Below are 72089 nucleotides of genomic sequence, written 5' to 3' on the forward strand. Positions count from 1 at the left end.
CAGGAGGAGTCTAACCCTCCTGCTGATCCTGATATATCTTCGCTTTCATCCCTTTTTTGTGGAGTTGGAAGTTGCCACAACCCTACTTTCCCGCTTATCTTATCACATTCATTACTTGAATTAGACTTCAGAGTGCATCGGATTGGGATCTGGGACTCTTAGGGGACACATTCGTGAAAATTGGCAATTTTTGAAATCGGAAACTTGGTCGAGAAACCAAAAGAAATGCCGACAACAAAAAAAAAAAAAAAGGGAGTGAAAACAGAGATAAAGGTAAGAGAGAGGACGGACATTAACAAAGGCCACAGAATTTTCCAATCGTTTTTATTGAATTTTCGCCAAACGGCGGCAACAGGGCGAGAAAACTCTGGGAAGTCATGCGGATCCGAAGACTAGAACCAAGAGTCCCAAGTTCATCCGGATTCGTGTCATTGAGAAACCCAATATAATCTCTTATTTTCTTTGTTCCAAACGGTTGGCTACTCGAAGGGCATTTTTCATTTTAAAGACATTTTTTGACAATTTTTACGTTTTTCTCGTCGTTTTCCCTTCCAAGCAAAGGGAAGGCAATTGGGAGATTAGAAATGGTCGGCGAGACCCAGCGGTCGGTCCGGTAAGGTCGACCTCTGACCTTGGGCCGCTTGATTGGCATTTGGGAACGATAATCCTCAAGCTGTGCCGCTTGAAAGTCAAACTGAAAACTCCGTCTGGCAATAAAAACGAATGTCTTTTTTTTTTTTGGCATAATTTAAATTTAATATTTCTTTCGTTTGGGTTTTTTTTTTGTAGTAAAAAATGATTATACAGATTGGTAGTGGTATTGGGTATGGTATTTACATTTATCTTTAGCTTAAGCTTAACATTTATCTCATAAATACGTATCTATATATTCGTATTTCGATTCTGAATCGCTGTCTTAATCTCCTTATAGAATAATAAATACATCACTGATACGTAATATTTTATAATCTTAATGGCTAGAGACTGATATTCTATATACAGAGTGAGAGTAAGAGTCTAGTAACCTGAGGGGCGGCAGTTTACACTTGGATGGATGCACTCGCCGGATGGGTAACACTCGACGGTGTCGCCGGGAATCCGGTGTCCAACCCCTTCTTGTCCCCCTTGTAACAGCAATAATAAATACCGGTGGTGGTACTGGTGGCGCAGGAGATGCCACGCGATGCCACACCGTTGTAATTAGGGCGAGGAATTGGTTCTGGTTGAGAGTTTTGAAGTAGAACGAAATAACGAACGGGTTACGTTAATGAATAACTAAAAAAGGGTCTTTAATAATTAATTAGAGCTACGTGGGAGTTCGCAGTACGGCAGTTCCTTCTCCGACCCGGTCTCCGGTCTGGTCACCGACCCCGTCGACCCCATCTTCATCTTCACTTGCTTTTCGCAACAGTGCCGCCAGCCGGTAGTTTGGGCAACGGAGTTGTGGCAGCTCCCGTCCCGGTGGCCGCTGTCTGTTGTCTGGCACTTGCCCCGCCGCTGTTACCTTTGGTCTTTGGCGCCGTGGCCGCGGCCGTCAGTTTTCCGGCTGGAAGGGGCGAGGTCTTTGGACTGGCTGCCGCCGCCGGAGTGGCACCCGGACTGGGTAGCGTTACGGTGGGCAGCTGGGGCATCGCCTTTTTGGCGTCCCCATCTCCGGGCAGTGGGGCCACTGCTGCCGCCCCACCGCCAGCCTTCATCTTCTGTAGGTAGTCGTTGATCTCGCTTCCGGATCTCTGCATCCGCGACAGCTGTTCCATGAGGTAGGCCTGCTGGTAGCCGTACATGGGGTTCATGCCCATCTGGGCGAAGATGTACATCAGATTGGACTGATTGGCAGCCTGGGCAGCAGCCACCTGGGCAGCCTGGGCGGCCTGGGCAGCCTGAACGGCTTGAGCGGCTTGGGCGGCCTGGGCCCGCATCAGGTTCTCCTTGGTGAGGGCCATTTGTCCGGCACTGGAGGCGATGCTCAGCGGAGCATTGATGGCCGGCAGGTCCTTCTTGGCAGCTCCTGGTGGTGGTGTCGGGTTCTTGGCCGGCTTCTTGGCCTGAGGATGGAGCATCGGCTGGTTCTTCAGGGGAGGACTGGGCTTCTGGGGCGCGGCCTGAGGTCCTCCGTTGGCCATCTTTGGTTGGCCAGTCGGTGACTTCTTGCTGGGCGCCACCTTCTTCATGCCCGCCTGCATTGGTGGCGGATTCAGGGACAACGAAGGGGCGTTCTGGGCGGGCGCCAGCTTGGGAGCCAGCTCGGGCAGGGCGTTCTGACGCGGCAGGATGGGCCGGAACTTCTTGGCCGCGGGCTCCCCGTTCTGTGGGGCTGCCTCGCCTCCATTGGCCGCTCCGTTCTTGGGCGACTTGTTCTCGCTGGAGGTGGGCGAGTGACTGCCCATTTGGGCGGCGTTGCGCTTCTCGGGACTCGGTGTCTTTTTGTCCCCCTGCGTGGGCGTAAGTACTGGCTTGGCGGGCGGCGCCGCCTTCATCGGTGGCGAGGTCTTCGGCGGGGTGATGACCCGGGGAACACTGTTCACCGGCGACGAGGAGGTGGGCGGCGGTGGGGTGGGCACCTGGGGCATGTGCGGGGGCGTCATGCGCGACATCAGGTGCTGGGGCGAGGGGATAACGGCCTTGGAGGGCGGTGGCGTGGGCAGCTTGACGGGAGCCGGGGGCGACTGGCGCTTCTGGGCCTCCTTGCCGGCCTGCACCTGCTCCGGCGTCTGGTCCGGCAGCTTCACAATCTCGATGTAGTTGTTCACCGGAGTCTTGTGCTTCGGATGCTGGCCGTTGCCGGGCGAGGAGGGATCTCCGTTGTCCCGGGAGATGGTGATGGACAGCGAGGAGGGTATGTTGATGTTGCAGGAGTTGAGCAGCGACTTCACCTTGACCTGCTGCTTCTCGGGGGCGTCTTCGCACGGACTGGCACTGCGCTGGAAGGGATTACCGTTGGCCGGTCCAGGGTTTCCTCCTCCCGACGGCATGGAGATGGAGGACATGGGATTGGTGTTCTGGTCGGACTTGGTGGGTGGATTGGCCGGGCCAGAGTTCTGCTCCGACTTGGTGGGTGGCGATGGGAACAGGCCCGCCATCGCTCCTCCTCCAGCGCCTAACATGTTCTGGAGGATTCCTCCACCTCCCCCGGAATTCGATCCTGCATTAGCCGCCGGCTTGGGGGTGTACTTGTAGGTGGGCATCGTGGGAATGTTGTAGCTGGGCACGTACTGCGGCGAGCTGGGCGAGTAGCTGGGGGAGTTGGGGGTGTACATGGGCGTGCGGCAGCCGGGCGGCGCCTCCTTGCCCTTGGACTTGCTGGCGTTGAACAGGGCCAGGTTCAGATAGTTGTTGGAGCTGTTGGAGCTCTTGCTGCTGGGAGCCGGCATGGACTTGTTGCCCATGTTCCGGTTGTTCTGCGCCGGACTGGAGGCATTCGATGTCGGCGGTGGGGGTGGCGGGCCCATCTTGGAGTCGCCCCCCTTGGGACCATAGACATGCGACTTCGCGGACGAGTTGCTGCCGTTGGAGTTGTGGTTTCCGATCGTCTTGATTTCGGTGCCCATTGGCAGGAGGAGATTGACGTCGCTCGGGATACTGGCGAAGGGATTCGGACGCGAGGCCTTGGGCAGGATGGGCTGGTAGCGCTTGGCGATGGGCGTTCGGTTGCCGGGCGCCGCAATCTGCATGCCGGAGTGCTGGTGCATCGGCGAGGGCGGCGGGGTGAACGGTGCCGGGGGCTGGAGCTTGCGCGGCGCCAGGATTGGCGGCTTGGCCGGTGGCGGCATCAGTGGCTTGTCCAGTTTGGAGGCACTGGTGCCAGCGGAGGGCGCCTCCGAGGCGCTGAAAGTGGCACTGGTGCCCGGCAGACGAATCTTGAAGTCGACCCGCGGCAGGGGAGGCGACAGCTTGGCCTTCTTGCAGCGCGCCTTCATGGGCTCCTTGTTCTTGCGCTTCGAGGAGGCGATCGACTTGGGGGGCATGCAGCTGGGCGGCTTCATCAGCAGGCTGTCCTCCAGACTGCCCTTCGACTTGCCGCTTAGCAGAGGCGGCGACGTTTCCAGCCCCTTTTCCGCGGACTCCACCTTTACTTTGATGGGAGTGAGGGCGAAGGACTTGAGAAACTCGGACTTGGGGTCCTCCAGGCCACCGCTGGTGACTCGGGGACTCAGAGTGCTGACTCCGTTGGGACTCAGAATGCGTTCCGTACGAATGGTCAGGGGTGGCACGGTCAGTGGACTGGGACTCTTTCGCTTGCGGTCGCCACTCGAGGAGGGAGAGGACTTGGGACTGCTGCCACTGCTGCTGGTGTTGTTGTCCTTGTCTTTGTCCTTCTCCTTCTTGTCCTTGTTCTTGGAGCGAGACTCCTTCTCCGGCTTGAGGGGCTTCACGATCTCCTTGCGATCCGGATCGGACATATTGATGATGGTCACGCTATTCTGCTTGGACAGATCTATCTTCAGCTTAATGTTGGGCTCCGAGACTGTCGGGCTGGCTGGGGCAACGGCGGGCGAGGCAGGAGCTGGAGCTATAGCCGGTGGAGTGCTCTTGGACTTGGAGCTGGACTGCGGGGAGTGGCTCTTCTCACGCTTCTCCAGGAGATTGCGATTGATCACCAGCTTCAAGGGCTCGGCGCTGAGTGGCGAGAGTTTCGGTGGCTGCACCACCGTTTCCACGTTGCATGCCTCTTTTTTGATGGCCGCCTCGATTGCCGGCACTTCCACCTTGGCCGGCGCTACCTCGACTACCTGCTCGGACTGTTCCACTTTCAGTGGCAACACCCTTCGCGGTGCCGGCTTCACCACCGGCTGGGGGCACTCATAGACACGATAGTAGAAACGCATGGGTGCGTCCCGTTTCCACGTGTAGATGTAGGCGATGTCCATCAGGGTGTAGTAGTCCAGCAGAACGATCGTCTTGACCTTGTACATGATGTCGATGCTGAAGCGCTGGGCGTCGATTTCGAACTTGTCGTAGACGAACTTTTTCAGGTGACTAACCCGGCACATGGCCGGGCACTGGAGGTATCTGGGACGGAGAGTATCCACCATTTCGTTCTCTGAGTCGGAGTCAGATTTCAGTTCCCTGTGGGAGAAATGAGAAAGAGAAAGAGGGGAAGGGATGGGATTAGTTTACAGGTTGGACTTGGTTTTCAAAAAATCTATAAAGAACCCCTTTTTCTTGGGGGATTACTTACCCCATTTCCGCATACTCCAAGGACAGCGACATATCATCCGAGGGACTGAAGATTAGATGCTCGGTATCATCGCCTCTCTGCTCGGGCGTGGCCAGGGCCGCCTCCTGCGGACGATCCTTGTAGAAGGCCCGCTTTCGCATCAGCTCCCGCTCATAGAGACCCGGCACGAGCTTGTAGACAATTGCCTGGAGCGTGGTGTCCGATCTGCAAAAAGGATAGAAGAAGAAAAAGGAAGCGGATTAGGAAAGGACATCAGAGAGAATCCCTTTTCAGGGGTGCGTTGGCCAGTGAAATGGAAAGAAGAACAAAGGCGGCGGGAAATGGAAAAAGTCACACATACTATAGACGGAGGCAAGGAGGTAAGGCAGGAGCCAAAGTCGGGACAGGACTTCCTTGGCGCGGAAACAAGAGACGCAGAAGGACAGAAGGGGAAGGGGAAGAAGCGGTGGCAGGGGTGACAACAAGCCTGTACAAATTAGGCGGCAGATGCAATTTTCTATTGCTTCCATGGCACGCAACACTAAGAATAAATAAAAGTAAAAGTCTGGGGTGCTTGGGTAGCCAGGGTGCCGGAGAGAAATAACAACTGCTTCTGGTGGCATGCGCTGGTGACGATACCGAGGCCGAGATAGTGGTGGACTCGTCCCTGGTCCCCGGTGTTGGTGTACCTCTTAATGGTGGTGGTTGGTATATTACCCCGCGCCAGAAATCGTTCAGGAGGAAACACACTGTGGAAGTCTGGAACTCAAAGCATTAAGACAAGATTCTGCTTTGAAAAGCATCTCAGCTCCGTGCCGTTCCGACCCCTGAAGGCTGAAACAGGCGCTCACTTCAATCATTTTTCGAGAATCCAACAAAAATGTATATATATACATACATATATACTATATATATATTAAAAGAAAGACCGAAATGAAGGTCTGGCTGGGAATAGAAACCAAAGAAAGAGGAAAGAACGCAGAAAGACTAAGGAACTCTTCAACATCAAACAACTCTTCTCATTAACATAAAACCCTCAAAGCCATAAATTCGATCGATCATTGCCTTGAGGGGGGGGATGGGGATGGAGAGGAAAATGGTCTATCACTAAACGGATCTATTTAAGGGCCTACATCTAGCCCTATTAATTAAACTATGAGATGAGATGGGAAAAAGATAGGAGCATAAAAAATGGAGGGGAAGCCACCATATTATGGGGATTACTTTCACTCAGTCTGGGGATAGGAAAGTGTAAAAAGTTTTACAACTTAATCTTACTATACTCTCCAGTGTTTTTTTAAATTAAATGATCAAACTTTATTCAGTTTTTTTTATAAAAAAAATAAAATATTTTTTCTTTTTTTTTGTACTTCCTTGACAGGAGTTGAAACCTCCCCTTTTGTGGCTGTTTAACTTCTTTTCATTGTCAGTCTTTTAAGCCAAAAAAATAAAAATATTAAAAAAAAAGGAACAGAAGCCCAGAGCCGAAGCTATACCCCTGTAGTATGTATGTCCATCCCGCTCCGCCCTGCAATCAGTTATTATTATATTTGTTGTTATTCTTGTCAGCTGCTCGTATTAGCCGTCGGCTAAATATTCCAAGACCAGACCAGGCCAGCACCAAGACCTGGTCCTGGCCATCTCAAGACCCGCCCGTTAATTATCTCAGCCGCACTTGGATTTGTTTTCAGAGTTTCTTGGAAATGCGTTTCGTTGTCTTTTTCTTTTCTCTTTTCTTTTCTTTCTTTTATTTTGTTGTATTTTATATCTCATTTTGATTGTTTTGTGGATCGGAAGAAGGAAGGGGGGGTACCGACTGTAAAGCAATAACAATATGGCCGGCAACTGACACACATACTATATATAGCCGAAAGTTTACTATTTACTTTTTAGTTCTTTTAGTTTACCTTGCTAAAGATAAACCTGAATAGGGGGGGACTCTAAACTTTTGCAATAAATTTAATTGGAGAGTGGAGTGGACTAACAACTCGTACTAACACTAATATAAACAGGGCTACTAAAAATTCATGGAAAACTGTCGGCGGCACAACAAAAGAGACACTTGTTTGCCATACAACCAAAATAATCAAGTTTTTGGGGGCTGGGGAGGGGGTAAGCCACTTCACACCATTTGGCTAAAAAGGTTTCGCAGGTTGTACCCCACCCCACCCCCCCTCAACCAAAATTCACCTGCTCTTCATTTACTCTCCCAACTCTGTTATCGTCTCTGCCTCTCTCTTTGAATTTGTATTCATTATCGCGCTCTCTTTGGGTGTATGTGTGTGTGTGTGTGAGATTACAACCAACGTGCCACATGGAATGGAAAGCCCGCCGTTCGCCGCCTCGCCAGCGGGTGGTTTTCTATACAGACTCCCCCCCTCCTGTGTGGGGCTTTTGGCTTAAACAGTTGGGATAGATATTTCGCTGTTTCAGCGCTAGGCAGGTAGTATATATAGTAGGTATAGTAGGTATAGTAGAGTAGCACTTCTCTGACAAACGAATGAAACGTGTTTTTCATTATGCCCAGCGTAATGGAAATGGTCTGAATTGAAACGTGCCACCAGACCAGCACCAGAAGACACTTGGACAGACAGATGGATGATGTTGGCACTCCCCCCCACCCCTCCCCACGTCAAATAAAGTTAACCGCAGAACCAGAAAACTTTTCGGTGGCAAAGGCAAGGCATCATCATCTTGCCACTTTTTTGGGCCAACGAGGGGCCAGGCCAAAAGGTTTTGCTGATCAACTTCTTCCAATTTTGGGGATGCCTCCAAAAACCACCATACCCCCATATACCATATATATATATGTATACCTTGTTCACCCACCCGAAAATTGCCAAAAGTTGTAGCAACATTTTGGCAGAAACTACAACTTCTTGCTAACCCCCTGCCCCCTTGGGGAAAATCAATCTCGTCAGCGGAACTTAAATTGCTTAGAGAGAAAAGTCGAGGAAAATGCGGGAAAAACAGGCTTGAAAGGACCAAGGTAATCCCAACTCTCAGAAGGAACTGCCCTTAAAGTCCTTAAATTAATGCTTCTCTGCAATCGTACTCTAAGCCGCTTTCGATGAATTTTTAATTTTCATAATCAAAAGCAGCTTAATATTTTTTTTTGCTTTCATTAAATTATAATAATTATTCTTAAAAAGTTGCCGTAATGTGTCGGCAAATCAAATATTCAATATAGAGACCCAACTTGAATAATGAACTTGACTTGGTATCTACCCCATTAAAGATCCATTTGCTTTTGCCAGAAAAAGGTTTGTCAAGGATTTCCTTTCTCCAGGGAGCATCCTTTGCTGCCATTTACATAAAGCAAGGACTCAAGGACCTTCCCCTCCATCTAATCACTGGTTGTCAGAGACAGATATAGACAGATAGAGAGACATACAGACAGTACTTCATAATACTTACTTGATGTTCGGCTTGGCGCTGTTGATGACCATCTTGCAACGCGGACAGAATCGCTCCTTTCGCAGGTGATTAATGAGGCAACTGTGGCAGACTGCAACAAGAATATCAAGAAGAGAGAAAGAGAAAATAAATTAGAGGGCTTTGTGGTGAAATGAGTTGAAATAGGCTGCAAATAGGCTGACTGCCTGACTGGCTGCCTCCATAAATAAATTCCTCAGATTTTCATTCGAAATGAATCGAATTTATGTAAAGCTTCTGCTTGGAGTTACCTCCCAGTTACCATCCCATCCCCAGAGAGAAAAAAAATAGGAGGAAACGCAATCAAACCACCCACGTACCAAAAATATAAACGAGAGCATCTACGACGATAAGGGCTGGAGGGGTGGGGGCTGGGGGTGGTAAACATTAAGCCCAACACACTCAGGGCGGGGAGGCAAAAGGAAAAACTTCTGGCAAAAAGTTGTTTTGACTTTAATGTCAATGCCAGTGTCTGTCTGCCACCCCGCCACCCTGCCATCCCCTGCCAGCCAACCACCCCCCCCCCCTTCCTTTTGGAATATCCTGCACGCTACAACTGTCACCCCGCCAAACGAGGAGGAGATTCCCTGGAACTGGATGAAGGGGGTTACGAGGTGGAGACTCTGCCAGTCCAAGCTGGCCCACCGCCTGTTACGCTTGTCCGTCAGTTTTGGTCCAATGCCGAAATAATAAAAAAAAAAAAAAAAAAAAAACAAAAAAAAATACAGAAAAATAAAAGAAAGAATTCGCACACAGCAGCAGTAGCTGGAAGTGGCGGCGGGGGGGCTAGCCAGGCGCCTCTTTAGTTGGGCGCTCGGTGCGGATGGGGCGTGTGGGCCGTTGGACTGTTGGACTGTTGTTGGGTTGTTGGCGTGTGCAAGGCAGCACAAAAAAAAAATGTTGTTATTGCCCGCCAAATGGCCTCGAATGGGGAGAACTGTCGGCCAGGCCAACAGCCGCCAGCATTCTGCAGGAGCTGCAGCAGCAGCATCCAGGCACTGAGAGAAATTCTTGCAGGAACATTTATCAAATGACAAAGTGATGTCTTTAGAGATCTAAAAGCTCTTCTCTTTGGTATTTATGTTTTAAGCGTTAAAGTTTAAAATTTATTTAAAAAATAAAAGCAAACTTTGAAAAAAAAAAACGTTTTTTTTTTAAATATTTTACTAAAAAATGTTTGAAAACCTTAACTAACTATTAAAATCTATCTGTTAAAGTAGCTATTTGCAAGAACTAAACAAAAACCAACAAATTTTGGGTTTTTTTTTTTTTTTCTAGAAAGTATTTTCAAAAAGCATGCTTTCAGTGATTTAAAAAACACGCTTTTTAAACTTCAAAAATGTTAAAACCTTAGTTTCAGTCATATATTTAAGTATTTTCTGTATTTTTTTAATGGTTTTGAAGTAATAAAGCAAAACCAACACTGTTTTAAATTTTCTTTTCCAAAAAAAAATAAAGAATTGAAAAAGCATGCTTTCCTTTTCTTAAAAAACCACTTGTTTTAACTTAAAATGTGTTGAAATCTTACATTATTAGCCACTTACTAATATTTTACCTATAAAATTTAATCTTTTCAAGTATTTTTCAAAAGGAACTAAGCCAAAACTAACATTCTTTTGAGTTTATTTGCTTTTCTTGAAAATATTAGAAAAAGCATGCTTTTCATGACTTCATCTGGAATAATGAACTTGGCTTGGCATCTACCCCATTAGAGACATTAGAAATAAAATTATTTCAAAAATGACTTTCATGACTTCTAAACATCACGTTTCAACTCGAAATAAATGGAAAATGTCTTGTAATAACAAGCTATAATTGTGTAACCCATAAAAATGTTTCTTTTGAAGTTATTTTTGGAAAGAAATGAAGTAAAATAAACACATGTTGTATTAGTTTTCTTTATATTTGAAAAAACATGCTTTTCATTAACTAAAAAGCAAGTTTCAACTTAAAAAGTGATGAAAACTTCTTGTATTATCCACCAATTATTTTATAACCTATTAAAATCTATCTTTTCGAGTATTTATCTAACGTTTTAAGAGTTTTCTTGCTTTTTTTTGGTTAAATATTAGAAAAAGCATGCTTTTTTGAATTGAAAAGCATAAGTTTTCACTTGAAATTGTTTTAAAACATTGTATTAGAAATCATTTATGGTTTTATGCATTAAAATCTGGCTTTCCAAGTATTTTTGGAAAGAAATAAGCCATAATTATCATTTTTTCTTATATTTCTTGCTTTTTTTGAAGAAAGTATGTAAATAGCATGCTTTTGTGACTTGAAATATTTTTAAAACTTCTTTTCCACTATTTAATAACCTACTATAAACTATCTTTTTCGGTTTTTATTAGATATTATTCATTAACAATCAAACCTTGTATGAATCTTTTTGCTTTTTTAACATAAATTTTGAAAAAAGCATGCTTTTTGTGGCTTGAAAACACATTTCTTCACATAAAACTTATTTTATTAGCCTTCCACTATTTAATTACCTACTATAATCTAACTTTTAAGCTTTTCTTATACGTTATGTAACAAAAATCCACACTTTCTTTAATCTTCTTGCTTTTTTGACAAAAATTTTGAAAAAAGCATGCTTTTTGCGACTTTAAAACCACATGATTGAGTTGAAATATCCTATAAACTTCTGGTATTACCCAGCATAACTATTTTAAATATATTTTCTTCGAGTGTGCCCCACTCCTCCTCTTGTTATCGGCAGCTGTTGCTGCCACAGTCCGGTTTCGCTTCGATTTACTCTGCTTGTCTTTGCCTGGTTTTGCTTTTGCTTTTGCTTTTTTTTTTTTTGCCGTGTGTTGTTGGTTTTGTTGGTATTTGCTTGGGTCTCAGTTCCCAGTTTGCAGTTCCCAGTTGCCAGCTCTTAGTACCTAGTCGTATCCATCGGTACCCCAAGTCCAGTCGCCGGTAAACAGTGTACACAGTCCGGTTCGGTTGGCTCTGTTTGACAGTTAGATGGGACTCCCGGGTGCTCTACATACGTAACTAAGTATCTTTGTATCTGTATCTGTGTATCTGTGTCTGGGACGTCCCTGGCTGGCAACAGATTTAAATGAGCCTGACCAAATGTATCCACTGTCCATTATCAACACATTGGTTTTCGGCCAGATTTGGGTTCGAGTCAGTAGTAGGGGGATGAGAAATGGACGATGGGTCAGTCCAGCTCGTGAGGGTGAGAATGTAAATTCAAGTTTTGGTTGGCCTGGGTGATCTATGGCTATGTAAGTTGGCTTTTATTGCATTTACAGTATGGCCCATCCGGCATGCTAATGTTGTGTTAATATCTTTTGCGACTAATCCGCTGGAGGCTGAAGGCTGGAGCTCTCTCTTGCTGGTTTCTCAATCAATCGCGAGCCAAGTACTTAGAGCCCGGGAGACCATTAATGTGCCCACAAACTTATCGCCCGGCAACATCTGCGCCATCCTGCCACCACAGGCATCATGCCACCCCGCCCTTACCATTTCCTGAAAGTCCTCCCCCCACCCCGCGCTCAGTACATAACTCATCACGTCTAGGCAATTTCGCTGAGCATCCTAGAGGGTGTGGGAGGTAGTGGCCACCACCCAAGTGGCGGCACAAACGGACGCCGTTGCCATTCTAATTAAGCCAAAACGATTAAATGCAACGTCTAAGACGAAAGTAGATACTTTCGACAGTGAAAGGGATTAACAAATGGCAGATACTGTCGAAAGTTCAGAGGACTTAAAGGACTTGCTTTAAAACCTTAAAGTTTTATCAACAAAATGGTAACTAAATTGGCAAAGAAAGACTCCAGAGTGCACTCCTTTTGAGGCACAAAGGCTCAATGCTTCTTTTGATTAACAGGAGAATTGGTATCGAGGGGGTTCTATTGACTCTTTGGACAAAGTTGTGGCTCAGACGATTGTGTGTCTGCTTGGCTAATTTTCATTCATTCAGACTTTTCAACTTTAAAGATACAATTTTATAGATACAATCTAATACAAGATAGATAGATAGATAGATAGATACTTACAAGAGTGCAGACACTCGACTATGGTTGTGGCATCCACCAGATAGCCCGTGCAAAGGTGACAAATGATGTGCGGATTAACGGCCGTAAGGAGAACGGGGCGTGGCCTTGAAGTTGTGGCCAAATCGGAAGTCGTTGTCGCCGTTTCCTCCACGGCTGCCTCCTCATCTGCCGAGGCGCCACCATTGCTGCTGGCCTCTTCGGACGCTGCCCTTCGAGTCAGCGACCAGGATGAGGATGAGGAGGAGGAGGACGATGATGAAGAGGAGGAGGAGCTGGAGGCCTCTACTGTGGACTGCTGCTCTGCTGCTGGCGGCGTTGATTCCTTCTTAATGCCATTCTCTAACAGCGTTTTTGTTGTTGCAACATTGCTGACTTTGCTTGCGGCATGAAGTGTTGCTGCTAATGTGTTTTCACTTTTTACTTTAATGCCGTTGGCTTGAAAAAGTTGCTGGTGTTGTTGTTGTTGCTTTTGCCTATCAGCAACATTAGTTGTTTTTGTTGCTGCAGTTGCAGCAGTTGCTTTCTGAGACAAAGGCAACTTTTTACCAGCATTGTTGTTATTGTTGTTGTTGTTGCCACTGGCACTGCTATTTGCATTGCTGACAACAATGCTTTTTGTTGCAGTTGCTGATTTCTGGGCATGAGCCATGCTAGCGGTTGCTATACCAGGCGGTACCATTGTTGTTGTTGTTGTCTTTGAGGGTATGACGGTGGCTTTCGACTCTGGCGTCATCATAGTAGGTCTCGCTATAATCTCGCTCTCGTTTCTCGATTTCTGTGAATAAAAGACAAGAAGTTGCAATTAAATGAGAAAATATATATAAGCCAAAGACTAAAAATATACCAACAACAACAACTGAGGTGGAAAAGCCAGAGCTGGAAAAGCGAATAACATTTTCTGGGAAAACTTGAAGAGTTAATGAACCCATGGATCGTTTCTAGTGCAATTTAGTGTGGGAGTTTTTTTCTCTCTCTCTGGCTGGCTAGCTTCTTGCTGAATCAGCTGTTTTTTTTAAATTTTTATTTATTTTTTTTTTATACAAACGATATGCCTGCCAGCCTGATACATATATGCTTTTAAATGCGGATTTCGATAATGGATGTTGGTAGGTAGTTGCCATGGGAATGCCCTACCCTACCCCTCCGACCAACCAACCAACCAGCCTCATATTGAAATCCATAGCACTCGGGGGAGTTATTTTGCATTTCAACAGACGTTAAAAAAAAAATATATCCAATAAAAAAAAAAAAAGAGTTAATAGAATGAATGGCAAACGCAAGTACATGTGGTAATACGAGAAATGTATTTTCAAACAATTTCAAGTCTCTCTTGCATCAACGCGCCAGTTAAAAGTCAAACTTTTCCCAAAAAAAAAAAAAAAAGAAAAACTTTTCCCACCCAACCCCCCACACAGACTTTAAACCGAAAACATACATAGAGAGAGAGAGAAAATATGGAAATGGAATATGAATGAATGAATGGATGTGCCGGCATCAGGAGGCAGGCAGGCAAACAGGCAGGCAACCCTGGCAGGCTGGCAGGAGGAAGCCTCTTTAAATCCTTTTTACATCACATTTAAGTGTTTCGTGGGACTGTGTGAGGGAATCAGCGAAAAGTAAGGAACCAAAGGAGCCAGCAGAACTGGTGATGGGTAGAACCCTTTCTTGTGATCCCATTCCCATGGTCGGGAAGATTCTGGATTCTGGGCATGGGAGGTGGAAACGAGCGCGCGCAAAAAAAAAAAAAATGTGAGTACCAACATGAAAAGGATAATAAAAAGCAGCGGAATTTCTCATTTGTGTGTGTGGTGTGCGTGTGCGAGTGAGAGTGTGTGTGTGTTGGGAAGGGATGGTAAGCCGTAAGGTAGGGATGGATGGGCAGGGAGGTAGTCGGGAACGAGACTATGACAATGCAGCGGGAAAAAAAAAAAAAAAAAAATAGCAGCTACAAAATTCGGAGAATGCAAAGCAGACCCTAAAGCCGAGACCGTGGCTTTATCTTTTTTTTTTTTTTTTTTGTACAAACACAGACATGAGCCACTTTCATTCAGAAAAGAAAAAAACACAGTACATACCATAACCATATATACCATATAATCATAAAAACCGAAAACGTTGCGAAGCTGACAGCAAAACAAAGTTGAAGAAAATCAGCAGTTGGCGCCCACACGCACACATAAAATGCCTTTTTTAGGTGGAGACTTCCTCAATTGTCGAGTGTCCAATCGAAATTCTCATTTTGGGTAACGAGACGACACAATCACAATAAAAGTGGGTGGAGGTGGGGGATAGCCCACGATAGAAAGAGAGATGTGGAGAGCGCAACAGCTGCCGGTAAAGGTTGGTGTTGGTTAACGTGAGTGGAGTGCCCCCCCAAAAATAAAAATAAAAATCTTGGTATTTACCTTTCAATTTATTTTCACACCGCTAATCCAGCCAGTTAATTGGCATCGTGGTGGGTTCTATATATATATATCCAATGGCAGAAATAATCCAAGTATGAGGATGGCTGTGTAAATAATCCAGTTTGAATGCTAACTCAGCGTTTCATGTCGTTGCTTATTTTGGATTTCGTTTTTGGTTTCGTTTTTCGTTTTTGAACTCTTTGCACTACTATATCTCCAATCTCCAACTCTCACATAAACACAAACACGCGCTGGCACTTTCGGTTGCTCCTCTTTCGGAGCCTCTTTATTGTGTATTATGCTTTGCTCTATGTTTTCAGCGCGCACACACACACACACACTCACACGCGTCGTATATAAGGCAGCCGACTGATGTTGTTGTTGTTGTTAGCTGCATTTGTCACACAAGAACCGAGACACAAAGAAAACCTTCTGGTTGCAACTGCCTGTATTATTGGTAATTTACATTGAATGTAGTTTACACTCTTACACTATTTTTATTTATTTTATTTTCCAAACTTCATCCAAGGGCACATGTGTTTCACTCTACTTGGCCACTATCGCGGCTGCGATAGTGGTCGGTTCACTCTGTTTGGTTAGCGATAAAATTGGAACGACCGAGCGCACGTCCAATCCGTTCAACGGCTTTCCTTCGAATGAGACTTGCTTGGTCTTTGTTCGCTCTTGCCCGCTATTCGCACGCTATGTACTCGCTCGCCCTCTATTTACTCTCGTTCGTCTTCGTTTTCTTTTTCGTTCTGCCCTCTCATTGGCCATCAGCTGAGCCGAAGTATTCTCTATCTCGCTCTACCGGCTGCTTGTTTTATTTCTCTCTTTGTATGGGGGCGTTTCGCTCTCTTTGCGTTGTCCGCTCTTTTACGGGCTCTGCTTGCTCCGACTTCGACGTCGGCGTCGGCGTTGACGTCGCTGCTGGCGTTGCTTGGCTCTTTTGCTTTGCCAGCCGTTTCTTTGTTAGTTTACGAATAGAGGACGGGTACAAAGGTAGAATACATAGGGAGGTCTATTTAAACACGCATGGAGAGGTTATATAAGTGACTCCTTACCTAAAAAAAAAAGCCATGTACAAACAAGGCACATAATACTATGTGCAAACAAACTTCCAGAACGACGTTCTGACGTTGTGATTTTGGGCGATGCAATCACTTTTTTTTTTGGTTGCCTGTAATCGCAAAATGCATGCAGTTTCCGCCAGCAGAAATTGCATACTTGCACGTAGGCGTTCGCCTTTTATATCAATGGCCCCCCCTTCGCACGCTATCGCCTCGGAATTGAAATATCGACGCAACAATCAGCCGGCCCTCGAGACTCTTGTTTATTTTTTGTACTTTTTAGCGAAAAAGCTCTCCAATCAGTGGCAACAAGCCCCAAGAACAACAACCGCTCAACACCGTTCTCGTTCCCGGTTTCCGTTTTTTGCTTAGCCCACGAAACTAACAATGCTGATCTAACGGATAACGCTCAACGTGGAAAGAACAGCAAACTTCGGTTCATCCGACTTTCTTTGTAAAAGATTGTGGGAGCAGAGAGACTTCTAGTTTCGCATTCAAAGTGCGAAAATTTTCCAAATTTATCTGCTTTCCCGACTACGTGATAGCTTTCCAGTTAACCCGAAGGAATAGCCAAACAAAACAAACTTTTAAATGCATTTTCCAGAAGAATTTAATGTCTTCAAAAGAATGGTTATTTTTGCCTTTCAAAAAAAGTATCTTTAGGTTTAAATTTTATTGTCTCTAAAAGAATCTTCATTTGAATATACATACACAGGTCTTACATTTTCATAACATTTTTCATTCTGAAATTCTATTGTTTAAAAAAGCATAAATATTGGTCTTTATTTAATAATGAATATATCCTTTTTAAAAGTTTAACTTTGTAGGTATTAAAACATTAAGATCTCTAACATGAGTTTGTTATCCTCTATGGTTGTATATTATGGAAGTATAATATAGATTAGTCTATTATACTACCAACAATATCAATAAGTAAGTATATAGTATAGTTTACAAGATTATTAAAATCAAAAATTACCTCCCATTTTAAGCCCACAATTAAAAGTCATATAATATATCAAACATACATTTAATTATTTTGAATTTTATTTCCATGATTCATTATATTTCTCATTTCTTAGTCAATGAATCACAGTTTCATATTTCACAATTGGAAAAAAAAAATAAAATAAAATGAGTAAGAGGATCAAATCCCAGTTGTCAGAAGCTCTGTGAGTTTTCAATAACAAAAAAACCTTATAAATAGGGTAAAGAAGGTAATACATTATAAGAAGTAGAACACATAATATAAATTATGAAAAATAATCCTAGCTTTTAAGAGTCTATTTCCAAAATTTGCTAAGTTTGGTGGGTTTTTTTAAAACTCAATCTTCTTTATAAGGTTTTTAAAGAACTTCAATAGCTTCAATATTAATAGTAATAGCTTCAATAGAGCTTCAGATAGCATCTAGAAACCCTTAAAAGTAGTATTTTATACTATTTTACCAATATTTTACTATACAACCATATTCCTTTTTTGTATCTTTCAGTTTTCATCTAAACATGACCGTTTTCGACATTTAAGTTTCAGAGATACTAAACCCAAATATAGTGCCAATATTTTCATGTTTATTTCTGGCACGTCTTTCCATTTTATAGTCAACTCTCCCATAAAGCTTAATCCTAACTATATCTCCAATTATATTGATTCTTTGTACTCCCCCTTGTTGAATGAAAATCTATAAAGTAGACTCCCCGCTGGTTTTTGGTACGTGTATCCCTTGCGATTATGGCCAATTTCGGACTGGCAGCTTGCGAATCAATTCCTTTCTCCATCAACTGGTATCTCTTTGCAATTAGAAGCACTCGGACGGTTCTAATCCTCGAGTGGAATCATCATGCGTGTGCCGTAACATCTCCGGATTTTCAGCAGATTGTGTTCCTTCTTTTTTTTTTCTTTGGTGGACGCCATCTTAAGTCTTCTCCTGTCAGTGGCTGATTGAGCTCATCCTGTGCTCTGGACACTGGTCATTGGCATTTTGGAGGGGAAAAACGCGGATGGGGGGAGGAGGGGCAGCTAGCAGTAAATTATTGATTGGCTTTAATGCCGAGCGATAGATTGCCCCAACTGGTTTTAACAGCTTAATTGAGACCCCATGAAGCAATAAATGCGATAAACTGAGGGACTTGGAGTCTGAATCGGGCCTGGAGTCTGACTGGAAGTGGAGGTAGCTTGACAAAAAAAAAAACGAAACTACAGTCAGGCATGCCAAAGAGGAAAGTGATTTTAGGCAGGAATAATATATATTAATAATATAAAAATATTGTCTTTCAACAAATTATTCAATTTTTTACAACTTTATATAAGTATTATATAGTAAAATATTAAAAAGGTTTGCTTTTTGACTTTGAACAAAATATACAAAACAATTGGCTTTTTGAGGATCATAAACAGTCATAAATTTTTATTGGTTTCATTTTTGGGTTCAAAAGGTATTATACCTATAAGGTTTTTTAGGAACCACTTGAAAAGAAAATGGAACTAAGGTAGTATTTACATAAACCTGAACTAAGGTTTATGAAAAAGATCTTTCTGACCTAAAAATTGGCTAAAAATGTAGTTAGTAAATAATTTAAACTATATAGGATCCTTTTTTAGGATTATTAAGAAATAAAACTAAGCAAATACATAACAAATACTAGAATTTATGAAAAAATTTATAAAAATTGTGCCTTTTTTGCTAAAAATCCTTAGAAAAATAGGGTTAAAATGATCGAAAATTCCTTCTTGGTGGGGAATCTTAAACAAATCATAGTTTATGTCTATAAGAAACTATATATTATAAGGAACTAAGTTTTAAGTTTTAAGATCGAAAATGTCAACAAGTGGTAAGTCCTAGTTCCAAATCTTAAATATCAGAAAAATTCCCACAAGATCCTATTCAGTTTATGGATGCTCCACTGTATTTTTGTGGCGCGGCTTGAACATGCGACTTAAGTCGTGTCCAAAGATCCACTAGCCTTGCCGACAACAACGAGAACAACAACTAGCCTGTGCAACAAAAACGCGACGTTGGGGCAGCAGCAGGCATCAGCACGGCAGCAGCAAGAGGCAAGAGGGGAACGGACAAAAGCAACAGCAACTCCGGTAGCAGCATCCCAGTGAATGGGGGGGCATTTAAGTTTAATTTGTGTGACGCCGTCGTTGCTCGTTTCTTTCTCGCTCTCTTTCTCTCATCTCCTTCCTCGGTTTTTTTCTCCTCCTCCTCCTTCTGCTTTCTCTGCTCCTTGTGGCTCCCAGCTCCAACGGAGCGCATAGCAAATCCCCACAAGCATTGAGATTCGTTGTTGTTGTTGTTGTCCTGCATTCAGGGCGCATGCCGAGACCAAAGCGAAAACCAAAACCACGTTCGTGTAATCGAACTCGTGTGGATGTAAGCGAAGTATGTATGTACATACATACGCACGCATGTATTTAGGTATAGCTATGTATGTATCTATGTATCTGCCAGTTGAGTTTTCCCAATACGCACTGCTTGTGACGTCACAGCCTCTGAGCCTGGCAACTATAAACGTCGACAGCATCATCATCATTGCTCTGGCAGTTGCCACAGAAGTAAAAGCAGCAACAGCAACAGCCAGCAGCAGATGTTTATGTGCCACGGCGAGAGTATGCATGCATGAATGTGTGTGTGTGTATCTGTGTGGGCTGGCATACAAAACAGGGTTGCCAGCTCATAAGATTGGAAAAAGGTTTTTGTTTATTTATTTAAAATGTTATTTTTGTATTAAAAAGAGAAATAGTAGAATAGATTGAGATTATTATTTAGTAAAATAAATAATAAAATAAGTTTTAAAAAATGATTAACTATAAAAAACGTTTAGATATAACATTGAGAATATTTTTTATAACATAATAAACAAGAATATTTTATATACCCTATCTCAATAAACTCGACAACCCTAACCCATTTGTTATGGCTTTGCTTTTATCTACGCGCTTACAGGCCAGAAGTCGAGTCAGAATTTCTGCTGCTGCTTTCGCCGCTGCCAGCATAATAATGAGTTTTTCTCGCCTCCGCCTCGCTTGATAGTTCTTGGCCAGGCGGCCACACGCTTTTCCGGAATCCGGATACACGGGGGATGCCGCCGTGCAGCAAAAGGGCGGCCAGCAGGGATAGATCGAGCATAATGCCATACAACATTGGAATCACAAGTGAGGTTGAGGTTGCTAGTGAGGAGAGTATGCCAGATACACGTCCAAACGGAACGGGCCACATACAGCCAGCACACAGATACACGCTTACTGCAAGCGCACAGATACGGATGGCAAACTGGTTGCCAGCGAGGGCACGAATATCTGTGGAATGAAAAAGGGAAAAATAACTGACAACAACAGCAGAGAGCAGAGACGCCGGCAGAGTGAAGCCATATGCGGGACGGCCAGATACGAAGCGAGTGCGAAGAGAACGAGCAGAAGGCAGAAAGCGAACAGAAAGCAGGCAAAGAAACTCCGAAACATACATACATACAGATACATTCGTATCTATGTATCTACGATCTATGTATCTGGTAGTGTGCGCTTGTGGCGCCTGCGAAAGGTGAGCAGAGCGAGTACAGATACGAAAACAAAACGCAAGCGAATACATAAACCAAAAGGGAGGCGAGAAGAGGAAATGAGCACAAAGCGGAGAGGCGGGTACCTAAGCCGAAATGTGCCAGGCGGTGGGGGCCAAAAGGTTGGGTAACGCCGACGTCGAAGCCGAAGTCGACTGCGACGCGGGCGGCGCACAGCATGAGGTTCGGTCTCTGCAGGCGTCGCTGCTGTTTGAAAACAAAAGGTAGCGCAGCTTTTGTTTTTGTTTTCTGCTACCCGGCTCATAATTAATCAAAAATATTTAGGTTCAAATTTAATTATTTGATTAACTGCCACTGAATTTCATTCATATCAGACATTCCAGCTGGCCTTTAGCGAGTCGAGCTAAAAATCAATAAAATTATTCCGCTTTAGAACCGGATACTAATTGGCAAAGATACACACTAACCATACACACCATAGGTTATTGGGTTTCATATCCTCACAAAAAATTTAAAATAATTATCGATAACAAATTTATAGTGCATAAAAAATACTATAGTACTATAGTATTGATCCACGAATCGTTCATGGTATTCCGAATGAGGATCCATATACAAAATTGCAAAGATATAGCCGTCCTGGGGGTCAAATTGTGAGAATCTGGGCTCCTTTCCATACATTCTTTAAGATTTTGCAGGGGGCCCTACAAAAATATGTAAAAATAAATGTAAAAAAAATTATTGTTTTCAGGATTTGATACCGATCGGTAGGATATCGAATTTCGAATCTTTTAAGGTATACCATTTTAAGATCGGATGTAAATCGACGAAGATATAGACATCGTAAGGGGCCGGGATATATGGATATCCCGTATTTTACAGGGAGTTCTATACATCGTAAAGGGCCATCTATGGATATTCCGGTTTTTACAAGGGACTCCTTCAGAAAAAATTGGAAAAATATTGATCGAAAATTTTTCTCCAAGGTTTGGATGCAGATTGATGGAGAATCTAACTACAAATCGTTTAAGGTATACCACTCTAGGATCGGATGTAAATTGTCAAAGATATATACATCGAAAGAGGCCATCTATGGATTCACGGATTTTTCAAGGGACATCAGAAAAATCGGAAAAATATCGATCGAAAATTTTGTTTCAAGGTTTTAATGCAGATTAATGGAGAATCTAACTAGAAATCGTTTAAAGTATACCACTCTAGGATCGGATGTAATTTGGCAAAGATATAGACATCGTAAGGGGCCGGGATATATGGATATCCCGTATTTTACAGGGAGTTCTATAAGAAAAATTGAAAAAATACCGATAAAAAATCTTGTTCCAAGGTTTCGATGCAGAATGATAGGGAATTCAACTACCAATCTTTTAAGGTGTTAACCTTAAATATTGAATACAAATTGGAAAAGATATAGGCATCGTCAAGGTCTATATATGGGTTTACCGGGTTCTTAAAGAGGTTTGCTCCTAAAATTGTAAAGTAAATGTAAGTAAATGTCAAAAACGATGTTTCAAGATTTTGTGGGTTGAAATAAAATTGATACTCTTATATAGTATCGAGGTATACTGATTGTAGATCGCAAAAGTGGTCATACACTAGTATCCCGGTTTTTCAAATGGATCTTCATTGCTAAAATGAAGAAGTGTCTGACCATGAAGATTTAAGACACTTTAATTGATTTGCTGACCCTTTTTTCGATTAATTTTCATTGAATGGCGTTTATTTTGGTGCCCAAAAAAAAGAATTCAAGACAGTGGCAATGTCAATATGACTGACGTTTTTTCATTTGATAAAAGTTCTTGTTATACAAGTTTGACTGTTTTTCCCTTGGCTGTCAGTTTAGTCCCCTGTCCCGGCCGTAACATCCCCACCTATAAGCTGCTAAAGTTGAACGGGACAGGAAAGTTGCCCAAAAAACTTGAACGATGCCGAGCCGGGCAGCCAAAGTTCACTCCAAGTCTTGCAACTTTTTTTTTTTTATGTTCACGCCGATTTTATGCGAAGGGAAAAAGGCAAAGTAAGTGGCAGGAATGAGTGCAACATGTATAGGAAATCCGGTAGCGAAGAAGACGGGACCCGCTTCCCATCCAGCTTCCAGTTCTTGAAAAACTTTTCTGATGCCAGGTCGGCATCGGAGTCGGCCTATTTCACAGTTGAAAGCGGATTTAGACGCACTTAAAGATGCAAAATCAATTTACCCGGATTCGAAGACGCCGTCAGGTTAACCTTTCTTGGTAGCCTGGCCGACCCGACCGGAACTTGAAGCGAAAAAAGAATCTCAAAGATGATGAACTCCCGGCAGAAGGCTTATTGAATTACACATAATACTTCCTTGCGATTGATTTATACACATGTTTAGATGTTTATTCGGGAAGGCCAACATCAAAGGCAGTGTGTGTGTGTGTGGATGTGAAATAAACAATTCATAATTTTGCTTATTTCAGTTGAATTTTGCCAGCCTGAGTGGCTTTCAACCGTAGCAGAGATTCCAGTCCCAAGATATCGAGTTTTTAAAACAAACAAAATTTGCCATTTTTGCCATTTGTTTGTTTTTGTTTCCATTTCCAAATCAAAATTCTTGAAGTTTGTATCTCGAATAGTAAATTGTTTACCTTGTTATCCCTTTTCACTGACTTTGTTTCCTTAAAAAGAATTCAATAGAAAAAGATTCCTATCCTTTTTAAAGTTTTTTCTTGCTTTGAAAACTTTAAAGTTTAAACTTTATGCATAAAGTGAAAACCCTTTGATGATTAAAGTTAAAAAAACATAATTTAATAATGGCAATAAGCCTCTGACATTTGCAGGAATTCGTATTCAACAAGCATAACCATTCTCAAAAATAAGAGGATTATTTCAATTACAAGGGTAAAGCTGGAAATCATAACAATAAGGACTTCTTCCCTTAAGTTTTACAAAAAGAGGGTGGCTTTCTTTTCAAAAAAAAAAAAACGTAGATATATTTATGATCTTTACAAGTTGTGCAATCAAGAATACATTTTTCAAAATGAATGATTTGTGTGGCTAAAAAGCGAATCTGATTTGGAAAATTGTATATCGTTTTGATGATAATTAGAAGCTTGTTAGCCTGAAATTCATGGAATATCTTTATGATCGGGCTTTTAAATTAAAGCAATAGAAGAATAAAAATTATATATAGATTTTACTAAGGAAAAAAATAACCATCATTTTAATTTAAGGTTTAAACTTATTTATATTATATTTATATTATTTATATTCTATAAAACCTCCTTCAAAATCAGTTCATTAAACAGCCATGTTTTTCAGTTTTTTAATTGAGTAACTTTTTTATTTCTTTTAAACTTTTATCTCTCTTATAAAACACGTTTTTTGCGCCGTACCCCTTTCTGTTAACTAACAACTCAGCGCATTTCGATCGGGTTCTGAATTTTATAGCATTTTATATTGAAACTTTGGGCAATAATTATGCTAATTTTAGCGTCGGGCAAACGGCAAAGAGCCCGATAAAATTTCCGTCCAAGCAATTTAAATCCACTTTAATTGGAATTTTAAAGTTAACTGAGTCAGTCAGAGATTACGCAGCAGCAGAGGCAGCAGCACCATCACCGAACAACAATTTAAGCTCTTAAATTGCAAATTTTGCAATATCCTCGGGGAAAAGCAGGGCCTGAAAAACCAAGTCAAGTTTTTGGAGAGATGGGGTCTGCCAAGCGAAAGGACTTTTTTCACCCTGTTTCGTCCTTTCGTTTATTTCAATTTCCACCCCACCACCCACCTGCTAATCTCTCTACATTATACTCAACCCCAATGCCTTCCGACTTGCCAGAATGTTGCCGGCATAAACTAATTAGTGACATAATTTCAAAAAAGTCGCGACTGGTTTGTGTTTGGACGGCTGCCCCATGCCTGGCGGGGGTGTGACAAATCCCGAAATCCCGCAGGTTGTCAAAAGCGAGCAAAAATTGTATTACACAATAATTATGAAAAATTGCTTTGTCATTACAAGGATTTGGCGGGTTGGCGAAGAAAAATGCTTTAGCCCTGAGATAATTCAATGGTCTTCATTATTTCGTTACATAACATAATGGATTCTTTTCAAAGTAAGCGACAAAGTACTAAAGATAAGCAGGTGCACCAAATAATGAAGTGTTGGCATGCCACAAATTGCAATAAAATGGAAAAAGGTCCAAGTTTCTCACTGGCTTAAAAAGATATTAGTTTAAAATACTATATTTAATAAAAAAAAAAAATTTTAAAAAAGGTTCAAGTTTGAAATCTATCAGTGGATGGTAATACTTAATCTTTTTTTTTTCTTTAAAAACCTTATTAGTTTAAACTATATATATTCTATACTTAATATTCTACTGAATATAAAAAAAAACCTTTAATAACAACCTTAATAAGGACAAATATAAAAAGATACAACCTTGAGGCACATTTATTACAATATTTTTGTTGCTTTCTTATAATGAGGGATGTAATTCGGCACTGGACACCAGCCGTCGGCCCAAAATGACCCTAATTGGATAAAATACATATTAATGATTGGAACAAATACGAGTTGCTATTTGCGATGAAAGATTGATAAGATGAAGATGAAAGTTCTGTCAGAGGCAGAAGCTTTCTTAACAGGAATCATAATGTGTTAATAATTGGGGTGTCAGGCAAGGAAGGGTGTCATAATAGAGGAAGTAATGTGTTGATATTACGTATACGACCCATGGGCTGACAGGGGATACGATTTGGTCCAATGGAGAGTAATATCTATAGGATTTTGGGGAATATAAATTGTAAGGCCCCCATTAGCCTATTTATTTTTATGTAAAAATAAACTCCATCAACTCTCAAAACTAGTTTTTTTAAGACCGCAAATAAAATATCGCAATAGAAAAGAAATAAAAACAAAATCCATTTAAATTCGGAATTCCTACATTCACATGCCTAGCCCCCAAAAAAAAGGGGTTACGTAATCTCCATTTGCCCCAAGCGGCTTATCCACTAGGGAAATAGCTGAAATAACTCAATTTCAATATAATAAATAGTTGGCCGATTGTCGGGAGATTAGCGCATTTCTGTTGTCCCCGATTAATAAATCATGCCGCAGGTAACATTGCTTAGCTGTCTTGTCTTCAATAAAAAAAAAAAAGCACATCGAGTGATAAATCGAAGCAAATTATAATTGGACAATAGCGGATGGCACACACACATTCATACAAGCCAACAACACTACACACAGATACAAGGCGAATAAGGAGAAAACAACAAAAATATATATATATGTAACAAATCAACAACAACAATGGAGTGGAAAAAAGAAACGAAACGACAACAGCAGAATGTTTTAACTACACCCACGTCCAGCAACACACCAGTGTAGCCGTAAAATGAGCCTCAGCAGTTTCCCAATCAAAATGTAAATATGCCATAATGGGTGGGGGGTTCGGTTGGTGGGGGTGGTGGACGACTGTTGCAGGAGTAAATATCGTCGTGCCACTGCCACTCAGACGACTGGGCTATCTGTGTGCGTGCTTCTCTGGCCAAAGCAAATGCAAAAAGCAGACGGCATCGCGCCATGTTTGCGCGCAACGACGCCGTCGGCAGAACGTCGCTGCTGACGTCGATGGCAAATATGCCAAGCACCCGCCACCCATCGCCTTTCCACCTTTCTTCCGCCGCCACCCCAACGTCCCCTTCGGCTCTTCGACACTCCAACACGTCACGCAAGGCGAAAAGAGGAAAACAAAGAACCCAATAGAAACTTTTAATATATCTAACTAGAGAAAGTTTTTGATTAAATTTTTAAAGAGGGTTTAATAAAACTTACTAAGCAGATTGTTACTTAATTAAAACACTACAAAATTGTTAAAATTTGATTCCTATAAGATCATTTATGAAGAGACCTTTATATGGCCTACCTTTATCTTTTAATAAAATTTATAAATACAACGTAAGATAATTATTAAACTGAAATTGGATACATATTGTTATAAAAATATTATACTACATGATAATATTTTATTAAAAATAATTAAAAATCTTAAGGTTTAGAACATAATAATGATAAAATACTTAAACTTAACTTAAATACGAATACTTAACTAATTGAACAAGTTTTGTAATATGTTTATTTTTAATACCTTTCAAAAATGAATTGAAAAGAGAGCTACTTCCAATAAAAACAAAGTTTTAATATATTAAAAATTAAATTGTTATATTATAATAATCTATAATCTTATAATAATCCTTATCCTAGCAAAATCCTAGCCTCTTCATAATTTGTTTTGCATTTTAATAAAGCTTCAATAAAAGTACAGCACCCCACGGGGAAGTAAATTGGGCATTGGGTATAATGGCATTTTCGTACGTTCCGTAAATGGAACGATGAACGAAACGAGAGGCGACTGCCAGCCAAAGAGCGGCAACAACAGCAAACACACAGGCATAGTTTGAGTACATGTGCAGTAGTGTTGGTGTGTATCTGTGTGTGTATAGCGAGTTGAAGCGGCTATACAGTTTGTTGTTGCTCTTCAGTATCTTGCACTCCGAGTCGAGCATTGGAATCGGAATAAGCGGTCGGAGCTATACATTATCGTGTACCGCAAGTGCTCATTACGAATTCACTGACACACACACACACACACTAGTAGCAGAGAGAAAATATACAGAAAAAACTGTGTATATTTTTTCGAGGGTTAATACGAAAAGATATTTTTGGTGCGGCTCACAGATTTGTTGTTGGCAGGCTACAACACATATCCCAATGCAAATCTTTCATCTTTCATACCCTTAATAAAATGCCTTTTTTTTGCGCTGCGGCTTTCTCCCTCGCTCTTATGAGAATTTAAATAAATTATATTTCCTCCTTTTTTTTTCCATAACTGTCACTTTGAGCATACATTTGCGACTAATTGTGGCAAGGGTGGCAATGCTGCTAAGTGGGCGGGCAGATGCCAAGTAATTGCTATAAAGCTCTGTAATAAGTGCACCTGTCAAAATTATTTCCCAACCGGGACAAGGGTTTTGAACAGGGATGCTTTTTAATACAGCTTAGGTATTTGCTTACATGGTACAGATTTAATGAGACTTTTTATACATATATTTGTTTAAAATGGATCTTAGAATTCCTATTTAGGTTTAATTTATTTTACCTTTTAATTTAAATCATACCTTAGCTCAACTTTAATCATTAAAACTATCTATCTCTACTAATATGTATATCTACTTTCAATCAAATCTGAATATTATTATTCAATTTTTTTATATTCTTTATTTTTCATCTGACGATAATATAAAAGCTTTTAAAATACAAAAATTTAAAACCTGATCAAATTCATTGAACGTTACGCATAAATTACTGTATAAGCCCCCACAGAGTCAATGAATCATTTCACCTCCCTCTGCATTTCCGTTCAATAGAAGCGTAAAAGCAATTAGTACCTGGCCCCCGGACCCACCTACTCGCATGTTTTTGCACTTGGAAACCGCAGGGACGTAACCACAGAACAGATGCAACATTAATTATTTATTTTGACCGAGGATTCAAAAGGATTCACCCGCAGCACAACTTTGGTCTGGCTTTTGGTATGTTAGATGCGGTGCAGCTTACATATTTTGGAAACAGTTCCTTAATTACTTTTTAAATTGGTGAAATTAAAATTTATGCACGTTTTTTGCAGTACTTTTTTAGGTAAAGCTAAAATACATCAAAGTGTTTCCATGCTTGAGAATGTGGAGTACTATTTATATATATTAAAAATATGAAAAACATTTTGTCAGAAATCGTTTAAGGTACTCCGCTTAAGAATCGGATGGGAATTGGGAAAGATATAGCCATCACGGTGGACCCTATAGGGGAAAACCCGATTTCCAAGGGAACCCATCACGAAAAATGGAAGAAAAATCTGAAAAATATTTTGTTTTAGGATTTTGATACAGAATGGTGGCGAATCACTCCAGAAATCGTTTAAGGTACTCCGCTTGAGAATCGGATGAGAATTGGGGAAGTTATAGCCATCAACCTGGACCCTATAGGGGAAAACCCCATTTCTAAGGGAACCCATCACGAAAAATGGACGAAAAATCTGAAAAATATTTTGTCTCAGGATTTTGATGCGGAATGGTGGCAAATCGATCCAGAAATCGTTTAAGGTACTCCGTTGAGAATCGGATGAGAATTGGGGAAGTTATAGCCATCAACCTGGACCCTATAGGGGAAAACCCCATTTCCAAGGGAACCCATCACGAAAAATGGACGAAAAATCTAAAAAATATTTTCTCTCCGGATGCAGAATGCAGAATGGTGGCGAATCGATCCAGAAATCGTTTAAGGTACTCCGCTTGAGAATCGGATTAGAATTGGGGAAGATATAGCCATCACCGTGGACCCTATAGGGGAAAACCCCATTTCCAAGGGAACCCATCAGTAAAAATGGATGAAAAATCTGAAAAATATTTTTCCTCAGGATTTTGATGCAGAATGATGAAGAATCGATCCAGAAATCGTTTAAGGTACTCCGCTTGAGAATCAGATGAGAATTGGGGAAGATATAGCCATCACCGTGGACCCTATAGGGGAAAACCCCATTTCCAAGGGAACCCTTCAAGAAAAATGGACGAAAAATCTGAAAAATATTTTGTCTCAGGATTTTGATGCAGAATGGTGGCGAATCGATCCAGAAATCGTTTAAGGTACTCCGCTTGAGAATCGGATTAGAATTGGGGAAGATATAGCCATCACCGTGGACCCTATAGGGGAAAACCCCATTTCCAAGGGTACGCATCAGAAAAATGGAAAAAAAATTGAAAAAATATTTTGTCTCAGGATTTTGATGCAGAATGGTGGCGAATCGATCACAAATCGTTTAAGGTACTCCGCTTGAGAATCGGATCAGAATTGGGGAAGATATAGCCATCCCTGTGACCCCTATAGGGGAAAACCCCATTTTCAAGGGATCCCATCACGAAAAATGGACGAAAAATCTGAAAAACATTTTGTCTCAGGATTTTGATGCAGAATGGTGGCGAATCGATACAGAAATCGTTTAAGATACTCCTCTTGAGAATTGGGGAAAATATAGCCATCACCGTGGGTCATATAGGATATAAGGGACTATATCTTTTATCGGCCATTGAACTATCGGAAATGACCCCACTTTCGTGTTTTTGAAGATAGATAGTTGGAAGTTCCTACAGATACTGTTTTTTGGATTATGTTACCAAAAGTAACATTAAGGTACGTCAATGCGTTCATCATAAAACCTGAGTAATTTAACTAAATCTTCCAGAATATTGTGTTAATTTTCGATTATTTATTATAGACATTTCCCTAGTGCTGCTGACAGTTTAGTTGAAGCCCGTCCTCTTGGCCAAACAAAAAATATCAAGAGGCAGGGAATATCGAAATATATGATGTCAGCAAAGTTACAGATACAGACGCGATCAAATTAATAAACGCATTTTGCATATGGCCAAAACCAGTTGGCAACGAAACAACAAAATGAAAAGGCCAGCGGCGGCCGCATAACAAGATGAGGCAAGAAACAGGCATTTTTAGCGTTAATTATAACCGCCAAGGCCAATACGTATATAGATACATACGTAGATATACATATGGATGCGTGGCTTTAATCTCTCATTTGGCAGTTGGATTCAATTAACAAAGTCAGCCACCCACACACGCACATGTGTGTACAGCCACCCCAAAAATCAAGTTTAGCCCCAGCTGGCCGAATACTCTCAGCATTTACTACGACGGCTCTCTTTCTCTCAGTTTCGAGCTTGTTCGGGTCGCGAGCCGAGCTCAGCCGAACGGTCTGCCAGCCAATCAGCCGGCGGGGTGGTTCGCCAGACGGACCTCAATTTGGCTTTGTCCAAATGCAGTCCGAACGGTGTCTGGTTTATTTTGAAGATGTTAAATAGATATAATTTTAAAGACCAAAGATCCACTAAGTTGGATATCTGATGGTCGCATCAGACTTAAAATGCAGACTTATTAACCTTTAAAAAATATTCAATAAGCTGTTAAAAAAAAAGCTTTAAAAGAAGTAACTTCAATACCAAGAAACAGAATCTTGAAAAAATATTAAGGGCGTGGTTTCGGGTGGCTACCTTACTCCAAAGTCCCAAAAATATACCACCCGTTGGTTCGAATCCTACAGAGTGAGATGAAAAGGAAGTTTATGAGATATTTTCTTCTTGTAGGCGGCCTTAATACAGGTAGGTATATAAATGGCCTAAAAATAGTGAACATTTACTACAAAAGCTCCAAAAACTACCTACATGGTGCCTTATGGATCTGTCATCTGTGGAGCTTGGAAAACAGGACTTTTAAAAACGTTTTCCTAAAAGACAATTATTTCAAAATACTCGTGAAGAAAGTAGATATGTTTTCAGAGTTGAATTATACTTATACTGATTATACTTATAAAACCTTTATAAAAACGTCTTATCTTAAAAGGAATAAAAGAATTAAATATAAAATATTCTTAAATACAAGAAGCGCACGGACAAGTGCTCGAGACAAAGGCCTTTGCCTTTGTGACTCTGAAACTCTTATCAGAATGGTTAAAGACGAATTTCCTAGAGCTGGAAACCAAAAAGATTGCAGAGTTGATATTCAGATATTTAACCAAAATGGAATTTATCACCCGCTGATTTAAGATACAAACAAACGATAACCTTTTTTTAAGTTATCGAGCTTTTTCTCGAACTATGTATGTATGGTATTAGAATGGTGTTTTAGCAAGGACAACGTTCCAATATATAAAAAGTAACATTGTAATTAGGACCTAATTAGCTCTTGGATCTTATCCGATCAAAGTCCGATAGACTTCAGATCAGTTTCCCCTAAAAATATTCCCTTTTATAGATACGGATTGGTGGGCTAGCCGATGAAATGGCGCGAGGCGGTACCAGCGCTCGGTTCTCTGCTTCTTCGAAAAGTTATTCGAAAAAGAGAGAGAGAAATTGAGAGCGTTCGAATGCACAGGGTGCCCGATCAAAAAACGAATGTCTACAGGGCGGTTCGAGTAAAAACAGCACGAGACTGTCAAAGAGGGGGGCGGTTTAATGGCTTTTGAGGCGAATATGTTGTACGTGTGCAACAGAGAGCGAGTGCCAGAGAGATAGAGATGGAAAACAAATCTCTGTTTCTTGATAGTACGAGAAATCGATAAGAGCCAGCAGCTGAAATGTAGAAGAAGAACATTTCGCTTACAACAGTGTGTGGGTGTCGGCGATTAACGGCAAATCGATTCGGCGGTGCAAGCAGTGGGAAAATGCTCCAGAAGAAAAGCGTCTCAGTTGCGACGCAATTGCTGTGAGTACGTATGGAAAACCGATTTCGAGTTGGAAAAATTTCTCTGATTGTGAGCCGAAAAAAAAAGTGCTCTCGCTGGTGGCAAAACGTGTGTTGGTGTTGGTGGAAAATTTGTAAACACACGTACACGTGACAGGTGGGGTGGTGTGCGTGCGTGTTATTCTCGCCGTATTGGAATTTTCGACGTGCGGCGAAAAGCGGCACAGCGGCGCAACGGCGAAAATGCGCGCGCGCAAAAGTAGAAAGTTGGTAATTCGCCGTAACACTCCCCACCCACTGGGCACTCTGGGCACTAAGCGCGAACAGGCGGCGCTCTCTCGCCGCGGCGAATAGATACAAATTTGTGTGCTGAGGCGAGTCGTCGGATTCGCTCGTATCGCGTTCGGGTCACAATTGCGCGGCGAATGTAGCGATGGGATTGTGATTCCGATTGCGAGTGCACCGCTTTCAAAATCGAGTGGATTTTCGGCGGATGCGGACACGGACGCGGGAAAATTTTTGTCCAGCACCAACGTCCATGCTGCCATACCATATTCGTTGTCGTCGTCGTCGTCGTCGTCGTGTTTTCGGCTAGTGTTTTGTTATTGTTGTAATATCCGTGAGTCGTCTTCGGTTAGCTTGTTGCGTGTATGTGTGTTCGAAGAGCTACATAAGTGTACGTATACTGTATGTATGTGTGTGTGTTTTGGGGCAAAAGCAACCACCCTGCGGGCGCTCGTGCCGGCGTAACTGTTATTGTTATTACTGCTGCTGCCACTTTCAAGCTGTGACCATTTCGTCACATGTGTTTATATGTGTGTGTGTAGTGTGTGCTTGTGTGTGTGTGTTAGTGCGCGCCTTTTACGAAATTACGGCGTATAAACACCCAAAGCACAATAAGAAAATCAAGACGAGCACGCCTCAACGTTGCGACGTCATCAGTTTCAACGTCATCGAATTTTTGGGTGGCATTTTCCAGCTGAGTGGGCGTGAGCACACCCACCCACACACACACAAGCACAGAGATACATTTGTATATCTATCTATCTTACTTCGTAATCAACTCAAAGCCGGCAGCGACGTCAACGGTGGCAGCTACGCCGGCAGATGACTCTCTCGCTGTTTTACTTGCCACCTCCTTTTTTTTTTTTTTTTACTTGCGCCCGCTTTTTGGCCTAGCTTAGTTTTTCAGTTCAAGCTGGCTCGGCCTTTTGTTTTTGTTTTGTTTGCTTTTTTGTTTTGCTAGCACAGCCTCCGCCCCCTCCCCAGCCCCCCACTCACCCTACCACTTGTACATCTTGCCACTGTTGTCATTTCGGTTTTCCCTTTTGCCCAAGCTTTCGTGCCAGTTTCGCGTGAGCGCCAAAATAAAAAGATACGAAGAGGCAGAGGCAAAGAGAGACAAAAACACAGTTTGAAGCGATGCGACTTTTGTTTGCGCTTATGAAGTGGGTGGTGGGATGCTCTCCTTGTGGGTGGTGGCTGGTGGGTGGTGGTGGGGGATGGGCTCTGAATGGAAGCTGATTGAACAACCGGCTGTTTGGGAAGCGGAATTATTCAAAAATCTTCTAATCAAGAGACATTATAGAACATGAATCTAGGACCAAATCTGTAAAGTTTTAAAGAGAAAATGCAAAAATCTTCTAATCTAGCGACCTGAGAACACTTTATTACAAGAAAGTGTGACCAAATCTGTTAAGTTTCGAAGAGAAAAAGCAAAAATTCTGAATTTAGAGACATGAAAGAACATGCATCCAAGATAGTGTGACCAAATCTGTAAAGTTTTAAACTAAAAAGCAAAAATCTTCTGATCTAGAGACTAGAGAGAATTTGAATACACAACAGTGTGACCAAATCTGTAAAGTTTCGAGGGGAAAAAGCAAAAATCTCCTAATCTAGAGACATGATAGAGCTTGGATATGCCTAAGTGTGACCAAATCTGTAAAGTTTCAAATATTCAAAGTTTCTATCATGTAAAAATCCTCGTTTCAACTTAAGAATCTCTTATATTCCTTATAAGCTTCCTTTAAAGTTATTCTAAAAACTCTAAAAAACTCTAAAAACCCTCCCTGCTCTTCTAAAATCCATACTAACCCTATTTTTAATTAAAAAACGTTCCCTTCAATCTCAAAAGAATCTTTAATTTAAAGTTGAAAGCAATATGACTTTGTAGAAACATGCAAATTAATTAAAAAACATTGTTAAGTATTGCAATATTCTTATTGTTCCCTAGCTTTTTGAAGTACATGACTGTAATTCGAGGTCTCCCCAACAACCTGCTGATCCACAATTCCCTGAACTTTGCCCTGCTCTCGAGCTAAAAACTCCCTGCCACCATCACCCATCATCATCATTATTGTCATCATCATCATCATCATCTCGTAATCATCGTCAGAGCATTGCCATAATGATGAAAATTCAGTTTGAGTTTCCCTGCCTTTGAGGTTGCTGGTGTATAGGGCACACAAAAGCGTAATTTTCGTAGTTTTATACGAATAGGGGATAGGGGTAGAGGGGGGGACCATGGCATAAAAAGGTTGAAAGAGTAAGAGAGGGGGGGTTGGGGGCCTAAGCTAAAACTAGCTTCAAGTACACTGTCGAGTGCACATCGCTTTCTGTGTCTCTGTGTGTGTGTTTTGATTCTCTCCTCGGCAACCCTCGGTTTCTTTCGGTAGGTGCCCTCTATGGTACGAAGGGCGTACCCCCCAACCCCCAACCCCCCTGCCTTATGATCCATCCACCCACAAAGTCGCCACTTTTGTGTTCTTATTTCACATACATGGGGATGTGTGTGTGTGGAGGTGGAGGAACTTGCAGCATTGTTCCGATTCATGGATATGGATGGCTGACTTACTAGTCTAAAGTTTTTCGTTCGTATTGTGGTGTCGTCGTTGCCATATCTTTTGGTACAAGATACAGATACAAAGCATACTGATATATCTCACTTTGTGGCTTGGGTTTTATTTTTTTTCATTTTTTAGCTCCGTCCCGTTGACGAGCGACAACCACAAACGATGTCGACAATGATGGTTATGCGATGGGACTGTTGCTCCAAACTGTCGGTTTCCCACACACACACACATACACACTACCCATCGGTTGGGTCTCTTTCACCACTTTTCCTTTTGGCCATTGTTTCTGACCCACTCGGCCATCCAAACAGTTTATTAGCCATCATCGGGTGTCATTTAAGCACATGCCATGAATGTAGATTTCCGTCCTAACCGCAGTCTTGTCTTCTCTCTCTCTCTCGGTAGGACACCACCAGAAGAGAGGCTACAAACCAAGCTAAGCAAAATGTCACAGGACATCATGACGGAGCCGGTTTCTAGGATGCGGGATGTACGTCAGTTCCATGATCTGATCACCTGTGGCATATGCCGGGGATACATGGTCGATCCAACCACAGTGGATGACTGCTATCATACATGTAAGTTGGTTATCAAACATCCAACCTTCCATCTCTCCTAGTCATAAGGTCTAACCCACTCTAACCAACCTCTCAACGCTAACCTCTTGCCACAGATTGTCGCAGTTGCATACTGAAGCACCTGCTGCGTGTGCCCTATTGTCCCGAATGCAAGCGGAGCCGGGGCAAGGAGATCAGCGAGATCACCGAATTCAATCTGAGATCGGATGATATGTTGCGGACCCTCATCTACAAAATGGTGCCGGGTCTCTATCAACGGGAGTGCCAGGCGCTGGCCGATTTCGAGGAGCAGCACAAGGACCTGGTGGATGAGAAGTCACCGCTCCACCAGGAATTCTTCACCGCCACGGAGCTAGTGAGCTTGTCGTTGGAATACCATCCCGCCATGTTGCAACAGTGTGGTGCGGGCGAGGTGCCACCCACCATTTACTTGCAATGTGCCGCGGGCCTGAGGGTGGAGCTGTTGAAACGCTTCCTCTGCTCCAAGTACAACATTGAGGCGGACAACAAACTGGTCGAGGTGGAGGTCACCTATGAGGATGAGGTCCTGCCCTCCCATTTTACGCTCATGGATGTGGGCTATTGCTACAAATGGAGTCGGGTGAGTGTTCTTAGTTCTTGTTGATAGATTACCTTGTTCAATCATTGAAATATTAGAGGATACATCCTTGGTGTCCACACTCACTTAACGTAATTCTGTCAGGGACCTTTTTGTGATCCTTTATGCATGACTTGGCTGACCACCACCCATCTCCCCCGCCCTCCTGTGTTTCAATTTGTTTTGTGACCAAAATTGATGGCGATACAAATGCCCAACACTTTTCACACATTCCGTGACGATTTTAATAAATGGTCCTAAGTAAATGTCTTTATTTGGGACATAAGTCCCAACTTTGATTTCAATATCCAACCTTTTACCTTTCTGTTGGGCGGTGGGCGGTGGTCGGTGGTCGGTGGTCGGTGGGAGGGCTTTTGTTGTCCCTTTTTGTGGTTTATCCCAATTACCCGATAATCTCGGTTGACCGTGGACCGTGTGGACCGTCCTGGGGACAGTCCAATCCAATTGTCTCGGCAGTTTAACGTTCAGTGTCCACTTTTCCATTTTCCACCCTTGTCAACCTGCCTATATTTTTTGTTTTTTTTTTTCTTCTTCTCTTCCACCCCCCTGGGCCACCCCACAGCAATCGCCGATGGCCTTTTGCTACCGGATTCTGCTCTACGAGAGCGAACGGGCAAAAAACGATGAGAATAACCTATCGAGGATTAATCAGGACATTGAACCAGGCCAGACAGTGCGTCGCCCCAAAGCGGCCAAGTCGGTGTCCTTTGCCGAGGACCTCGAGTCGGAAATGGACTCCGTCTCACCGCGTTCCAAGGCGCGGAGTAACAAGACCTCGCCGAAGGTATCCCCCCAGTCCAAGGGCAAGCGTTTGGCCAAAAAGGAAGCGGAACCGGAACCCGTTAGCACTTTCAAGAGCCTGCGCAGCAATGACATGCGATACAGCGACTATGCCGTGCCCAAGGTGAAGAGTGAGCCGGAGCAGGAGCTGCCAGATACCCAGCGGGAACAGCCTCTGGAGGCCAACGCCAACATTGTGGTCAGCATACCGCCCTCGCAACTCATCAAGTCCTACGGAGATGTCGAAGACTTCGAGCTGAAGACGGCCAATCGCAAGGTGTCCGGGAATCTGCCCAAGCTCAAGATCGAGCTGAACAGCATGAAGAGCAAGCTGAGCATGCCGCTGTCGGCCCACGGCCGTCTGGAGGACACCAGTGCGTCCGCTTCGGCCCAGCAGTTGGACCTGGAGACGTATGCCAAGAACATTGGCCTGAAACCGATCGAACAGCCTGCGGCTTTGGGCGTCAGCGATACCAAGTACAGTCCCAATGCCTCGCCCATGTCCTCGTGCTCCAGCTCCACCAACGGCTCCACCTCCAGCCTGGGCACTGCCGATGCCAGTACCTCCACAAGTACCAGTTCGCACCGGAAGCGGAAGAAGAAACACTCCAAGGAGCCGAAGGATGCCAACGGTAAGCGGAAGAAGCTCCATGCGGAGATATCCTCGCAAACGGATGGAAAAATGAAGGTGAAGATCACATCGACGCCGAAGCACAAGCTGGACTTGAAGCGCTCCCATTCGATAGCTGGAGGAGAGCTGGCTCTCCAGCAGCTGAAACTGGACGAGAGGAGCATCAATTCCTCCTCGACGTCGGACGTCCTGAACCGGACCCTGGGCGAGGAGGCGCGCAGCATTAGCAGTCTGGTGGTGGGTGGAGCTCCTACCCCGCCGCCCACACCAACAACGGAAGCGTTGGTCCAGCAGCCACCCCAGGTGGTAGTGGCCAAGCCCAAGGAGATGCCCAGTCTGCCGACGTCGCCGCCCCTTCCTCCCAGCTTGTTTAAGGCCTACACGCCCAGTGCGACTCCCACGATTCCGGCTAAGACCAAGGTGGCGCCCCAGCACCAGCATCAGCAGCAGCAGCTGCACCAGCTCCAACAGCAGCAGCATCAGGCACACGCCGCCCAGGTGAAGACAAGCCCCGCCGCCAAGCCCCCCTTGAGCAACAACAACAACCGCAAGCTGTCGGGCGGACACTTTGCGGTGCCACAAGCGCCCGGCAACCGGAATCTGTACCACATGCAGCGGTATCTGTCCACACCCAGTTCCATAGCCAGTGCGGCCAACAAGCAGCCGAAGCGATCGCTCTCGCTGGACGAGTCGCATCCCGCCAAGCAGGCCCGCTTCCAGGAGGCCCAGGCCATGGCCAACTACACGGCCAAGAAGTTTCTGCTGAGCAGCCAAACGGCAACCTATCTGCCGAATCCCCAGCCCCGTCTCTACGGTCCGGACATGAACAGCAAGACCCCAATGCCACTACTGTGTCCCACCAGTATGTCTCTGGCCGGTTCTAGCTTGGGCAGTGGCTCGGTCACCATTACGGCCAGGCCAAGGGCCAATCAACTGGGCTATCCTTATGTTCCCGAGGCCAGCAATCAGATTCCGGCTCTGGAAATCGTGCGACTGGGACCTGGCAACAAGCCGGGAGGACCAAAGGCCATGCCGCCGCTTAGCCCGCCGGCAGCCTCGTCCTCGGCGGCCAGTCGGTTGATGGGACCACCGGCAGCACTGCCCAGTAAGAACTCCCTGAAGATGCCAATGCCGCTGCCCATGCCAATGACCACAATACCGACGATTGTCAAGTCACCCCCGTTGTCAGTGGCATTGAGTGGTCAGAGGGGCAACAACAACAACAACAAGGGTAACAACAGCAACAACAATGCTGCTTATCGGACATCACCGCCTGCATTAATAAATCTGCGCAATACAGCACCACACTCTGCAACATTTCCATCAAAGTTGCAACAGCAACAAAGTGGAAAGGTAGAGGCCAATTCAAAGAAATCCCCGCCAGCCGGTACTGCCAATGGTACTGCCTCATTGGAGTCCAAGTCGAAAACGAGTTTGCGAGAGTTTAGGCCAGCAGTAACAGCAGGAGCTAAGGATGCCGACATACTTGATTTATCAGCAAATCCAGGAAGGAACAACCAACAACCTAACCATGCAACAAAATTTCCAACAACAACAACAACAACTACAGCAATAACAACACCAACAACAACAACAAGTAATAGCCTAGAGGCAGCCTTGAATAAAATCAAACAGAATATATCCGCCAACAGTAATGGTGGTAATGCTGCTGTTGTTGTTGCTGCATCTACCACTTCTAGTAATGGCAATGGTAGTAGCAACACTACCAACTCTAAAAACAACAACAACAACAACAGTAGCAGTAGCAACAAAAGCAACAACAACACCAATGGTAACAACACCGGCGATGATCTACAAAATCTGCATATGCTCTCGGAATCGGCAACGGCCCGGGAAAAGATCTCGATAAAGGTGGCCAGCTTTGAGAATAAGCCAAAAAATGCCAATGCCAATGCACTGGTGAGACCACAGAATGCTTCAGTTAGGAGCATACCGAATCCCTCGGCTCTGGCCTTTCGCAATCAGCCGGCCACCGCGACTACAACAGCAACGACTACGACCAATATTAGCAAGCCGTTGACTGTAAAAGCCGAGGACAGATCTAGCAAAGGATTACTGAGTCCTAATAGCACCACCACCACCACCAACAACAACAATACTAACAACACCAACAACAACAACAACAGTAGTAGTAGTAGCAGCAACAATGCTGCCACATCCCCACGTGCAATGACCAAGAAACCCACGACCATTGATCAAGTGGCTGCCAATTTGAATATTCGGGCCGAGGCCAAGGCAGCCGCTCTCGCCGAGGAGGCGCCACCCGTGCTCAGTAGCCGTACCTCCAAGTCCCCGGAACTGGCCAAGACCACCACGGCGACAAGTTCGCGACCGGAACCCAAGGAGACATCCGCCGGTGGTGCCATCACGGTTTCGGCTGCCAGCACATTGCTGCCCATGCCGGTGGCGACAGTGTCCTCCAGTTCGGTTGCGGAACCCATGTCCAAGCCTCCCGTGCAGATCGCCGCCACCGATACACTGGCTCCTGTGGCGAGTTCCGCTTAGTCACCAGGTGAGTTTTATATATTACCTTAGATATTTTATATAGTATTACCAACTTGATTTATTGACAAACTCTAAGAAAGGCCATAGCTAAGGGAGATTTTTGATATCGATTGAAAAGGAAATCCAGTAATCGGGAATCAGATACAAATGGGTTAAGATATAGTCTTGGACATCCAGGATTCTACAAGAGGGTTTTTCACAAAAAATTGGAAAAAGTATGGATCGTATATTTTATTCTTAGATTTGGATGTAGATTGGTAGGGAATTGAACTACAAATCATTTAAGATATTACTCTCTAGAATTGGATGAAAGTTGGTGGAAATATAGACATCACAGGAGGTCATACATATATGGATATCCTGTATTTCATTTTCTTCCAAGGTTTTGTGAGAGATTGATGGGAAATCCATTTAAAAATCTTTTAAGGTCTTAAGAATCGGGTATAAATTATCAAAGATAGACATATCGAATGGAACATGACATGGATATCCGGGATTTAATAAAAAGTTCCCTCACATAAGTAGGAAAAATTACGATCTAAAATGTTTATCCTAGGAGTTAGACAGAATATTATATTTTAAGGTATTCCGCTCTAGGATCGGATGTAGATTGGTAAAGATATAGAAATCGTAAGGGCCCATCTATGGATATCCCAGATTTGACAAAGGGTTCTATAAGAAAAATTGGAAAAATATCGTTTAAACATTTTGTTTCAATGTTTGAATGCAGATTGATGGAGAATCAATCTACAAATCTTTTAAGGTATTCATCTTAAGAATCATCTTAAATTGACAAAGATACAGATATATTATGGAGCCTTAAATGGATATCCTAGGTTTTACAAGAGGTATCCTCACAAAAATTGGAAAAATATCTATAAAAAATATTGTTTCCAGTTTTTAAGATACATTGATGGAGAATCGAACTAAAAATCTTGTTGTCTAGTCCGCATGATAATCTTTTGTAAATTGTTAAAGATATAGACCTCATAAGAAGTCATAAAAAGACCGTGGATTTAGAGAAGTAACTCCTATTTAGGGACTGAAAGCTTATTCTAGCACATGTAGATATTCTTATATTTCCCAGATGTATTCTTAGGGTTATTAATCTTTTACAAATTAATGACATTAGTAGAGTTCGCGTTCGCTAGATACTTTTTTTCGTCTTCCGCTAATGATTGTTTGTTTTGTGCTTCGGGTTCTTGGGGGATCCAAAGATACTACATACTGCCACTTTTTAAAGTAGGCAGCTTTTCTAGCCATTCCTATTCCTATTCTCCCTCCCTGATGGCCACTTCCTTTATGAGTTGGCTATAATTTTTCTTTTTGGCGCATTTCCCACACTTTGCGGCAGGGCAGCGAGACTCAAATTATACAAATTACATTTCGAGTTTTGTGTTGTGTGTTGCCCTGTTGCTTATTTTGTTCGTTTTTCCTTCTCTGTTTTGGCTTTTCTCAAGTAGTCATTATACACAAATAATGTATCTTATGGGTACGTCGTACTCTATCCCTCTATATCTCTATCTATATCGTGCTCTTTCGGCTTATATGTTGGCCTCTCTTTCGGGTTCGTCTGTCGGTTTGTCGTCGCTCGTCATTCGGTCGGTCATTCATACGATTTTGCCTTGGTTTTATTTTCGCCGTTATAGGCAAAAGCAACACCAACACTAACAACATTGGGTTTTGACTTTTTCGCTGTGTTTTTTATTTTTTTTTCGCCCTCTGTTTCGTGTTGTTTTTCTCGTTCGTTTTGGCCTTTTAATGAACATCGGGCCGACTTGGCTAGAGAGTCATTACATCATTTTGGTATTTTCACCCATAGAAAATAAAAGGCGAATAACATTTTCATTCATTCTCTTTTTCTTTTTTTGTATTTGCAGCGTTTCTTTGGCTGTGCGGAACGCAAATGTATCTTGTGGCGCCGCTGGAGAATCTACAAGATACAACCAACAACCAGTCGCAGTTTCTCAACCTCGCTCCCGAAGAAAAGTGCAATTTAAGTAACCAGTAAACAGTAAACAGTTGTAAGCCTTAGAACTAACCCGAAATAGCCTCAACGCCAAGCAATATCTACTCGCAGATACTTATACTCGCAGATATCTGCTAGATACGTATACAATTCTAGGGTAACCACATCATTTGCATACGTATGGGATGGGGTGGGGTGGGCAAATATTTGCAATCGAATTAGTACGCGTCTAACTATAAACATAAATAATCCAAAAGCTGCAGGCAGGAATGTTTTTTGTAAAAAAAAATCATAAATTCAAAAATAAAATAATCCATTGATATAATAAAAAAGAAGGGGGGGTGGAAGGAGAATAATAATCAAATGCGCTCGCGCTCACTTGTTTTTGTTTTTGTCGTCGTCGTCGCTTGGCAGAAAAAGCGGACAAGCTAACAGCAAAGCAACAACAACAATTTAATTATAAAATATCAGCAACAAATATGTGTAAACCCGAGATAAGGTCACAAACACAAAAACAGACAGACAGACACAAACATTAGCACGCACATTTGCGAAATGCCTTTTGATAGATAGATCTTTGTTTTTTGGGTTTTTTTGTTTGGGGAAAGTCCCCAGTCGTAGCATTTCTTTAAAAACAAAAAACGGATAGAGACAAGGTTAAGAGAAAAAAAAATGAAATTGATAGACCGGAATCGCATCAAGAATATTTGATTATTCTGAGTACCGAAAGTGTTGGCACTTGTATACTCGCTATACCCTCTCCGCCCCCCCAACCAATCCCAGGAAAATCCGCCACGAAGTGTGAAAATTCGGTCTGGGGATGGATGGTGGTTCAGACACACACAAACACACACACAGACAGACATTCAGATACATCTATAGGAAAAAAAGATACAACCGATACCCGATACACACTCACGTTCTCCATCGGGGCGATAAAATTTTAACGATTTTGCGCCGTTTTGAGCGAGCGTGTCAAGCATAAAGATACAAAACAATACTTTGGGCATATATAGCATATAAACAAAATAAAACAAAAAGCAAACAAAAAGCAGAATAATGAAAATAACAAACTAACAAACAGACAGACAGGCACATTAGCTCCTATATATATTATACAATTATAAATATATATATATATATATATCTTGTAGATACTTTTCGTATTAGTTGTATAAGCGCGTTACGTTTAATTGAAGCACGAACTTTGTACATAAATTTAAATCGAAGCCAAGCGAAATCAAATAAAATATAAAATGAAATAAAAAATTCAAAAAACAAAAAAACGGGAATGGAAAATAAAACAACACCCCGCGCGAATGCAAATAAATTTTAATTTTTAGAGCTTCGACCAAAACAAATACCTATATTATATGATACACCCAATATACAGACTATATACTCTTATAATTACGATATTCGTACACTCGACAAAAAAAGGCTTTAGGTTTTTATATACTTTTTATCCTCTTCTTAGACCTAGTTGATACTCTATTTTATTACTATTATTATTATCATTTTTTTTTTTGATTCGTTATTTATATCGCCTGTACATAATTTTAATGAAAAACCAAGTTTACGAGGGAGGGGGATTGATAATGCTAAAATAAATGAGTTTCTTGTAGGAAAATAGTTGGTCGGCAGAATGGTGAGTGACAGAGAGGGCTGAAGGATGGACAGTAAACCAACCCTATAGCGTCAACCCTTAGACCCTGTAGCATCCATCCCTTGTGATCATTGCTGGGAATTAACATAATTTCCAGGCAATCAAACAAATTGAAAGAGCTCGGGATCGACTCATAACCTTTTGCCCGGACAGCTTTTCCAACAAAAAAAAACCTGACTCCTGATTGTTGTATATTTTTTGAATATTCCTATTATTGAGAATCTATATATATATATCTAGTTGTATATGTGAATGGCTTTGAACACTTATTTAAGCTGATATTGTACTGTTCGGAAACCTTAACTAAATAAATACTTATGGCATATATATATATATATAAATATTAAAACCGTATATGTTTAGAAATCTGATTGTATGCACTTCTTGTATGTATATTTAATATTGTTAGACAACCCTCGAAATGTAATACACACACAAAACACACACTTATTAAGTTAAATTAGCTGATTTTCGAAAACAATAAAATCATGAAAATGGAACACCCTGTATAACAAATGCGAATGCGGTTTTTATATCTTTATGGGCTGTACAAATAAATCAGAACGCCTGCGTCGGCGGCGACAGAAGGTGTTGCCTTAAACTGGAGGAAGTCGGGGTCGAGTTACAGTAGTACCCCAGACCCAGGACCATCATCATTCCCTTTCCATGTCCCGGGTTTGTCGCATCCACAAATCACCAATTGTCTTGCAACCCCGCTTGGGTCGGGGTTTACTTGTTGGCATTGCGGATTTCAACGCTTTTCATGCCCCATAAAGGGGAGTGTGAGTGGGTGTGGGTGTGCAGGCCCAGGCTATGGTAGTGGGTAAGGCGGTCGCGGTGGCACTTGCCGGAAACATATGGCAGCACGCTAAAACCAAAGCCTTTGTCGCAGGGACTGACAAGACACTGAAAGAAATTTCCAAAAATTATGGTAAGATATGGTATGGTACGTACTAATAAAAAAAATTAATATAGATAATATAATAAATAATATAATTATATAATAAAAGATATTTAACCTTTATCCAAACAAAATCCTTTTTTTCCCAGTGTATTATAATATGTTTCTTCCCCTCCCTGCAAAGCCACAAACCTCTTGCCACAGTCAATGCCACATAGCAGGGCACGTGCCACAGCCGCCCCTGCAACCCATCTATCCTGCAACGGTGCCGTAACCTTCGGCAAGGGCGATTGCCGTTGAGCCAAAGACAGCACGAGGACGTGCACAAGGACGAAAGCCAGGCGAAGAGCCATAAGCCGAACGAAGTCTCGCAGAGGCGCAGTTTGTGGGTGAATTTGGGTGCTTTATTTATTTCAGTCTTTTTTTTTTTCCACTTCGATGTGGACATGTGTGTACGATGTTTTCTATTTAGTGATGGGACATGACGAAGTGACAGATTTCACGGTCTATTTTGACAGAAAGTAATAATATTAATAAAATGGGTTGTTATATTATTTAATTGAAATTTAACAAGGGGGTAATTAATCACTTAATATTTGGGTAGAAATGTCTCTCTTTTAAAAAACATTATTAAATCATAACATCATGTCTTTAAATTTATAATTTTTTTCAAACAAAAACATATAAGGTTTCTTGATTTTTTTATTAAAACCTATTTATTTTATTAAAATGTATATATTTCTTAATTAAGTTCTTAAAGTTCGTGACACGCTGCCATCGCCTGGCTGGCAACTTGTTGTTTTATTTGCTTGGTGTATTTTTATTAAAAACGAACGCTACTTAATCAGCAGCAAAATGTCGCACTTTACGGCTCAACCACCCGGCCCCCCCAGCACCCAACCCACAACCGACTGATAGGAGAGGGCGTTGGGGAGGTTGGGAGACGGAAGGGTGGTGTAGTGGCTGCCGCCGTTTGACTTTTTGCTGTCGTTTGCGAAAACAGACTTATCAGCTTTGCTTTGGTTTTTGTTGTTGTTGCTTTCTGGGGGCGACTGGCAGAAAGCTTTCCAAGTCTCGCCTTGTCTCGCTCCATCCGGCTATAGTATACTTGTTTGGCATGTGCCCACCATCGCCCCACCCCTCAGCTCCCAACCGCCACCCACTCGCCAGCACCCAGCCAAGGCCCATTCAGTTGATAAATAGCATTTAAGTATTAGTTGGCTCTGTCGCTGTTTCAGCGAGGGGGGAGGGGAGGAACGTGCCCGGCTCTGCGATTCGCGATTGGTAAATTGGGTAATTGAAAACACTTAACGGTTATGATTTATTATCTATCTGGCTTACATATACAATACCCCAGTATACCCCAGTATACCCTGTTGCTGCTGATGTAACCATCAGATCTTTTGTTTGGGCCTTGTAGAGCTTTAGGGGGGGATTACGAGTCTGCACTGTTATTAAAATCTAATTAATCAAAATGTCCATTGCCATTGACAACCTGCTCACTGATAAATAATACCCGATAGTTAAGCCACTGAACAAATGTGGTTTTCTGTCTAGCCTTTAAGTCGGGGAGAAACCATTGTCTTGAGTTCTATATTTGTGTATTACTCTTGGACAAAAGTATTTCAATTTTGTCCGGAAGCTTATTTATTATCAGTTTTGAGTCGTCTGAAACGTATCCGCCTGTTTCCATGAAACCATTCCAATCTTGTAGTTTTAAAACTGTCCAGTTAAAAGATAATTTATACCATAACTTTCCTCGGAATTTGTTGGAAATACTGGGAGTGGACCGAATCATTTTAAAACTATTTAGTTTTAAGATAAAATATTCACTAACTTTTCTCAAAAGTTGTCCGAAATGTCCGACATTCCTTACTTCTTACATAAAAGATGGTATTGTTTGAAGTATCTTTAATTAGTATTCCTTTTATTCCTTTAAGAAACTAGATTCTGTAGCTAACTGTTATAACCCAAGTTTTGTTGGTAATACCAGGGTCTTTTTCTCTATTTAATGAAATTAAACAAAAGAAATATCCCACATTTAGTTTCCGAAAGCTTGGGACTTTCCTGAGAGTGAAATATCCACAAATCCCCCAAAAGAAACAAAAGAAAAGAAGCTTAAAAGTATCTTTTATTATATGTATCTGTATCTGCAAGAGCATCTAAGATTCGATTCTATTCTACAATAAGTAAATATTTTGTTAGGCTTTCCCAAATACTTAAACAAATACTCTCTTGTTTTGAATAAGAAGCCCCATTTGTTAAACACAAATTTTGGCACATCTGCAACTCATCAAGAGCTAAGTCCCATTGATGGCTTATTTATGGTAAAACTTTCCGAGACTGTCGCCAATACAAATATGCTAATTAATCACGTGTTTTTTCTACTTTACCTAGTTTCTGCTTACGCAACCTTTATCAGTGGTTGTGCTAAAACAATTCCTCTGGCATTTGAACAGCTCGTGCCGGCTATTTGTCTCGCTAAAAGTTCGTAATAATAATGCTAATGGATTGCAACCATTATTTGCTCCAGCAATTAGTACGGAATGGGCTGGCACTCTAGTTGATCTGCATTTTAAGTAGATGTTGCTGTACTAATGCATATTTGAAAGATACATATCTTCAAAGGGATGTGAAATGTAGGAACATTTAGATTAAAATATTGACTATCCTATACCACAAACAGTAAAGTTAAGAAAGTAAGTAGGTATGTATATTTTAGTAGAGATTATTCATATTTTCGTTTATCATACTTCGAATTGTAAAGCTTTAGATTTCTGAAAAATAAAACTAGAACATGTTACTTTTAATATCGCAAATCGTAGATCCCAATGGCTTGTTATATGATTCAGGATAACATCTTAACACTTTTCATAACTGGTACTTCTAGAATTTCCTTTAATAAGAAACTTTCATCTGTAAAATGGCGGAAAAGTACCGGGTAGCATACAGGAAACTTGGTATTTCTCTGAATAAAACTCAATAATATTTCTTGATATCCAAAACCTTACATGCTGGAAGTTTATTTTCTATTTAAAACATTGTTTTGAGACTCTTTATATCTGATACTTCTAGGGAGCTAAGCTAAGCTCCTAACTTTTATTGAAAAAATGGCGGAAGATAGCTGGTTTCATACTAATATTTTGTAATTCTTTGAATATTTTTCCCTTACAACCTAAATAGCAGGTTAGGTTTAAGGTTTATTTTCAACGTAAAAAGTAGTCTAGAAACTTTTTATAACAGATACTAATAGAGGTAACCTTATCAAGTATCTTTTATAGAAAAAATATTGTAAAAGTATCAGGTCTTATACCGATATTTCGTATTTCTATGTATAAAACTCCAGTACTTGTTCCTTGCAACCCATCATAGAAATCATAGATCTTAAAGATTAATTGTCGATGTAAAGAGCTTCCTTGAAGTTTTAATTCAAAACTTCTAGAGTTTACCTTGACAAGTAACTTTCAACGTGAAAATATCAGAAAAGTACCGAGTATCATACTATAACCATCTTTTTTCAGACACCTTTGTTCCTACGCCTTGTTTGTCTCGATTTTTTGGCCAGTTATTAGTCACTCCAAAAAGTACTTTCATAGTTGGTACTTTTCCAGTTTTGGTAAGCTCCAGACGGATTGTAAAACTGGCATAACGCCAATCTGATTAGCCGTAAATCACTCCCAATTAACAACGTATTAGTTTTAGGGCTGCCATAAAATCCAGAATTGACCAAATCTAATCGGCAGTTGGTTTGTTTTCGGCCGCCAATTTTCGATTTCCGAGAGATCACAGCCCCGAGATAAGTGGCGAAACTTTGATCCCGGGAGAATGTGATCCGAAGGCATTATACCGACTCGTATAACCATTAAAATTAATGAAGAGGGAAGGCAGACAGAGGCAGGGCTCCAGCTCCAGACACGAAAGAGACAGCATGACAGGCCAAAACACAGCCAACACACATTGGCAACACGGCCAACATGAACAAAATGAGCGTTAACCAAGCGAATCCTCGGCACGTTTTGGAATTTACATGAAGGGACCAAAGGGGGGGCTAACAACTCCGGCGACGTCAGGGTGGGGGTAAAGTGTTTATTTCGACCAAGGTGTGTCCATGGACATGAAGGGGCATCAAAGGGTTTTTGCGGGGCAACGAGTCGGCGTTGGCCACGTTATGCGAAACACGCAAAACGAATTCGAATCCGTTGCACACACAAAACTGTTGCTGCTGTTGCTTTTGCTTTTGGTTTTTGGCTTTGCTGCAACCCACTTATCACCCACTCCCTTTGAACAGACCTTCACCCCGTCCTGGCCATCGAAGTTCCCCGGCTAGCATGGCAATTTGCCATTTTGAACACAACGAAGCGAGGCGAAGCGACCCCGGCCAGGGACCAGACCAGAACTGCGAAAGAGCCGAGCGAGGAGGCCGAGCCGGAGCCGCAGTTTTGCGGCTTCATTGGATGCCACAGGCATGGAAGGGGCAGGAGCTGCCACTGCTGCAAGCAACCGGGGCAGAGGCAGGGGCAGGGAAGAGGTATCGGGGGTGGAACATAACATTGCCTTTTAGGTTCCCTAAACAATTCGAGAGTTGCGAGCACGCCAAAAAAGGGAAGTTTCGGTTAGCCCGAGAGGTTTAACAACAACATTGCCGGCCTGTTTTCGACATTTCCTTTCAGTGAATAATCTACAACTTTCAAAACAAAAAAACCCTAAAACATTAGTCACAAAAATCTTAGGGATTTATGTTTAAGATATTTCAAATGGGTTTTTTTTCCAAACAAAAGCGATCTGGGTTCTGCCAATGTGGTTTGTGGTTAGCGCTTTTCATGTAATATTTATCAGAGTTTATTCTGTTTTAAGCCAGAGCTATATAATATGCATATAAGTCTTACAAAAATGGATTATTATCTGTTTTCGTTATGGTCAACCTTTATCAAATAACCAACCACCACATAAAAACATAGATAAACCATAAATGGTCATGTGTCAAACCCTTTTTTTTTGGATTCCCCACAAGGAGATTATAATAATATCCTCAACAAAATCGGAAGAATATAACACTTACTGAAAAAAGGATAAATATTGTACTTAGGTGTTTGGGATTTAAAGAAAAAGATTTATATGTATTTAAAAGAGTTATAGTTCTATTTGTATTAAACAGATGCCTACATATGAACCAAACCTACTTACTTGTTCTTTATTATACTTATACTTATAATTATACTTTTTTCTTCAACTATAGTAGCATTATAATATATAAAGTTGGTTATATGTCAAATTGATACATTCTACTGCTACTGTATTTTAAGATTAAAGTCATTGTACAAAATAGCTCTTAGTAGTATTTTGAATACCTCTAAAAAATGTCTTATTCTATCAATATTTAGTGCATATTCGTCTATTTTTAATAAAATATATTTAAAAAAATAAATACAGTTTGCTGATTGAAGTTATCCATATTTTAAAAACAGTTGTAGCTTTTTGTTCCTTAAACTTTCTTCAACTTTTTCAGATCATTCCTTTTTATAAAGATGCAAATTAAGACTAAGATTTCTTAATAAAAGCCTACATAAGGGATACATAGATTCTGCTAAATCTTCCTCTTAAGGTTATAGATAGTTACTGCTTTTCAGAGATACTTTTAAATGTATCTTAAAACTTGCTACATTGTGTGTATCTTTGTTAGACGGAAATCTTTAACTAAATCATAGCTTCTTTAAATCTAATTTAACGCAAAAAGGCTCTTAGACTAATCTACATTATCATTCCATGGGTAATTTTTTATTTTAAGCGATGCAATTTATTTTCATGAACAAAGAAGTGGACCCTCTGTATTGTGTCGTGCTTGGGAAAGTCTTGGTTTGTCAGACTATTTCTAATTTTCATTCATTTCTTCTGAGCTTCCATGAAATCCCCTGAAAGAATTCGAATTCGAGAACCTTGCGGCACAGCTCCCATGGTGATGAAAGAAACTGTTCCGTTGGCTGACGAGACGGAATGAGATGAGATGAGACGAGACGGAAGGTGTTGGCTTTCTATGTGTTTCAATCACCTTGTTATTTATGGGTGTGCTGTCAGTCGTCTCTTGTATTTGGATTCTGTATCTGCATCTGTATATGTATCTGTATCTGTAGCTGTAGCTGATGGATGTATCTATAACTGTGTGGGAGCGCGCACCTGTTACGGTTGATGCTTTTTCCTCTTTTCGTTTTTGCTGAACTTTGCCTTCCTTATGGCTCTTCGTGTTTAGCTTTCGTTGGCATGGCTTTGAGTCTCTTTTTTCCATTTTATTTTTTTTTTCGAGCTTCTGATGCTCCTGTCGCAGGGCGTAACTCAAATAAAAAAGTTATATTGCCGCTGCAGGGGGATTCGAGTTAATCGAATAATAGGCACCGGCGCATCGGTACTCACAGATACACGCACACACAGATACGTCAGCACACCGCCCTGAAGATACATAGCCCCATGGAGGTCGGAGTCATGACCAATTGGCGTGTTTTTTACGAAAAGATGATCCGAGAGTGGCCTCCACTTTGCGTCGTTGGGGCCCTCGCTTCCTCTTCATCCAACCGTTCATCAGTCGTCTGCTTTAGAGCGGTTTATTGCTGTTTTATTACCTCTTTTCGCTCCTCCGGCTCGACAAAAATTGTGTGCACTCATTTGTGAAGTACAATGCGGCGTTTCTCTGTGTATCTTTGCGGACGCTCGGATGCGTGAGAAAAACTACAAAACGCATGAATCTCTGGTTTCTCCTCCAATAAGATACTTATGTCCATATATGAGTGTGCCCCTGTGTATCTGTGTGTTTCTTTGGCCCTCAAGTGGCGGTGCTACTTGAAAGCAACTTGCCGAGTTCCTCAAATTCATCTCTAATTGATTCAAAATTGTTTTCAATTGCAACAAAGCTCCAACCTTCGATTGCCCCTCAATTTTGTATCAATTTATATATATCATGTCGGACAAAAAGTCTCGGCATTATCTGAATTTTTAATTCCCCTTTCTATTGATTGAGATGCTTACATGGCTGGCATTTTATCTAGATTCTAAATTCTACAAATATTTATTTATTCCAAACGAACAACTTCAATTTAATACTGTTTTTGATTAAATGGCATGTTCTCTAGAGGGAATCATACATGTTTAAACATGTTTGTCTAGACGTTGATTACAATTTTGGCATAAAAGGAAGACTATGTCTGATGGTAGGACATGTGGGATATGTATCTTAAAAAGTTCTATGGTTTTGTTTCCTTGTTCGATTAAATAAATCGATTAATTATTTGTTCTATTATGATTTTTCGATAAATATCGCTTAGCGCGCCTCCATTTTGCAATTTACCCCATCCCTTTCGTGCTGTTGAGGTCACAACCCCTCGTTCATGAAGCAATAAATTAAAATTTCAAAAAAATATTTATCGCCTGGCATTTTAGTTTTCTAACTTGCGCAGTTTGTTTTATTTTCGTTTTTTTTGAGAACATCTCAAATGAACAACATTCATTTTGCAATTTAGCCACAAAAGCATAACACGAAAAAGTTTCGGTTTCGGTTGAAATTCCAGAGCGTCTCCGGACAAGCGATAAATTCGTATGAAAGCAAATTGAAAGCGTTGTGTTTGTAGTTGTTATTGGAGCTTTGGCTGATGTTGTTGCTTATTTTCGTTATTTTGTTTTTGTTGCCGACGTTGTATTTCATTTCATGACTGACTGGCTGACAGCAATTTTAAATTGCAGTGCCCGCCAAAAATGGAGCACCGACGACGCTGTTTTCAGTTGTCGTCGCTGTTTTTTTGCTGCTCCCCCTTTTCTCATCTCCTGCCCCCCCTATTTTCTCGTTCAGTACCCGCCGCTCAAGGTTTTGTTGTTTTTTTTGTTTGCCTAGAATATAAAGCTTGCAAAAACAAGAAAAATCAGCGCAGACATTTTATTTTGTCCGCTGCCACCGGGCTTCTGGCAGCGTCTAGTGCGCCATTTGTCATGTGTCGCTTTGTTATTTGTTGCTTTTGTAGCTGCTGCCGTTTGCTGTTTGGGCGTTAATGCTGTCCACCCACTCCGCCCCTTTCCGCTGCCGCACGGCTGCACTCAACCTCCCAGCTCCCGGTTGCCCATTCATCAGCCGTTGCTGGGCCATTCCTTTTAGCTTTTCTCAGCATTCTCAGTCCTTTGGCACAAAGAAAAGATAGTTTATGCGAACAGAAATTCATGAATAAGGGTTATCTGGAGTTTAGAAACTTCGTATAGTTTCCATTTAAAGGACATAAAATTTACTAAGAATGAAGACACTTTTATTATATTATTATTATTATTATATTCAATTTTTGTAAACTTTACGAACTTTGTAAAATTTTCTTTCGAAACTCGAACGCATAAACCTAGAAATTGCGGCCACGCAGGCAGTGGCAAAACTTTTTCTTACTCTCTCCACTATTCCGCTTTGCTCTCTCTTCACTCAACGCCCCACTCTCTCGACCCACAGTACCCCCTTGCTTTTGGCCCCACATTCTCGACGGCACGCTCTCTCTTTGGACCGCTCTCCTTGGCAATTTTCTAGCTTTTTTAGTGCTCGAGCGCCAGCAGTTCGTTGGCTGTTTGAGTTGTTTTTCAAAAGGGGGAGGCAGACTGGGTGGAAAAGTGTGGTGGATACAGGGGAGGCACTGAGCTGAGCTGCTTTATTTGTATGCGTAATCGTATCCGTGTACGTGATTGTGTGCTAGTGTGTGTAATCAGCCAACGGCTTCGCTTTATTTGGCATTTCATTTATTTTTTCATTTTGTTCCTACCCGCTGGCTTTTCTCGTCTCACCGCTCCTTGAATCAACCGTACCCCCCACGCCCCCTTTCCGGGCCATCATCACACTACCTCATTGTTGGCAACTTTTTGCGCAGCAAAATTCCATTTTAAATTTCATGGAAAATCGTTTTAATTATATTCGTAAAGTTTCCTTTTCCCCACCGCCATCGTTTTGGGATCGGCCTTGGGGATAAACTTTTCAGCGCGCTTTTCATTATTCAGCATTTGGAGAGCATTTCATAAATTCAAATTAACCGCAAGTGTTAATGCAATTAATGTTTCGGGCGGGCTGTTTAATTACTCGCCTCGTGTTGGCCCTTTTTTGGTAACTTGCCTCAGACGATTCAGAAATTTTAACACATTTTTTATATTTTCCTCCAATAAATTTTACTTTATTTTAAGATTTTCTCTGTATTCTTTATATTATCACTCTATAGAACCTATATGAACTACAGAACCTTTTAAAATATGTACAAAACTTCTTTAATATCTTAAAAACCTAATACACAACTTTTATGCAGTTCCAGAGAGCCATAAAATGTATTTTTTTTTGTTAACGTTTAGATATTTATATAAGATAACAACTACTAATCATAGGATTAGTAATAGGACTACATAAGAGAAACTATAGAATATGATAAGTTCATACATTTCTATATTTAAATCTTAAATGGCAGAAATCTTGTTATATTTATTTTTATTCTCGGCTTTTGACTAATACGAAAATGGCGTCATAACCCGCATCCGCTTCAAATCCAGCTCTGTTTCTGACAACCATTTGATGACTCTTCGTGCACGTAGGATACCCATTTGGATCCCATGCCCCCCTGGAGCGACGTGCGCCAATTTGATTGGCATTCAAAGGAGCCACGGACAACAGAGGAAAACGGGCTTCATCAGGAGGCATCAGGTGCAGCAGCAGTCAGGTGCCGTCGTTATGCAGCTGCAGAGACCTTCTGAATGTATCTGTATCCGAGTACCTGTGTATCTGTATCTGTATCTGCGGCAGTGGCAGTTACAGGGCCCAGAATGCAGGAAGTTCAATTATGCATGCGATTTGTTCGCCTGGCGCAATGCTTTGAGTAAAATTGATTTTTGAAATCTCTGAAAGTATTTTACGACAGCCCCATACTTAAGCTTTGTTTGGCCATGACTTCTACAAGGGTTATTAAATTCTCACGCCCATCTGTTGGGCGCCAAATTTTGGCCAAAGTAGAAGTTTTGGTAAAACTTTTCTCTTAGCCGAGAAAGGAAATAAAAACTTGTGAAACAAATGGCACATATGCGGTGTAGACAGGATAGAAGGTGATTTTGGCAGAAAACCATATTTAAGGTTTGTTTTTGTTGGCCTTGGCAATGCGAAAACTTTTCACTTGGGCATCAAATTTACATAAATAAGACGCACTGATAATCTTTAGAAAAAGCAGGCAAAAATTCATCATAAGTATTAAACCTGTGATTTTTTTTTTTCATTAAAATTCAACAAATGAAAAAATACTAAGACTATAATAAGTATTAACTCCCTAAAGTACAGCCTGCGGTATTAGTCACAGAAATACCAGCTGCGGCCATTTTGAGACACATTTTATTGGCCATAACTCACTGGGTTATGACAAATATAGAAGCCGAAAGCATTAAATTTGGCGACAGCCAGAATATCCATAAAAATAAAACTCAAGCCAAATTGATATTCAACTCGAAGTCGGGGCCTTCAAAAAGCGCTGGTTGCCTTATAAGTTCAGATAAATAAAAAAGGCAGCGGGTGCCAGTGAATGAGTGTGTGTTTTGCTCATTACATTCATTAACTTTAATGAATTGATATTCAGAAAACTTGAAGGCTGAATGAGGCCTACGACTTGCTTAAAAAGTGGCTGATTTTAAAAAGCGATTATGGAAATAGCAGCTTTTAGCAGTAAAGCTTTTATTTTTAAAGAAATTTAAAAGCAAGTGATATTTGAAATGCCTATCTGACTAAACAAGATACATTTTTGTGGTTTTTTTAGTTTTATGGACTTGGAAGATGATAAAAAAAAATTATAAAAATATCCTATTTTACTCTCCTGCATCAAGCCAATTAAGTTTTGAAAAAAGTTTAAAATGGATTTGAAAGTGTGACCGAATACCATACAAACACCAACGACAAATCGTGTTAGGCATTGCCAACATTTTGAAGAGACATTTTTTTATATAAATAGACAAGGCTGTCCCTATAATGGTCAGTTGGTTGCGGGCCTTGCGGCCTTCAACAGCTCCCAAAGAGTCTTCTTTGGTTTTTTAATTGGGTTCTGATTTGCTTATTTGTATTTATTTTGTATTATTTATTTTTTTTCTTCAGAATTTATTTTTTTTGCAATAGTTTGAAACCTACTGGCTCTACCAATTGGCTGAGTTTTCGTTTTCGGCGCATTAGCGCTAGTTTGTGCGATTTTATTTAGCAGCTTTAGAGGGGTGATGCGTGAGTCATCTGCTCTGGAGACCGTCCCAGGAAAATAATATAATATTTTCTGATTTTTTTTTTTATGTAACAGGTTGAGCTATTTTTTTAAGGCCTGATTTTCTTTTTTTTTTCGATCAAATATTTTTTTTTTATTTTGATTCCAAAAATACTTTTTTTGAACCATCTGTATAATAATTGATTATCTGATTTAACAAGCTAAAAATAAATATTTTTAAAATATTAATTTTTTGTGTCAAAAAACTACGTTTTTTTTTTTATAATTCATTCCAGTCAGAAAGTTACGAATAGTAAACTCAATATACATATTTATTGGCTTTTGCTATTTCGAAATAATCGATTCAGCAGTCGCCAGCACCTATCAGGGACATAAAAGCTGCCTGGTGAGGGCTTTCAGGCTCCTGAAGTCCTTATAACAATAAGGACACTGCCTCTCCGTGCTCGTCCATATTCCCCCTTGCCCATCAATGTGCCAGGTGGGCACGGCGGCACCGTTGAGATTCATGCTTAACTCCCGAGCGGGCTCCAGCAAAACCGGCGGCGCGGGGCGGGGGCGGTATCCACATCAGCGGCGGCGACGTGGGCATCGAAACCGGCGGGGCGGAGGCACTGCGTCCTCCTCCTCTCCAGCCAAAGCCTCTGCAACCACTGACTCCCAGGACAGGTCCACTGGGTCCGGCGGGGGCGGCGTGGGCTCCTCTTTCACTGGCTCCTCCTTAGTGATTTTGACACTGTTTTCTGCAGTTTTTACCAAAGTTAAATATTTGAATCATGATTCAAATTCAAATACTTGATGATCGATGAATCGATACTTGCAATTTTGATTTTATGACACTTTGCATAATAATTACGGGGCCAATGTGAATTCAATACCCGTGGCGGGGACATTGCTCAATTTGCTGTCCCCAAAAGTGGGGAAGTGGCGAGTGGCAGACATCCCAGACACCTTTGTCGACAATTGCCATAATTTTCATGCACCTTTATTGGGGCTACATATGAATAAATATAAATATATGTAGATATTTAGCCATAAAGCGCGACCATCGTCACGTTTTATCAACCCGCCCTCGCCCGGACGCCTTTTGTATAATTTTATCAAATTTTAATAGAGGAAGTTGTGCTCTTCGACCTTTTTGGAGGGCGATAAAATGGCGTCGGCAAATGAGGTTCGTGATTTTCTAACCAAATCCTGGGATACCCAGGGTCTTACGACAAAAGCTATAACCCCAAGCATTGTTTTTGTTGATAAGGGGCTGCTGTGCTGCTTTTAGCATGAAAAAAAATCACAAACAAAAACTTAGAAGCCACGCGGTGTCGCGGCGGACCCGCAGGTAAAATGAGTAAACGATAATGCTATAGATATGAAAACATACCTACCTGTGTACTTATGTAGGTATATTCGAACATACATATGTACATCTGTGTGGGTGAATACTCTGATGAAACCTCCAAACTAAACTCATCAGGCGGGAAGTAGAAAGAATGCACAGTCGCTCTCCCTCGCCCATTCATTCACTTATGTAGTCATTTCTTTCCTTTTTTCTGTTTTTTTTTTCTCATTTTAACGATGACGACAGGTAAACACATATAGACGGACAGACACACAGTTGTGGGTGGGCTCACAGCATAAAACAAGACCAAGAAAAAAAACGACAAGTAACCAAGTTAAAAAGCTGTAAAGAAAAATACAAAAAAAAAATGTAAACTGAAGATGCTCCCAACTGGGGAGACTGATTTCTTGGGACTTGTCCGACTGCCAGTTATCGACTTAACGCCAGTTGCTTAAGCTTTTTTTTGCTTCTCTTTTTTTTTTGCAACGTTTTTGGCGGCTCACTAAAGATAAGAAACTTTTTGTATACGCTGCTTTTCTGCTTTTCGTTTCATTCGCATTGTGTGCTTCTGCTTTCTACTAGCTGGCTGTTGGTCTGGCTTTTATTTAGACCTTAAGTTATGCCGTGCAATAAAAATAAAGCCGTAGAAAACTTATTTACACTCGAAAAGTTTGTGCGCACGTCGGACATAATATATAATATTATGTCTCATCCCTAGAGATATAGCCGTACACTATATGGCAGCGGCTGTGCAGTATTCCTCCGCGTCCCCAAGATAATTTTATTTAAACATTTTTCAAAATACCTTTAATTGTTTCTAAAATCAATTTCGATAAGCTTTGACCGCTATAGTACTTGAATATTTTTCTAGTTTCTCGTACTCATATATATGCTCATTATAGTGCTTTTGGTAGTAGTAGTTTTAGTGCCAAGATTTTTTTGGGTCGCTTTTAGTATTTTGTATTTCGGCATTTTCATTGTTTGCCAGTTGTGCTTGGCCACTTGCCTGCGATCTCGTTGTCGGCGCATTAGCGCTAGTTTGTGCGATGTTATTTAGCAGCTTTCGAGGGTTTAGAGGGGTTAGAATGTTCTCCTGTTCTGGCTCTTTCAGCTCTCGGTTCTTGATTTTCGCGGCCTGTCCAGAGTAGAAAACTTTTGCTTTGTTCAGAGAGCGTTAAATGCCATGAGATGGATTGCATCAAAAATATTCGGAAACTTAATGATAATTTTCCATACCTCCTTCATCACACCTGCTGGCTCATAACGCACCCCCTTCACCACCGAAAATTGCTTTAAATGCATTCCAAAATTTGGTAATTCCTTGGAATATGGACAGAATTCACAATGATTCAATTTTGGGGGTTTCAAGGCAATTTTCAAAATGCTTTTCAAGAAGGTTATTCGATTTAAATTCCCTAAAACAATAAGGGCATTGGGACCCCTTTGTGGCCCAAACTACAATTTTTGCATCTAAATGCCAGGTGGAAATGGCACAATTCTTCAAATTAATGATTAAAGGTTGTGTTGGTTCATTAGACACGATGGTCATAATGTCACCAACCCCAAATTAATTTTTTTACAATAGTTTTGAACCTATTGGCTCTGCCAATTGGCTGAGTTTTCGTTTTCAGCGCATTAGCGCTAGTTTGTGCGATGTTATTTAGCAGCTTTAGAGGGTTTAGAGGAGTTGGAATGTTCTCCTGTCCTGGTAATTCGGTAATTCCTTGGAACCTTGGAATTACCAAAATTCGGTAATTCCTTGGAATATGGGCAGAATTGGCAATGGTACAATTTGGGTGTTTCAAGGCAATTTACAAAATGTTTTTCAAGAAGCATTCTCGATCTAAATTCCTTAAAACAATAGGGGCATTGGAACCCCTTTGTGGCCCAAACTACATTATTTTCATCTAAATGCCAGGTGGAAATGGCACAATTCTTCAAATTAAAGCTTAAAGGTTGTGTTGGTTCATTAGACACGATGGTCATAATGTCACCAACTCCAACTGGCTTACTTTGCATGTCCGCCACAGGCTCCGGCGTCCATGTTGCTGGTGGATGTGCTGGTTCTGGTGGGGGATATGTGAATGTTCTCCTGTTCTGGCTCGCAGGTCTTGGCTCTTTCAGCTCTCGGTTCTTGGTTTTCGCGGCCTGTCCAGAGTAAAAAACTTTGGCTTTGTTCACAGAGCGTTAAATGCCATGAGATGGCACAAAATTTTCCAAAAGCAATTTCTGTGCGTCTGCAAATCTAAAGAATCTACGTTTATAAATATTTCATCACGTGCTTTGGACAGGTTGAAGTTGAAAGCAGTTGGTTTAGGTTCTACATTTTTCCACCGACAAATTCGCCGAGCAGAGACGCTTTTAAATAGGCAAATATGTGCGCAAATATTTGCCACTTCCATATAATCGAGGCCGGAACGAATTTGCATTTGCCAAAACGAAAACAAATAAAAAATTCTCGGTCTGAACTCATTTGGCTTGTTTGTGTGTGTATTTAGTCTGAAACTGGGTAAAATAAAGCTGGCCAAAAGTTGACGTTAACTAAAAATATACTATACTTGTCGGGCCGTCATGCGAAAAACAAACTCCATTTGGGTGGCCTCAAGCCTGGAGTGTTTTTTTGGTAGTTCTCAGTAAATAGTTTCCAATTTGGGTACAAGCCGGTCTAGTGTCTTGCCCCTCTGGCCAAAAAGGCAAGACTGAATTAAAATGCTTGTGGGAATATCCAATGAGTACAGGCACACTGACAGATATTGATGTGGCAGTAGAGGTGAAGAAACATCGGGTGACACATCCATGTTATCGATGTTTTCAAACAATCGGATCCATCGATGTTTCCTCGCTATTGGGCACCATCGATGTTTTTTCATCATCGATGATCCCATCTCGAAAAATGGACAAAAAAATCTGAAAAATATTTTGTCTCAGGATTTTGATGTAGAATGGTGGCGAATCGATCCACAAATCGTTTAAGGTACTCCGCTTGACAATCGGATGAGAATTGGGGAAGATATAGCCATCGCCGTAGGCCATATAGGGGAAAACCCCATTATCAAGGGATTCCATCAAGAAAAATGGACGAAAAATCTAAAAAATATTTTGTCTCAGGATTTTGATGTAGAATGGTGGCGAATCGATCCACAAATCGTTTAAGGTACTCCGCTTGACAATCGGATGAGAATTGGGGAAGATAAAGGCATCACCGTGGACCCTATGGGGAAAACCCCATTTCCGAAAAATCTAAAAAATATTTTGTCTCAGGATTTTGATGCAGAATGGTGGCGAATCGATCCAGAAATCGTTTCAGGTACTCCGCTTGAGAATCGGATGAGAATTGGGGAAGATATAGCCATCGCCGTGGGCCATATAGGGGAAAACCCCATTATCAAGGGATTCCATCAAGAAAAATGGACGAAAAATCTAAAAAATATTTTGTCTCAGGATTTTCATGCAGAATGGTGGCGAATCGATCCAGAAATCGTTTAAGGTACTCCGCTTGACAATCGGATGAGAATTGGGGAAGATATAGCCATCGCCGTAGGCCATATAGGGGAAAACCCCATTATCAAGGGATTCCATCAAGAAAAATGGACGAAAAATCTAAAAAATATTTTGTCTCAGGATTTTGATGCAGAATGGTGGTGAATCGATCCAGAAATCGTTTAAGGTACTCCTCTTGAGAATCGGATGAGAAATGGGGAAGATATAGCCATCGCCGTGGACCCTATAGGGGAAAACCCCATTTTCGAGGGAACCCATCAAGAAAAATGGACGAAAAATCTAAAATATATTTTGTCTCAGGATTTGGATGCAGAGTGGTGGCGAATCGATCCAGAAATCGTTTAAGGTACTCCTCTTGAGAATCGGATGAGAATTGGGGAAGATATAGCCATCGCCGTGGACCCTGTAGGGGAAAACCCCATTACCAAAGGATTCCATCAAGAAAAATGGATGAAAAATCTAAAAAATATTTTGTCTCAGGATTTTGATGCAGAATGGTGGCGAATCGATCCAGAAATCGTTTAAGGTACTCCGCTTGAGAATCGGATAAGAATTGGGGAAGATATAGCCATCACCGTGGACCCTATAGGGGAAAACCCCATTTTCGAGGGAACCCATCAAGAAAAATGGACGAAAAATCTAAAAAATATTTTGTCTCAGGATTTTGATGCAGAATGGTGGCGAATCAATCCAGAAATCGTTTAAAGTACTCCGCTTGAGAATCGGATGAGAATTGGGGAAGATATAGCCATCCGTGGACCCTATAGGGGAATACCTCATTTTAAGGACCCATCATATAGTTAATAATAAATTAGCAAACAATCTACTCTGATGATAAAAATTATGGAAATTTCTGAAACTTTTTAAGTACCTTTTCCTGCTCAACAATTCCCCCCTATTGGCATCCTCATTTCCATTGATCAAATATAAGATTCCGTTTGGGTAAAAATATCACAAGATAGGAGGACACAAGCTGTTGATATCCGGACATCTGAGTTGAACAACAATGGCGACTTTTGGATACGGATGGGAATTGAACTTGAAGCTCCTGCCAACTGGTATCTTAAATCAGAGCTCTCGAATTCAATTTGTATTGTCCTCTTCCAAGGAAATGTCCTCAACTCGGTTGGTTTTTTTGTGTGAGTTGGTTACGATTATTGTTTGACATTTCGGGGGTTGTTCGATTGCGATGGGATGGTCTCGTATGGCAGAGGGTTTTGTTTTGGGGTTGCTAAACGGCGGCTAACGATGTGCCAATCTAATCCATTGAGATATGACCGAAAAGCATAAACGGGGATATGTCTCGGGGCATTTGTGTGATGTTTATTATTTGGTTGTTACCGTTTTTAGGTTCTGAATTATGCGAATGGGTTTTGATTAAAAAAAGGAAGGGTGTTTGTTGAAGGTACAGTTTTTAGATAACTAGGGGAAATATTTAGATAGAATTAGGCTGCCTTAATCCTTTTTAATATGATTCTCCCAAATGCGATTTTTATTTCATCGAATGGTCTAGAACTCCTTTTTTGGCTTGGAATTTCACTTCTTAAATTGCCATCATCAGCAATTCAATGGGAGGCAGGATACGAGCCGAGAAGTGCACTAAATCCTACTTGACTTCCAGACAAAGTTCTCTGGATGTGGCCCCAAAGTCTTGGCCAAAAAGCCAAGGAAATGAAATAAATTGCAAATAAATTCAATATGCCTGTTGGCCAAATGGTTGTCTGTGTGTGTGTGTATTTGAGTGTTTGGGTTGAGTATCTGTGTGCGCATTAGAGATCCAGTAGCTGAGATACATAAATCAAGGCCATAAATGGCAACAGCGCCAGCTCAGCCTGCATCGACATCGACATCGGCAGCGCTGTCGCTGTCATTGTAGGCTGTTGTTGCATTGTTTTTGGGCCCCCCGCCCCCATCCCCACAATAAAAAAAGGCAGTAAGTAAGGCCCCCAGTCCAGTGAGCTTCATTTGCAATAACTTTGGGGCCTGCCTGTCGGCCTACCTACCTGGGACTCCCCACCGGCAGACCACAATGTGTGTAAATCAATCTTTATTAAGTGCAAGCTCCCCATAGCCGTAAAAAACAAAAAAATTGCACTACCGATTGCGGCAGCTACAACAACAACACCAACAAATACTAGCAGCAGTCTCTGAACCTGTTTTAAGTGCAACAGCAGCAGTGTGGCAAGTTTTTTTATTTTTGTCAACTTTTCTTGCGAGACTGCCAGCTTCTTTTGTCGCTCATACGCCGCGTGTGCCGCGGCTGGCCGGCTCTGCTGCTGGGGTCTGCTTGGCGTATCGCCGATTGAAATCGCAATTAAGTTTTATTTTGTGGCAAGCATTTTTTAATTAGCAACGACGCGACTGCCCCATTTGCAACGCTGCCTACTCTGCCTACGTAAAACGCTGCCAGCAAATGTTGAAGAGAATCGCACGAGTCGCCGAGTCGCCAAAGTCTGCCAAGACGCCACACAATTGCTAATGACGCTGATTGCAGAAGTGGCGGCCTGCCTCCTCCCTTGTTGCAGCTCTCTCTCTCTCTCTCTCTTTCGCTGTCAGTTCTCCAGTATAACCATCTCTTTTGGTGTGTCCCCCAGGTTTTGGGCCTGGTCCAGACACATATCGCTGCATGTATCTGCGTATCTTGTGTATCTGTATCTGCGCTAAGTGGGCGCTACAACTGAAAACTGCAAACAGGGACAACCGAGCTACGGCCCGAGAATATGTGTATGTGCACGAATATTTATTCGCTTCTCGGATTTTTAACACCCAAGGGGGCACACGAGTGAGTGCCTTCTCGAATGAGAGATACTTGTGGATACTTGTGGGGAATAAGAAAACACGAAAACGCGAAAACCAGAAAAACCAAAACAAAAACCAAAAACCAAAAAAGCAAAATAACCACAAAATGCAACTGCAGCTCATTGAAATTCCTGCCTGTGTGTCGCAGATTGAGGACCGTACCGAGACAGAAACGAAGCGGCGCCACGGCTCTTAAATCGATCGTTTCTGGCCAGGCTTCATTGCGGTTTTCGGGTTCTGAGCCAACAGAACACGTGAGGTTAAGGAGGGTCGACCATCGGCCTGGCTAAATTGAATTGCGGTCGATTTTATGCTGGCCGTAATGGACAACTTTGATTGGAAGTTGTGACTTCAGAAGAAGAATTTTCTACGATTCTGTAGAAGTGGTTTTTTTGCCATCACGTTTGTTTGTATTTCAATTAATTTTTTTTGTTTACCAAAGACTACATTTAAGGTACAAGGACTCTGACTCAGACAGACGGATTCAGACGTTAAATGATATCCGGTACTTATGCCTGAAAGTTTTTTATGCTGGCTGGAAATTATTATAAAATAGGTATAGCTTTTCTCAAAACTATTCAATAATTTTAAGAAAAGTTACTTCTGAGTTTTATAAAAACCCTCCTCCTCAATATTATGGATCTTACGTGCTGAAAACCCCATAGGAGGTCTCTGAAAGTACTATTTCTTCTTACCAAATCTTAAACTTCCTCTAGGAAATGTGGAGGTTCTTTTCATAAAAAACATATCAAAAACCAATTGTGAATTAATCTTAGTATTACCTTAATTTTATAATAATACTTTACAAACAATAGCTTTTCGGAGAACAATAGAAAAAATGATCCTGGCCCATTCAGTTTATGGTGGCACCTTGCAGAGTTCCCAAAACGTGACGAAGAGAAATACTACATATAGTCTTCTGGCAAGTTTGTGTATTGAAATAACTTTAAAAACCTTAAGAGCCATTTTGTAAATAATTTATAGAGTTTAAAAGGCCAAGTTCATTAAAAATGTACCCTAATTTAGCCCAAAATTTGTTAGCATTATTTGAGCCAAATGTTTCGCGTCTCTCTCGCCAAATTTGATTTTTCTTGTTGCGTGTTTTTATTTCAATGTTTTTTTTTGGCTGCATGCAAAACATGAAACAAATTTGCATTTGACTTTTATTGACATATTCGCATTTTTATTGATCGTTTTAATTTGCATTTCGATTTCAATTTCGCTGCTTTTGTTGCCTTTTTTTTTGCCGTTGTTGTTGCGGCTGTTGTACTTGCAAATAATCTGAAGGCCTTTTGCATTTATTTGCGCCAACTTGTTGTTGGTATTCTGTATGGTTGGGGTTCTGGGTTGCAGTCGTTTTTTTCTCATTTTTTTTTTTGCAATATTATTTTGCAAGTATTTGTGTATCTGTGTTTGCATTTTATTTTTGCACCGCCATAAACTGGTTGCTGCCGTTGGCACTGCCACCTCACGCTGGGTGCAACAAAAACACACACATTTGCAATATTTATAAAATTTTATTGCATTAATTATTTAATTTATGACTTTCTTTTCGCTTTACGACTTTTTTGCATTTTTGCATTCAGTTTCAGTTTATGCCCCCCGTCACTCGGCTGCTCCATTAAATGCAATTCGCATTATTGCGTATTATTGGTTGCCAACTGATTACTGATTATTTTTTACACAATCACACAACCACGGAGTGTTGACATTCTGATTAGGTAATGTTTGCCAAAGCCAAACATACTCGATTCCAATTCGTATCGAATCGCATTGGCTTTTCCGCCAAGGCCGCAAAAAAAGTTCACTTCCTCGGCAACTGGGCGAAATAAAAACTTGGCAAGCGACGATCCGACGTCGATTAGATACATAAATAGAGATACATTTGCCAGATACACTGGGACATTGAGAGAACGTTCCTGAATTGGTCTGTTTCCGTTTGTTTCCGCTACAGCTGTGAAATTGCAATTTAATTGCACATGAGGAGGCTATTTGGCATGATTGTGAGGCAATCATCTGTTTTGATTTTCAGTTTCAGACTTTAAACGGGGGAAAGTTACTCAAAAAGTGATGGATGATGTATCACAAGAGATACATAGATACGTAGATTTATATGGAAGCTATAGTCTAAAAGATTTGAACATCTTTAAACCTTTATCTTTAAAAGTTTCTTCCAAAAAACTCATTCCAATCAAACAAAAGATACATATCAATGGAAGCTAGCGTCTAAGAGATTATCTAGATATTTTGGATGTTAAAGACCAGTTCTTTACCTTTATATTTTTAACATTTTGAAACCTTCATCTTTAAAAGTTTCTTCCCAAAAACTCATTCCAATCAAACACTTTATATAACCTTCAACAATCATCTGAATAAATTCATGACCAGACGTTAAAATCCATTAAAAAAAATATAAAAATAATTTCTTTTCATATAAAAAATCACAAAATTGCTACAAAAGGTATCTCACAAAAAAGAAAGACTTTTCTTTTTCCGGAAATATACCCTCAGGAAAACTCCGTCTTTTTTTTGGCGGAAAACCAATTTTGTAGAGAAAGAAGAAAAAATGAACACAAAACAGCCAAAGATAACGAAGGGCCAAAAATGGTCGAGGAAAATGTATAAAAAAAATAATATTAAGGACGAACGATAAGAGCGAGTAAATGCCAGGCGGAAGGACAATAGCAATCAATCCGATGGCAGGGCACACTTTCCGGACAGTGTACCCCAGGACGAGAGTTAATAACTCAGCCATTAAAGTTATGCCGGGGCCCAGAAGCCTATTATTATTTCATGACTTAAAGCAATGTGGCCGAAAACTCGCTGGATAATAGCGCTAGGACTACAATTTCTTGTGTCCAGTGTCCGTTCAAGCGGACAGAAGCGGTCGCGAGCGGACACCAACGGACAAGAGTGCGAGTGAGAGGTGAGGACTAGTGCGAGTGAGGCAGAACGGAGTCCAGCCGAGTGACAAAAGGAAACCTTTTGCGGTTAATTGCACCACCAACAACAAAAACACCATGAGTTGGGGTAACAAACGAAAAAAAAAAAATGTGAAAGAGAAATATTTAGCGGTCGAAGGGTGGCAGGGAGGGTGGGTCAAAAGGCAATGCCAAATGTCAAATACCAGGGTGCCCCGTCCATTGTCCTGGCAACCTGCTGTGTTGTTACAACAACATCAGCCGGCAGCGACTGTGTCGCAACCCATTTGAGGGGGATTCCCAGATTAGATGGAATGCGGAAAATGAATGGGATTTTCGGACGGCGACTAATCATTCAATTATTCTTTCCGGTGTGAAGACTAGTAGTGCTAACAGATTTATTAATTCAGTAGATATTATTATTTCAGATGGACATTCTGTGGACATTTCAATAAAGGACACTTTTTCAATCAATAGCCAATATTTTTCGTAAAAAAAAGGTTGTGGGTTGGAAACCATATCAAAATCATGATATATTTTGAAAGTTGGGAGAAATATGTTGGTGTCTTAAATATTTCTAATATATTTTCAAAATTTTTTAAAAATTTTCCAGTTTTCTGGGTAAATATCTATCTAAAAAGCAGAGAAAACATACCAAACTTCATATATCTAAACTTCGTATATCTTTTAAAACCCTAAAAGCTAATACCACCTTTTCTGAATGTTTTTTAATAACCTTAAGCTTTGACACTAATTGAAATTTCCCCACCGGAAACAGAAAACACTGCCACACCACGACATCCCGGCCTGATGGCTTGACACCATGGAATCCAATTTTTGTCGCCAATTAGGCAGCCCGCCACCTAATTAGGATACTGCGGGTGTGATGTTTTTAATATTTTCCCGGCTGTTTTACAAATTTTGAAAGTCTCGAAAGTCTTAGGGGGCGACTGCTGGGACTCGAGAGGGGAATGTGGGCATAAATAAATGATTTCCATTTAAAGTGAAGCGAGTGAATGGGGCGAGATTTGAAATAAATTATATCTGGCGAATTCCCAGGGGCGCTTTACCGGCTCACAAGTGATCCGATGTGTGTTCCTCATCCATGGGGGCAAACCATTCTGATTTTCATGCCGCGTTGAGTGTTTTATGGGTGTGTGTATTTTATTTGATTGTCTGTGTGAGGTGTGTGTGGGTGTGTGGGTGTGTGAGTGTTGGTGTGTCAGTTACTGTGTGGGTGTACAGCCCACATACGGTAGCAGCAGGAAAAAGCAACAACGACCTCGTCACACTCGACACGCCAATTCCATATGTTGCACACACAAAGTGAGTCCTTGTCAACCCTGCGTCCTTCCCTCACCCAAGCCATCCTGCCCGGACTGTCTATATCCATCCATCCATTTAGCCATCCAACCCCTCCCATTCAGCGAAAGGGGTGTGGAGAATGAGGACGACCGCATTGCATGAATTCAGCTTAGCCCCGAAGCATTTTCAACTAGGATAGTCCTCCTATCCTCCCAGGACACTCGCTCGTTCGCTCTCTCTCGCCCTGTCTCTCTTTGGCTTTGGTTTACTCTCTATGTTATATCTCCAAGGGATATACATATATCGGGGTAGTAGTAGCAGCACTGCTACAACAACAGCAATTCTGATAATTGAACATGTTTCCGGCGGTCGTGGCGGCAAGGCTTCGGCCTCGTCCTTCGATACTGTTGTGCCCGGCCTCGTTGTCCTTCGTCCTCGGGCCCCCTTTTTTTTATATCATTTTTGTTGTTGTATTTTTTGTTAAAATTGCCCTTCCTACATTTCGTGTTATTCTTTTTCCAACCTCACGTTCCACGGCTTTGCCTTTATTTTTGGAAACGAATACGGAACGAAACGGCATGAAAGCCATACAGTGAAGCCCATGGTGCCTTCAAACACAAACACACTGACAGCTCTTGAGGCAGAAAAAACAAAAAAAGGAAAAGGCAGTCAACTCCATTTTGTATGCAATGGAATAGGGTGACCAGAGCTGCCAAAGAGTTGGAAAACTTTTATGGAAAAGGGTGGAGATGAATAATTAAGTGAATATGTAAATTATCTTTTGAATAAATTTAAGACAAATTAAAGTGATACTTTAGTTTGGGAAAATTTAAGGAAAAGAAAGGATTTTGAACTTTATTTATTAAATATAATATAGAATATTACTATTTTTTATAGATTTAACATTGTTTTCTTATCTAAATAAGCATGAAACACTCATATAATTTCCTTGTATATTTTTAATATTTTCAAAACTCTTCAGCTTTGGTCACACTGATCCTTGTAGTCTCTAATGATTGGGCTGTTACCTACTAGGCGTGTCAATAAAATAAAACGAATAGCTTTGGGTTACCTGCAAGTCACGCATTTTATTTGGCAACCTATTCAGGCCCCCTTATTTATTTACGAAGTTGCCATATCAAATAAGGGCTAATAGAGAACGGCAGATCCTTTGGCAGTCCTTCCTCAGTCCCTCGGTAGCCCTATGTCCTTGAACAAACACGCACAACTTTGACCATTTCCGTGAGATATCATTTCATCCCAGGACTAAGCTTACGGGATATCCTCTGCAGTGTCATAAAGTTTACATTTTATGTGCCTTTGCCGTTTATCCTTTATCCTTTAATATTTTTAAAGCCCAGGGATTCTAACCCACACAAACACACACACACAGAAGAGGGGGTCGGAGTGTGTGCAGAGAGCATGAAGGCTTTATAAAAATTAAATATTTGCCCAAGAGAATGGCCAGAGGGGGGGGTTGGGTGTGAAAGGGGGTCAGAGGCAACAACAGCAACACCAAACAGAAAGTTAGAGCAGCAAAAACTTTTCCTTCTCTTTGATGCGCTGTCCTCGCCGTTGTCCTTGTTCCTTTTCTGTACATGTATATGTGTGTGCTATATATATGCATGTATGTATATGTATGTGTGTTTTGCGTTTTCCGAGGCTGGGCACACGGAACTTTTCGACGCGTGCTTTATGCTCGTTTGCGCGCCTTCGCTTCAGGCATTCTCTGCTCTCATTCAACCAAACAACCCACCCACCCACTCACTCATTCATTCAAACACCCAAACCACCCACCCACCCATACAAACATAAAAATACTTACTCACACACACACACACTACACGCAAAAGGATCTCCTTTTTATTTTTGACTTTTTGTGTTAAGGACATTATTGCATGGGTTGTTGGATGCATTTCGGGGGTGGTTGTTCCACCCTCTGCTAGTCGCTCCGTTTTCAATTTCCTCTTCTGAACATTTCATTTCCATTTTATATGTTTCGACACTTGATTCTATTACGATAGGTATTTTCGGATTCGAAATTCTTCTTCGACTTTTGATGGCCAGTGGGCGAATCCCCAGAGCTACAATTAGGCGAGTTAATGATTGCCACAGAAAATAAAGTTTTTTCGCCGCTACATCAATTTTCGAATGGTCTAGTGGGCATTCGGAATTGGATTTATGGCTTTTTCCAATTTCCAACATTTTTGTTTTTGGCCTTAATTAATTATTGGTAAAGCTATAGTTCTGGAGGTATTGTTATGTTTGCAGTTTAAAAAAAACAGTATCCTAATGGACCTTAATTGTCTATATTTTTGGGTGATAAATCTGTGGAATTAATACTTTTTTCATAAAATTTAAATATGATTTGGAGTATAAAATATAAAAATTAGACTTTTAGTCTTTAATGTTCTACCTTTTCTCAAAAATATGTCGTTTATTGAATCTTTCAAAATTTTGAAAAACAGTATTACTTACTACTAAACCTTTGTTTTACCAAAATACGTTTTTCGACCATTTTTTTTAAAGAAATTCAAATATTTCACAGCAGACAGAGTGTAACCAGCTAAGAGAACCTTTACCTCTCTAATGGAACCTACATATCTATAAGAAGTTAGGTAGAACCCCTCCATTATAACTGGGCTAAGAACTGGTTAAACCTACAAAGCTCCGTCATTCTTATGAATGACAATTAAAAACAAATTAGACAATTTTTTTCTTAAATTAAAATTATTTTATCAAAAATCTTTAAAAAACAAGCCGGAAAAATAGAAAGTTATTCCATTTTCTAAAAGTAATTTATTTCTTTCTGTTTCTTCCTCAGTTAACCATATCAAACAGCAAAAACCTGGCGGCAAATCATCTGCCAAGGAGCGAGGAAAATTAGATGTTTGCATTGTCAGCCCTCAATGATCAATTGAATTTCCCGGAGTGGCACTCCCATTGCCATTTCTCCCCAAAAACCTCTTTAGCCATGGTTTTCGCCTTACCTATGCTTTTCCACGTTGATTCCCGCCTCGGCTGGAACTCACTGTTGATTTATTGTCATGTTCTGGACTCTGGACACCTCGTGGTATCGTGCGTGTTGCTTGATTTTTCCCCGTTTTTCCTCCTGCGGCTGCGGTTTCTGCCACAACCGAGTCCCGTTTGGCCGTTTGTCGGGTCTTAACATATTAATCAAAGGCATGAAATCTTTATCAAGTTGTCAGGCTGGACTTGGAAAAAAAAAAATTAACAGAGTCTCTGGTGGAAACCCGTTTGATCCTTAACACGCATCCCAATCCGAATCCCAAGCCTGTCCTATCCAGCTACATATCCCATAACCCATTTGGAATTTCACGTTCTCATTTCCGATTTATACAATCGAAAATAACGATGAAATTGCACACGAGGCTGTGAAAAGGTTAAGGAGGCGAAGCGGCCGAAGGTTCTAAAGATTTTGTCACCAGAACTTGGCTCGACGATCCGAATCGCCTGTATTAATATTCACATGTCGTTTAAGCACTGAAAGAAAAGTCTGAGAATTGGATTCTTGCTTAGAAAATGGAGCTTAGGATTAAGAGTCTGGGGTTACTAAGTTTAAGCATAATCCTATGTAGTTTTTCGTTTGGAGATTGAAAGGTATGGGGTTTCTTAATGTAAATTGAGACCTAGACATGATAAAATATTTTATATCTTACTTATTTTATGTATTTATAGACCTTAAACGGTCACAACTTAATCTGATAGAAATAAAACTATACTTTCTTAATTCTTACAAAATGATCTTTTATTTATATTTCAACAGTGCGTATACGCAATATTATAAAAGGTATTTTTTATAAAGAAGAAATAAAAGTGAATATTTTATCGATGATAGAAAAAAAAGTTTTTTTTTCTTCATTTAATTATTAAGATTTAAGTGTAGATAAGTATCTAAAAGCCTTTATAGTTACTTAGATAATATCTCCTGAAAATAAGCTTTGAAAAAAGAGTTTAATTTGTATACTTTTATCATTTATTTAATTACCTTGCTGTAACCTTAATGTTATAGGGCTTGATCTCTATTATTTTCAGAAATCTTTTCCATCTAAGTAACATATTTTTTTCTCTGTGTAGTTGTTCGCTTGCCAGACCTCAACCAAAGTCTATGGAATCGTTTCGAGATTTCTGGCTTGCTGGTCCCGAGATGTTGGACGTCTAAACAGAGGCCGCCGTCTGTCTGTCTCTGTCGCAGCGACTCCCCTTCTCCCTCACTGCCTCGCCTCTCGCTCCCTCCCAATTCTCAACTGGCCGCATAAATTTACTCAAAAGCTGACGCTAACTAAAGTCTCGACTTTTGCTTGGCTCCTCGGCCTCAAAACTGGTTCCATTTATGCAAGCTATTATTATTGTTGTTGTTGGCTACGCTTTTGGTATTGTGCTAGTTGTTTTTTTTGTTGTTGTTATTAGTGTTGTTGTTGTTGTTGTGCTTTCGCATTCAATTTTGCGCCTCGATTTTTTTTTTCTTAGCTTTAGCCAGGCCGCGCAGATACATTTTACTTATCGGCATCTAAATTCAGAGCCGCTCTGTGTTCGCAATTTCAAACCAGGTTCGAGCTTCACC

General features: G+C 41.3%; 2 protein-coding genes across 2 annotated transcripts; one reads left to right on the plus strand and one right to left on the minus strand.

Moving 5' to 3' along the window:
- Nucleotides 1-728: 728 nt before the first annotated feature.
- Nucleotides 729-15658, minus strand: Psc (Posterior sex combs). The gene is made up of 5 exons (XM_043210216.2): nt 15009-15658; nt 12604-13378; nt 8576-8666; nt 5180-5383; nt 729-5067 (listed from the first exon to the last, which is right to left on the minus strand). Exons 2-5 carry the CDS (start codon nt 13337-13339, stop codon nt 1392-1394), a joined length of 4707 nt encoding a protein of 1568 aa, XP_043066151.2. The 5' UTR covers nt 13340-13378; nt 15009-15658; the 3' UTR covers nt 729-1391.
- Nucleotides 15659-32192: 16534 nt separating this feature from the next.
- Nucleotides 32193-44020, plus strand: Su(z)2 (Suppressor of zeste 2). The gene is given in 7 exon segments (XM_070278422.1): nt 32193-32565; nt 35147-35319; nt 35415-35920; nt 36501-38880; nt 38883-38943; nt 38945-39882; nt 41756-44020. Coding segments are annotated over 6 exon segments (4149 nt in total). The 5' UTR covers nt 32193-32565; nt 35147-35186; the 3' UTR covers nt 41887-44020.
- Nucleotides 44021-72089: the final 28069 nt, after the last annotated feature.

The sequence above is a fragment of the Drosophila bipectinata genome, chromosome 2R, assembly GCF_030179905.1.
Source record: "Drosophila bipectinata strain 14024-0381.07 chromosome 2R, DbipHiC1v2, whole genome shotgun sequence".
NCBI lineage: Eukaryota > Metazoa > Arthropoda > Insecta > Diptera > Drosophilidae > Drosophila > Drosophila bipectinata.

Bases quoted from the DNA above. Each gene is read 5' to 3' on its own strand.
- Psc (XM_043210216.2), bottom strand. From the start codon at position 13,339: ATGATGACGCCAGAGTCGAAAGCCACCGTCATACCCTCAAAGACAACA. The intron at 5,384-8,575 runs GTAAGTATTATG...TCCTTTTTGCAG, and splicing joins AGCGCCAAGCCGAACATCAA to ATCGGACACCACGCTCCAGG. The intron at 5,068-5,179 runs GTAAGTAATCCC...TTTCTCCCACAG, and splicing joins TTGGAGTATGCGGAAATGGG to GGAACTGAAATCTGACTCCG.